The sequence below is a fragment of the Thalassophryne amazonica genome, chromosome 1 (genome assembly GCF_902500255.1).
Source record: "Thalassophryne amazonica chromosome 1, fThaAma1.1, whole genome shotgun sequence".
In the NCBI taxonomy this organism is placed as follows: domain Eukaryota; kingdom Metazoa; phylum Chordata; class Actinopteri; order Batrachoidiformes; family Batrachoididae; genus Thalassophryne; species Thalassophryne amazonica.
This window is the reverse complement of record NC_047103.1, coordinates 145,345,295-145,417,383: the sequence shown is the minus strand read 5'-3', so window position 1 is coordinate 145,417,383 and position 72,089 is coordinate 145,345,295. Positions and strand designations below refer to the sequence as shown.

At 41.3% G+C, this 72,089-nt stretch overlaps 1 long non-coding RNA gene across 1 annotated transcript; it reads right to left on the bottom strand.

Moving 5' to 3' along the window:
• Positions 1-32,011: 32,011 nt before the first annotated feature.
• On the bottom strand, positions 32,012-56,506 carry LOC117520559. The gene is made up of 4 exons (XR_004563686.1): positions 56,496-56,506; positions 49,345-49,348; positions 44,655-44,663; positions 32,012-32,124 (listed from the first exon to the last, which is right to left on the bottom strand). It is a non-coding gene; the product is annotated as an uncharacterized LOC117520559 (long non-coding RNA).
• Between the last annotated feature and the right edge of the window lie 15,583 nt (positions 56,507-72,089).

Below are 72,089 nucleotides of genomic sequence, written 5' to 3'. Positions count from 1 at the left end.
CAATGTTGTCAAGCTTTGTACTATAATAGGCCAATGGTTGTTTTCCTTCATTTGTTTCCTGCATTAGTACAGCACAAGCATATCCAGTTTTTTCAGTAACATACAAATGGAAAGGTTTCCCATAATCTGGGTTACCTAACGCGGGAGCAGATTGCATGTCTGTTTTTAGGGCCTCAAAAGCTCCCGTTGCCTGATCTGTCCAGACGAGGAGAGCTGCATTGCTTGTTTGCCCCACTGCTCTAATCATGGCACGCAAAGGTGCAGTTTTTATAGCATAATCACAAATCCACGGCCGACTGTACCCTGCCATCCCAAGGAATGAAAGCATCTGTCCCACTGTTTGGGGTTTGGGAGCCTTGATTATAGCCTCCACTTGGCTTGGGGCTATACATCGCGTGGTCCCACACAACTGTCTTCCCAAGTATTCTACTTGTTGTTTGCAGAACTGCAATTTGTCCTTACTTACTTTATGACCTCCATCTGCCAATGCATGCAATACAATTAATGAATCTTTTTCACACTGTTCTTGAGTCTCTGATGCAATAAGGAGATCATCCATATATTGCACCAATGTACTGGGTATGTCAAGGTGTTGTAAATCTTCAGCCAGGACTTTGTTAAAGATGGCTGGGGACAGGTTCAGTCCCTGAGGTAGCCGTGTATACGTTAGCTGTTGTCCCAGAAATGTGAATGCAAACAAATGTTGTGAGTCTGGGTGCACAGGCACACTGAAATAGGCTGAACACAGATCGATTACTGTGTACCATTTTGCTCCAGCAGGGATGCTTGATAGTATAGTATGCGGATCAGGTACTATAGGTGCATCCATTTCTATTATTGCATTGATAGGACGCAGATCATGTACCAGCCGATACTCTTTGGTATTGTTTTTAGGGATAGGATAGATAGGAGTATTGCATGGGCTTGCAGTTTTTATTAGAACTCCAGCTGCCATTAGTCCCTTAATTACTGGTTTTATGCCTTCAATAGCCTGAGGTTTTAATGGATACTGCCTTTGGTGAGGCAGTTTTGCTCCCGGTTTTACTTTTATTTTTACTGGTAAGGCTGTTTTTACTAGTCCTACATCCGTTTTGCTTTTGGACCACACCACTGGTGGTATTTGCTCTAACAATTTCTCTTGTTGGGCCGATAACACCATCTGTCCCTCTGGTCTAGGATTGAGCTCCACTTTTTGAGCTATAGCCTCATCATTTACTTTTAAATTAATTCGTACAAACTGCTGGTCTTTTGACAGATGTACTTGTGGACTTTCCATGTTTTGCCATTCTTCAACTTCTGAGGCTGTCTTTACCATTGGACCTAGGTCATGAGATTCGTACTTTTCTGAGACTAAAAGGGTCACATGAGGTGTGGCATTCGGCACTTGATACCATTGTTGTTCAGCTGAAGTTAGCTTGACAGAAGCTGCGGCCCCTTGGGGGCCTAAATAAATTTCTGTGGTGGTTATGTGAAACAGCCGTTGATTCATCAATGCATCCCAGCAGCATGCATAGTCAGTTTGTTCTTGTTTGGCATCGAACATCAGGGTGACATGTAAAGGTAAACTAGGTGTACATACTGCTTCATAGTGTTGTTCTGCCCAGGGCTTCCATTTTTCCCATTCCAGTTGAAGATTTGAATTTTCTGGTTGTAACTTCAGCCAGTATACCATGGGTTGCACAGGTCGGACCTTGTTTTCCATGTCCATAAGCACCATAATGTTGGCAAGTGCTTCGTCAGGAAAGTGTATTTGCAGTCCTTGATGGGTACACACTATCTGGGTTTGTAGCTTACATAAAATGTCTCTTCCCAGCAAATTCACAGGTGTATTTTGTGAGTATAACAGGGGTGCTTCAATTGTTTTTCCTGCAATCGTTACAGGAAGTGGGCGTGTAAAAGGTATTATTTGAGTTTTCCCAGAGAAGCCGATGGTCTTAATTACAGACCCAGAGAGGGGGAGATGAGCGCCCATTTTCCCTATGCAAGAGTATGTTGCCCCTGTATCCACCATGAAAGGGAAATCTCTGTTTTGTATATTAACAGTGACGGTTGGCTCTTCCTTAGGTATCATCGAGATAGCCAATGCCACCGTTTCCCCCTCTGTCTTCTCTAGGCCTCCCTATTGCCAATAGGCAGAGGGTCCAACCCAAGGTCGGGCCGGACAATTTCTCATTCGATGTCCAGGTTGTCCACAGCTCCAACACTCATTAGAGGGTTGATCCCCTATTGGGGGTGTTGGTCCCATAGGCGGTCCCGCTTGACTCTTCCTGGGAGCTGAGTTTTGGAATCTGCTTCCAAATGAAGGTTGGCGAGATCCTCTTCGCCACCCTCCTCTTTGACCTTGAAAGTTCCGTGACTCTCCTCTCCACCTATGACTGTAGGTGGGTCCATTTCCGGGTGTGCCAGTGCTATGGTAGTGATAGTGATGCTCCACTGGTGCCGAGACTTCTCCTGCAGCAGTGCTCCCTGCTGCTCCTTGGGGGCTCTGTGTGGCTGTTACCACAGGTGCCTGTATGGTGGCAGCAGTGTTTGTCGTAGGGGCTAGGCTTGCCGACTCAGAAGGAACAGGGGTCATCATTGGTGCCTGGGTCTTTGTTTTTTCTTTCTTGACTTTGGTTAGCTCTCCCAACTGCATCTGCACCAATTTTTTCATCAGGGATTTTGCTGCATCTTCTTCTTTTTGTTTTTCTTTCTTGTAGATTTCAAGATGGTGACAAATATGCTCAGAGTATAAAGCCCAATTCATTTTTGATAGTCCCACGACTCCATCTAGGGCTTTCTGAACCTCATCTGGTAGAGCCTTTTTTACAGTTATTTTAAACAGGATTTCAGTTGCTGGAGAATGGTTCCATGCATTTCCTGTTTCCTCCGCCCATCTTTTCTGGAATCGGTGCAGGAACTTCTTTGGGCACTCTTCAGGTGTCCACTCCTCATCATCCAATTTAGAGGGATCCAAGACCTCAGGGTACTTTCTTCTCAGTCCTTCCCACATGGAGTTTCTATAGCGATTAAAGGGGACTTCATCATGTTGATTAGTGCCCATCATTTGTGTTAGTCCAACCTTTCCTGCTAATTCTTCAGTGTCATGTTTTCCCATGACATGCATTAGCAAGGCTTTTATGTCACCTAAAGACAAGGTTACCCCTGCAGTGCCTTCTTCTAAGGCAGTTATCCATCTCCCAGCTCCTTGGGTGATGTCTGGCAGCCTGTTGGCCAGCCCCACCATGTCTGTCCAGCTCCATGGGGTATACACATGATGACCATTTCTAACCACCAATGGGCATATTAGGTCTTCGTCCTCCTCTTCTTCTGTGGGGGCTCCATACTGTCTTCCAGATCGAGTGCGACTGACTGGTTCCAGGCAGTCCATCCAGTCGGTTATATTCTGTTCTAAAGCCGCTATGTCTTTGGCTATACATTGTTGTCTTTGCCTGAGTCGGGCCTCTTTTGCACTCTCAATGATGATCTCACCAGAAATTTTTCGGGTGGGTGGCTCTATAATGTGATTCCCTTGATTGGGCGTCGATTGTTGTAATATTCTTCTTTCCTCGGCGTCCCTATGTCTTTGTATTCTTTCCTTCGCTAGCCGAAGTTGCTCAGCTAGTTCTTCATTATCTCTTCTGGCCAGATCCAGTGTGTCACAGAAGCTCTTGTGCCACTCTTCGGAGCCTCTATAGCCTGTGAAGGTCCAGTCGGCTGACTTATGGTGGGAGGGGACGGTTTTCAGTGGACCTCGATGTGCAGGCGGAGCCTTCAGGTCTCTCTCTTTATCCTCGTCTGCCTCCGTGTCACTGTTATTTGTGGCCCCCCCTGCTGGTCGTGGTGAGCGACCACTTACTTTCGGACTTGGAGACCTTGTATGATCCATTTGACAGACTGAGGACCTGTCTCCTTGTGGCTCTCGAGCTTTTAGTGTCAGTGTGAATTTGCCCTCCACATCCATGCCTTGGTCCTCTTCACGAGTTCCTAATACAAATTGTCCAGCTGTCTTTCCCATATCATGACGTTTATATGGGGGTGGCTCTGATTCCCAGCTCGGTGCACTGGCTTTAGTCTCTTTGGATCTTTCCTCTGTCATTTTTTCTCTTTTCTGCTGTAGCCTCTGTGCTTCCTGCTTGAACAAGGCCAAAACTTCTTTTTCTTCAGTGCGTTTTTTGTTGTTATTTACGTTCTTCTGCTGATCTTTAATTTCTTTTTTCTGTATTTCTACCGCAACTGCTTCACACATCACCGGATCAAATGATCCCTCCAAAGGCCATTGCCTGCCCCCATGTGACCTTTTGTGCCACTTTCTCATACATTGGTTGGCCTTAGTGCGTTTTCCTGGATATTTTCTTAGTACTAAGTCTAGCGGGGTACTTTCCCGACCTTGACCTTGAGAGTTACCCATGTAACCCTGACAAACGCTATGTGAGGTGTTTCTATGGTGTTCTGGTAGTCCCTCAGGGGCTGTCCTGATCCAGACCAGTAACTTGCTGGCTGTAACACCTGTTTTGTATTTTAAACCCTTAAAAGGATTAAATTTCCAACTGTTATGCCCGTCTTCTTTTTCTTTAACTAAATACGAAAATTTACCTGTTTCCCACCGAACCTTCCTTGGGACCACAGTCAGAGTCAACCTAGGAAACAGTTCTTCACCTGGATCGGCTGGCAGTGTTATTAAATGATTTAATGGTATGCTAAGTTCTTTATTAGGATCAGCACAAAGCAGCTCCAGCCACGGGGTTAAACCCTGATGCCACAGACGTCTTATCAGCAGCTCCCAATTAATTAGAGGGAATTGTTCTTTCTTTTGCTTCAGATTGATTACCTTAGTAATCTGCCATAATTTCTGATTGATCTCTTGTTCGTCCTGCCAATGTTCTGCTCCTACCCTGTCAAAATAGGTCCTTTCCAGCCAAAAATGTGTCCTGATTCCCTGGGTTTCGATGTCTCCGTCAGTCAAGTAATGTTCTGGGAGTATTATTTCATCATCACTTAAGTCTCCCATCAATGACTGTCCCAAGCATTGATCAGTCTGTCAGCTTTTTCACTATAATCTAAGCTTTAACTCTTTTGATTTATAACCAACTTTATTTATTTAATCCTCTTACAACCCTAACACCTCCTAATGTCTTTGCTCCCGACTTTCTATTTTCCTTCTAATTTTTTAACTTTCTGCTTCTCGTCTTTTTCTGCTATGTTTGTTTATTAGTTTTCTCTCTTTGACATAATATCTACCTTCTCTGTATTTACATAGCACTCTTCTCCTGTCTTTTTCTTCACTGTCTCTGTTTCACACTTTCCTCTCTGCCTGTCATGCACCTCCCAAGTCCTCCTGTTGGGTCTAAATACCTCCCCCTCGTACTCTTTCACATTAATCTTGTATGCCAGCCAGCTTGCAAGCCCTCACAGCTTTGCTTGCACCTCCCCGCTTACTCTCCACTCTCCCACACACAATTTTCAACAGCTTTATACACAAAAATTATTAAAAACAACTTTCTATATATCCCTATCTAGACTTCTGCCACTTTTCACTCCGCGGCTTTAAACAACCTTTTTATTCACTTAACACCAATGTGTTCTGTTTAAGCATGTATCTCTTCTTCACGTTAGACAGCTTCTCCGGCGCTGTCAGCAACTTCATATATTACTTTTTTACAAGCCCTCTTTGAGCGTACAATATTTCATTTACTTCTACGCCTTACCGCGCCTCGCGTGCGTATCCTGTGCTTAATATATTATTTTTCACCAGCTCCTTTCTGAGCGTACAATATTTCATTTACTTCTACGCCTTACCGCGTCTCGCGTGCGTATCCTGTGCTTACTATATTATTTTCACAAGCTCCTTTCTGAGCATACAATATTTCATTTATTTCTACGCCTTACCGTGCCTCGCGTGCGTATCCTGTGCCTTTCTGCACTTTCTTCTACCTTTTTTTTTTTTTTCCACTTACTGAGCTCCTTGTGAGCTTAATGTGCCTTTGCACTGAAAATACTCTGTTTTTCTTTTCTTATAAAAAACTCATATTACTGTGTACTTAATTACTTATTCTTCTCCCACGCCCCACAAGCGTGTATCTGGTGCCTTACTGCACTATTTTCTGCTTCATTAATTCTCATGTATTCTGCACTAACTCTTCATTCATTTTATTTTTTATAGTTTTTCTCTTTTCTTAAAAAATGACGTCCTTTATTGAGCTCTTTTACTTACTGTCAGCTGTGCTACTTTGCACTTTTAAATCTCTTTATCACGTACGGTATTTCTACTGCGCCCCCTCAGGCGCTTATCTTGTGCTTCCTCTGCACGTATTCTCTGTTAAACTCTTTTTCTCACTTATTTCACTTCAGTCTCTGTTAAACTCTTTAAATAACCTTGTATTACCTTGTATCTATTTGTCAGTATACTCCCCTAAATTAACCCCTACAGTGCATGCTATCAGCCGGCACGTTAGTAACAAATTTCAACACCAATTATTCCCCAAGCATCCAGGTTAATTCTCCACGCATTCTTTTCCGCACCAGAGTTCATGAACATTCCTGACCTTTCACTCACACAGACATTCTTTTTCCCGGGAACACACACACCTTCTGAGCATTTTATCTACAAGGCCTGATAATTTTCAATCTTATCTTTTTTTTTTTTTAGTCTCTTATCAATTTTCTTAGTCCAGGTTCTTTTGGGTAAGAGGCAATTAAAAATATCACCTGTCAACTTGGGCGGAAATCCCGACTCACTCCTCCAGATTGTGCAGAAGTTATAAAAGGTTTCTGCTTACCTTTTAGTCGTGATCACTGTTATTTACGGTCTGGAGGGATGAGCTGGACTGCCCCAGGCTGCCGGAATGCCCCTGGACCCTCCTGGCTGGCTCGCCAAGTTCTGTCGCGGCTCGTCTTTAGTCTTCTCGGGATGTCTTCTTTTAGATAACACAAACTAATTGCAAGTGATATGCTAGAAAAAGGACACAACACTTTAGAATAATTCAGCCTTAAGCAAGATAAAATGCACAGAGTTTTTAAGTTTATTTAAGCCTTCGACACAGAGCTTAGACAAACTGAGTCCTCTAGAGAGACTGAATATGACAACCGCGCTCGTCTATTTATTGGAGACCCGCAGGCATCGCTCCTCCTTCAACTTTTTTATTTATTTCATTCCTAAGACATGGTTTTCTATTGGAAGCGTCCTCTAGTGAACCCTAAGCAGGTGTTAGGCCATTATTTCAATGTGACAAACGCTCCCATTAAAACGTGAAGGATTTACAACTGATTTTTTTAAAAGACCTTCAGCCACAGGTGCAGCTGGCCTGAGGCCCCCCCCCCCCCGCACGTGGCCTCAGTCACACGTGCAGCTGGCCTGAGGCCCCTGCACGTGGCCTGCGGGAAAGCACCTAAAAGGCCTTGGAAAGCCCCTGACAGACTGAATGACTAATAGAGCCCTTTTTTTGGGGTTGAACACCTGCTAGTTCAACCAGAGGACATACAGTTCGGATCAGTTCGGACACTCATTTTGTCTCTCATAAATGAAGTGTACCTATGTTGAAAATTACAGACCTCTCTCATCTTTCTGAGTAGAACTTGCACAATCAGGGGATGACTAAATACTATTTTGCCCCACTGTATAGGCATTGAAAGATTACATAAAAACTATTTCATGGATTCTCACCACATTTGCACCACAGATACATATTATGCAATGGAAGACTCCATTATTTTTTTTTTTTTGAGGTGATCCGGATCTGGATCAAATTCTGGATCAAATTTCTCTTTATAGGCTTTTCAGGATTAGACCAAAGTACTTCACAGATTCTCAACAAATTTGCATCACAGATTGATATTGGGCATGGAAGACTCTACTGAATTTTGGAAGTAATCTGGATCTGGATCCAGATACTACATCAAGATTTGACTTGGCAGTGATCCGGATCCAGAATGGCGGACATCAGAAATCTGTGATTGCTCTTGTTTATTTTCTGTTTAAACCATTCTCTGACTGTGTATTCAAATATGCATGGCTGAATATTATTAAATGCTTAAGCGTGTACTATCACATTGTGTGAACACCTGCTTCTGTACTTAGGAAAGCTTGGTATCTGCAGCTCCTGTCATATTGGGTTGTTTAGGAACAAAGTGTGATTAAAGACTTGAGTCAGAGAAAGAAAGGTTGTAACTTCTCACACAAAGACATTGTATGCTTGTTATATGATAAGGCATCTTAGTACATAAAGTAGAATCACTGAGGGATTGACAGAAAACATAAACCTAAATAAAATGTTTAGATCCAGATTCACCCAGATCACATATCTGTCTGGACTCCATGGACAACATAGCTGGCACATGTTTGTTTGAGACATCATTCTCCTGGATGTTAACAGCTTGTTGTTCTAAGCCACCAAGAACCAGCAAACAATTGACTCCAGTTAAATTATTAAATTAAAATAAAACTTAATTAAGTATACTCATAATATACAGTTATGTTGAATGATTGTTACCGTAAAGTTATCAATCCTATTGTCAGAGATTTGGGAAAAGCAGGTACCTATCTTCCTGAACAGGTATTCAGTAAACTTCAGGAAGGCCTTCAGATGAACTTATTAATCTATTTTCATTATGTGGTAATTAAATCTCTCAACAAAATAATTGTCTCCCAGGTGAAAGAAAAAGGCTCATACTTATACCATGTTATGGAATACAGTTGTGCTCATATGTTTGCATACCCTGACAGAACAATGTCAATGGCATATGTATTGTTTTTAATTCTGATGTATGTCATTATTATGGTAAAGAAGTAAAAATTGTAGATTAATTGCTGTATCTTGTCTGTGGTAATTGGAGTGTGGACGTAATTTCGTTGTTGTTATACTCGTGTAATGACAATGACAATAAATCTCATCCATCCATCCACAAATTTTCTCTCGAAATAGTCACAGTCCTTTCTGGAATCTTGAACCCTTCTCAATTTAGTTTCCTTTTGCCAGAAATTGCGCAACATGTGAGACAACTTGTGAGGGGTTGATGACACGCTTTTCCTTTTATATGATCGGACAGCACTTCTGGAAGCGGCCGGGCAAGTCTTGCATGCGCAGTCAGTGGTCTGCAGGAGTTGTGTCCAGCACTGTGGGAGCCATGCAATCCAGATTAATTCTGTTTTTGTTATTGTTTTTTTATGTATTTTGTTGTTTGTTGTTTTTTTTTTTCATTCACAACCACAAATGGGAATAACTTTAATGCATTGGCCCAGCCATGCATGCAAGGTCAGCTGTCTGCAGGATTCCTGAACAATGCTGGAGGAACACTATCTGGAATTATCCCCTTATTATATTTGTATTAAGGACCACAATGGGAATAACTTCAATACTTTATTGTATTACTCTCTGCAGTTTTCTATAGTGTATTGTTTATTTTACATGCATGGATGTTGTTGCCGAATAAATCAAATCTAAACCAAAGACACACACCCCAAAGCACTGCTGGACATTGCACTACATCATGCTGATGTGGCCCTTCCATCATGGTGAGGGGAGCTTTGACTGGATTCCAGAGCCCAAGCAGAGGAGGAGAGGAGAGTGGATCTAGCAGGGACAATAATGACGAAATACAATCAGAATTCCTGCAGACTCACTCAGCTGCACATTGCGATGTTTCACTTCACATAGTAGTGGCCATTCTAGGGCATCAAGGAGTGCTTGGAGTGGATGCCAGAGCTGGAGTAGAGGAGGATCAAATAAACACTGGATCATATACTGGGCATTCCTGGGCGGAGAGGAGAGTAGATCACTAATATTGACAAAACTCAGTACTTCAAGATCATTCTGCGAGTCAGTGCAGGCACTGTCCATACTTTTCATCCTGTTTTTTTCCACTCCTCTATGGAGCCATCATAGGCTTTGCTTAAAAATTATTTATTTGTTATTATTGTCAATTATTTTATTTTATTACTATTATTTATAGGGTATGCCTTCTGTGGCTACACTCTGATGGTTTCCACAGCTTTTTTTCAGCCACCAATGGTGCTCCATGTGCATTTGTGCGCAAATGAGTGAGATCCTTGCACCTCCAAAGGTTGAACTTGACATTCATGAGAGTGCCGCACAGCATTTCAGGGCCACTTGTGTGCTATGTATGCAGACTACTCATGTTGGCCCTATTTTCACCACCAGTCCATGAGACATTTGGGTGGCAGGCAGTAAATACAAAATCAGTGTGATTCCAACTAAAAAAAACACCACAAATTTGTGTGCTGTGTCAAAAATTTGTGTCTCCACCTACTTCCCAACAGTCATTAATGATTTATGGTGTGCAATCATTCCACACTAGCAAAAGAACAGTTCAAAGACCTCATTAAAAGTCCAAAACAACCATGACATCCATGCACATATTAGTGTATGTACACTCCCAGCCACAACTGTACCTAACAGGAATAATCACATTCAGTTTGAACTTGTAAAGTAAAATGCTTTGCTTCAATGCATCACTAGCTTTTTTTTTTTTTTTTTTTGAATTTATGTATTAGCAAGAATGCAGCTTCAATTTCCAAAGGGCATGGATTAGTGTGTTCACCCGGCACTCATCTGCATGGCCCTTTTGGTAAAAGATTGCCTGCAGCTGGATTTTATGAACGAGCCGGTAACCAAAAGGGAGGAGGAGTTTGCTGAATTGGATGGCTCAGCTCAGACAGGATTTTGTGCAGCTCATTCACAAGCTTGACCTTCTTTCCCCTACTGCAAACCTTGTCACCTGTCACTGTGCTTGCACTAAGCATGTCCATAATCTCTATCCCGTATTGTGTGTGGACCAACCACTCTTTTGTCATGACATTGCCTCATTCACAGAAATTTCAGGTCAGGTCTGGGAGCATGTATTGTTGTTGCACAGTTTCACATCTACTACACGACAGAACACCCTGGGGTTCCATATACTCCTGACTAAAAGGTATATATGGCAACCACCCAGGCAACCGACACTCCATCCTCAACTCTCAAAAGTAATCATCCTACTGAAAAAAACAGGTGAAGCATGGGTTTTCCCCAATAACAATACACAAATCAATTTTAAATCTCTGATTAACAAGGCTGATAATTCAAGATGGGTTATGTACTAAACACAAGAATAGCTCCTTCATGAGAATTACCTTTTTGTATCATTATGAAGATGTAAAAAAACATGCCAGTCTGTTGTCAATAGTATTTCTGATATAAAGCAAATTTAAAAATAAAATTACCAAAAGAATGTGGTGTAAGCTGTGTAAAAAGGGTGGTGTAACCTTTAAGCTGTTTTTAACACATCAATTCTTGCAAAAGGTGGTTGGGATTACAAAGGTTAGCCTGCAGCTCATACTTTACTTCCTGATCCTTACTGCCATTTTGCTTGCTCACTTTTTTGATTTGCCATTAAGTTGTCAAAACTGGAGTGGAGTGTGAGCAGTCTTAGAATGACTGTAAATTGCTTTTGAGATATTTTATATCCATTATTTAAAAAAGGTGCATCTCCAAAATGTTCATTAAAAATATTGGACAATTTTGTCAGTTATTTTCATCCATCCACCCATCCATGTTCTATATTCATTACTCCAATTAAGGGTCACAAAGTGCTGGAGCCTATCCCACCAGTCATAGGGCATGACACAGGGTACATACAAGGTGTCAGGTATTTATGAAAGTGAAAACATAATCTATATTCTGGATCAATTGCATTCAAATTAAAATGCTGAAATCACTGTTTATTTTAATTTTGTTAATTAAGTCATAGAGCTAAAAAAAAAAGTACAATATTTCAAAGTATAATATTGAAATATTGAAATTGAAATATTGCACTGTGCACTATTTTTCCAATCACAGCCACGTGAGCATACACAGTTGTATGCAAAGGTTTGGGCACCCCTGATAATTTTCATGATTTTCCTTTATAAATCATTGGTTGTATGGATCAGAAATTGCAGTTAAATATATCATATAGCAGATGAACACACTGATATGTAAGAAGTGACATGAAGTTTCTAGTATTTACAGAAAGTGTGCAATAATTATTTAAACAAATTTGGGGAGGTGCATAAATTTGGGCACCCTTGTTATTTTATTGATTTGAATACTTGTAGCACTAATTATTGGAACAAAAATTGGTTTGGTAAGCTCATTGACCCTTGACCTCCTTACACAGGTGAACAATCATGGCGTATTTAAGGTGGCCATTTGCAAATATTTCCCCTCTTTGCATGTCTTTGAATGACTGGCAACATGGGAGCTTCTAAACAACTCTCAAATGACCTGCAAACAGAGTGTTCAACATCATGGTTTCGAGGAAGGATACAAAAAGCTATTTCAGAGATTTCAGATGTCAGTTTTCACTGTGAGTAACATAGTGAGGAAAAGGAAGACCACAGGCACTGTATTATTTAGAAATATCTCAGATAAGCTGAAGCGAAGGATAGTGACAGTAGTCATAGTCAACCCACAGACCAGCTGCAAAGACCTACAACATGATCTTGCTGCAGATAGTGTCTCTGTGCATCCTTCAACTATACAGCACACTTTGCACAAGGAGATGCTGTAATGCAGAGGAAGCCTTATCTGGGTACACGCCACAAACAGAGTCGCTTGAGGTATGCTAAAGCACATTTGGACAAGCCAGCTTCATTTGGAATAAGGTGCTGTGGACTGATGAAACTAAAATTTAGTTATTTGGACATAACAAGGAGCAATATGCAAGGCTGAAAAAGAATGCAGCGTTCCAAGAAAAAAAAAAAAAAAACGCTTACTACCTAGAGTAAAATTTGGAGGTGGTTCCATCGTGCTGTGGGGCTGTGTGGCCAGTGCAGGTACTGGGAATCTTGTTAAAGTTGAGGGTCACATGGATTCCAGTCAATATCAGCAGATTCTTGACAACAGTGTTCATGAATCAGTGACAAAGTTGAAGTTGCACAGGGGCTGGATCTTTCAACAAGACAACAACCCTAAACACTGCTCAAAATCTACTAAGCTATTCATGCAGAGGAACAAGTACAATCTTCTGGAGTGGTCATCTCAGTCCCCAGACCTGAATATTATTGAAAATCTGTGGTGTGATTTTAAGCGGGCTGTCCATGCTCGGAAACCAACAAACCTGTGATGTTTTGTAAAGAAGAATGGTCCAAAATACCTTCAACCAGAATCCAGACTCTCATTGGAAGCTATAGGAAGCATTTAGAGGCTGTTATTTCTGCAAAAGGAGGATCTACTAAATACTGATGTATTTTTTTTTTTCTGTTTGGGTGCCCAAATTTATGCACCAGCCTAATTTTGTTTATAGAATTATTGCACACTTCATGTAAATCCTGTAAACTTCATTTCACTTCTCAAATATCACTGTGTTTAACTGCTATATGATATATTTAACTAAAATTTCTAATTCAGACAACCAATGATTAATAAAGGAAAACCATGAAAATTATCAGGGGTGCCCAAGGTTTTGCATACAACTGTAACTTCTTCAGTCTTCACTGGCACTGAGTTTTGGAGAACTGGTTACTCCATGCAGATTTACCATAGAGTGCCATACTGTTTGTATTTCTTCATACCTGAGGTTAATAAAGTCCAAGATGTATTCAGTAGCAGCATTACCATCAGAGAGCCTCATCAACACCTACTGCAAAAGACTCCAAGCTGTTATCAATGTTAAAGGGGGAAATACACACTATTAAGAACAGGGGTATGTAAACTTTGATCAGGGTCGTTTGGGTAGTTTCTATTGTCATTATCAGGGATGATAATTTTCCATGTATCCACAGATGTCAGAGATTTTCTGGGTTTCTGGGCCATTTCTGAGCTCAGCACAACGTCACTGGTTACTTGTTCTACAACAGCGAACTTTCAGCCCAATCAGAATCTCTGTAAATCTGAAGTCAATGAAACTACCCGGTCTGTTGAGCTGCCTCTGTGTGTGTGTTGTCATTTCAGCTGCTCCCGTGTTGTTTGGGGTCACCACAGAGAAGATGAAGACCGCGTTAAAGACATTGATAGTGGTGTAACAAATGGGTTTAAGTGGATGTGTTTGGACCAGGATGTGGACGTGGACAAAGGCAAGACTCTGTGAATTTGTCTGCAGGGCTGAGCTCCCCGGTAAAGCACTCTGCATGTTAAGTTTGGATTTCATCAACAAAACATTGGAAGAACACTGCAAGATGAAGAAACATGTCACCAAAGTTAATATTAAACGGACTAATCTGCTGGGGTCCAGAAGAGCACATAAGAGGTACTGAGCGAGCCCCAAAGCAGCCCACAGCACTTGTACCGGTAAGGGGAGTGCTGAGCTCCTGACACCGGTCAGCGACCGAACATCCAGTGCTCAGGTGTGTGTCCAGTAATTTTATTCATGCAATTAAAATGGGTTTACAATCACTGAAATTTTTAAGTGTGGCATAATTATTTATACTGTGCACATACTGAAATTCAGTTCTGCAAATCCAGCGTTTGTATACAGATTTTCATCAAAATTTGTTTTCCACATTCCGCTTATTTTGTCATCTAAACGAAATGTTTTAAAAAATATGTTTAAAAAAACAAAGGAGAAGAGGCTGTAACATAATTGGGCAAAGAGCTATCATTTACATTCCTGGCCAATGTGGGTTGGCCAGGAATCACTCTTTGTGCTGCCACGAGTTCTCAGGAGCTTGTCCACTGGCATGCTGTCTTTGCTGACGTTTAAAAATAAATAAGAAGATCGGATTGTACAGAAGCGTATTGCATTCACTTGTTAAATTTGTTTTTTGTTTTTTTTTGGGGGGGGGGGGTTGTTTGTTTGTTTGTTTTTCGGAGTAATTATTTGTGTTTTTCTGAGTAATTTATTTTTGTCTGTTTTTTGGAATAATTATTTCTGTTTTTCAGAGTAATTTATTTTTTTATGGTTGGTTTTTCAGAGTATTTTTTTTTCCTGATTTTCAGATTTTTTTTTTTCTTTTTTCTGCTTTTCAGACCAATTGTTTTTTTCTGAGTTTAGAGAGCATTTGAATACACAATCATTCACCAATAGCTCGATTTGGTAACAAACATGACATTGTTCAGTTTAATCAAGTTTTAGTTTGATCTGGGTTTAAGACACTGGGAGATTGTCCTGTCCTAGATGATATTATTGTTTGTTAACTCTACACAGGCACCTGAGGACTATTTCAGAAAAAAAAAAAAAAAAAAAATTCCTCAGAAAAACGAGGGGGAATTAGCACTAAAAACAGAACAACAACAAACAAAAAATAACTCAGAAAAACAGGAAAATAATTACTCAGAAAAACTGGAAAAATAGTAAAAAAAAAAAAAAAAACAGAAAAAATAGTCAAAAAAATTAATTACTCAGAAAAACAAACAAAAAAATAAATTACTCAGAAAAACAGAAATATTTTTTTTTTCCGAAAAACAGACAAAAATAAATTACTCAGAAATACACAAATAATTACTCAGAAAACAAACCAAAAAATGAATTTATCAAGTGAATGTAATACGCTTCAGTGTGATTGCACTTTTCCCCCCTTCAAACATTTTGGAGGTGATGTCATCACGCTGTGTTTGGAGGGTGTATGGAGAACTGCAGCAGCCAGGTGGTAACCAGCGGTTGAGGATCGCGGGGAAGTCTAGAAAATTAGGTGCAAAGTGTAGCTGTCAAACTCTGTTAGTCCATGTCACCCACAGGAGCCAGTGTGGGTGCACAGTCATGACACACGCTGCCTTGCGTTGCGCTGCACCTGCAGAGCCCCATCTCCAGCTCACAATTTCCTCCATTAGCCAGTGCAGCGAGCTCCTCCAAAAGCACCTGACCCTGTCCCGTAGGGGCTAAGTCTAACTCCTGCTCTTGTCTGCGCGAGGACAGACCCACAGCCCTGTTGTTTTCATCATAAGAATTCATTTTGGAGACTTAAATCTTGTGCATAATCCAGTTAGTAAATTCCAAACTGGATTACGCACAAGATTTTGCATCTGTCTACGCGGCCAGGTATCCCACTGGGGGGCAACAAGGTGGCCAGGAATTGCTAGCATGAGTGTGCTTTCACCTGTTCCTCTCCCTGTTGTGGACGCACAGCACTTAAAAGCACTGACTTCTCCCTTTTGCCCCCTGCCAATACCAAAAACTTTACACAAAACTCGATAGAGAGGCCAGGTTACCAGGTAGAGGAAAACAAAATTTCTGACTCAGATGGATGAGTTGAACTGGGTTAAATACATTGCAGAATAATTAGTGGCAGGTGTCACAATCCTCAATCAGCTCCATGACCAGCCACCTGGGGAGAGAGAGAGGAGAAGCAGAACCCAGGCAGGGACCAAGGCAACACACAACAGCAAGAAGCCCTCATTGTTGATATGGCTTGGGAGAAAAACACAATCAGACTCAAAGAAATCAAGAAGAGAGTTATTGCTGACAGTGTCAACTTTGAGAATTCAATATCAATTTATTTAATTTATATAGTGCCAAATCACAACAAAGTTGCCTCAAGGTGCTTCACACAAGTAAGGTCTAACCTTATCAACCCCAAGAGCAAGCACACAAGCAACAGTGGTAAGGACAAACTCCCGCCGATGATTTGAGGAAGAAACTTCAAGCAGACCAGACTCAAAGTAGTGACCCTCTGCTTAGTCCATGCTACCTACACAACTGACAATACAAATAATACAGCTAATTTTGGTAGTCCATGCTGGTGCACAGGATGGGAGGGCTGCAGAAGAAGACATCCACTCTGACAGTACTGACCTACCCTGTGCATGCAACTCATATCAAATCAAAGAACTACATTACGAATATGTGCAAGAAAGTATACATCCATGTACACCATTCAAGGTATGGTGGGTGCACATACAGCGTTGCTCAGTGGCCTACAGTACTACTGTACAATACTGTACTAGTGTATTTACTGTTTTTCAGAACACCGGAAACACTTCAGGTTCACAGAGAATATTCCGGTTGGACTCTATTGCCAGACCTCATAAGTACATATTCCTGGACAACCCAGTCTCACGGCATGTTGTGATTCAGCAGGATAAAATATACATTAATCTATCGGTTTGTGATATTATGACAAAAAGCGTCACATTTTTGTCACAGCAGTACAAATTAATTCTAATACATTCTGTTATGGCTGCACGAAATTAAAAGTGAAGCGGCGGGGTCAGGGTGATTATGGTTAGGGTTGGGGGAAGGAGTAAGGTTAGGTTATGGTTAAGATTAGGGTTGTGGGTAGGAGTAGGGTTAGTAATAGTGAGATAAAAAAAAAAGCCATCATGAAAATTTGAATAATTTCATGACGGGAGCACGAAAACAAAACGTGAGACTGGACTGTCCTGGATGAGGCTGACTTCAACCTCAGAAAACGAAGGAGAACAAGCTGTAACATCATTGGGCAAAGAGTTATCATTTACATTCCTGAACCACTCTTTGTGCTGCCATGAGTTCTGAGGGGCTTGTCCACTGGCATGCTGTCTTTGGCTCATTCAATACTCAACATTTCCTCACCTTCCTGGGGGAGCTAAGAGACATCCTCCATGATCTTCACATCTATGTTATCATTTGGGACAATGTTAGTTTCCATTGTACCAATCAGATCAGAGAGTGGTTTGATAGCAACTAGCAATTTGTGAAAGACTGTCTGCCACCCTACTCACCTTTCCTAAACCCCATAGAGGAGTTTTTCTTGTCATGGAGGTGGAAGGTCGATGACCGCCAACCTTACACCAGAGAGAACCTTCTCAGGGCTATGGACCTGGCCTGTGATGACGTGACTGTGGAGGTGTTCCAAGGCTGGATCCGGCATACCAGGGCATTCTTCCCACATTGCCTGGTGAGGGACAATATTGCCTGTAAAGTTGACGAGATCCTGTGGCCCGACCCAGCTCGATGATGTGATGACGCCCAGTGATTGTAGTGGGTGTGTGGTGTAGTTTCATAATAATAATTATAATAATAAAAAAATAACACACCCTGAATATTGTGTTTTCAAGAAGTTGTTTTGTTGTGTGGAATGGATCCTATGTCGTGCTTGTACTGAGTTGTGACACTGTATGTGTGTGTGTGTGTGTGTGTGTGTGTGTGTGTGTGTGTGTGTGTGTGTGTGTGTGTGTGTGTGTGTGTGTGTGTGTGTTGGGGGGGGAGAAAAAATCAGGGCCCTAGCACTGGGCAGCTTCATCTCCAAGCTGACATTTATAATCAAACATTGACATCTGTCAGCACTCCCCAAGGGGCCTTGTCTGGTGTGATTAGAGTCTGGATGAAGAACATTTGAATAATAAGTGTAGCTGATTAAATTTTAGTTACTGGATTTTTTTTTCCTTGATACTAAACTTGCTAATCTCATTAAACATAATTATTTCCATGTTAGCTTTTATTTATAAAATAAATAAATAAATAAATAAAATAATAATCAAAATATTGTAGTTATTACCATGATGAAATGCCTGAAAAAAGAATGAAAATTACAATGAAACAACCACAGCCTTGTGATGTGGTATTTTCAAAATACCAAGAGGTCACTGCAATTTCACATGGTCGCCATTGCCAAATGAGCTGTGAACACAGAATGTAGGAACACACTGCATATGCAAAAACACTGATGTGAGGCAATGAGAATCAGGGTGAAATAACTCATATCACCGTGGCATAATGTTTATTATACACTACTGAAATATGAACAGTTATTACAACTTTACATAATGTACTTATTTTTATAATTATTTGATTTTGTCAAATTTCTTTTTTTTCTTAAACCATTGTCCCAGTTCAAGTCATTATTGAATGAATTAATTAATATATTCAGAAAACAATTCAACAATAACAAAAAAAAAAACATAAGAAAACAACTCTACAATGAACCCATGTGACTGAAAGGGTGTGGGCAGAAGCAAAGCTTATAAATACTCACCCCTTATACTATAAAAATAACAAATTCATAAATATATATCTACACACACACACACACACACACACACACACACACACACACACACACACACACACATATATATATATATATATATATATATATATATATATATATACAGTGAGGAAAATAAATATTTGTATATCCTGAGATTTTGCACGTTCTCCCACTTAGAAATCATGGATGGGTCTGAAATTTTCATCTTAGGTGCATGTCCACTGTGAGAGACATAATCTAAAAAAAAAAAAAAAAAAATCTGGAAATCACAATGTATGATTTTTTTATTAATTTATTTGTATGTAAGTATTTGAACACCTGTGAAAATCAATGTTAATATTTGGTACAGTAGCCTTTGTTTGCAATTGCAGAGGTCAAATGTTTCCTGTAGTTGTTCACCAGGTTTGCATACACTGTAGCAGGGATTTTGGTCCACTCCTCCATACATATCCTCTCCAAATCTTTCAAGTTTGGAGTTTCAGCTCCCTCCAAAGATTTTCTATTGAGTTCAGGTCTGGAGACTGGCCAGGCCACTCCAGGACCTTGAAATGCTTCTTACAGAGCCCCTCCTTAGTTGCCCGGGCTGTGTTTGAGGTCATTGTCATGCTGGAAGACCCAGCCATGACCCATCTTCAATGCTCTTACTGAGGGAAGGAGGTTGTTTGCCAAAATCTCACAATACATGACCCCATCCATCCTCCCTTCAATACGGTGCAGTCGTCCTGTCCCCTTTGCAGAAGCGCATCCCCAGAGTATGATGTTCCCACCCCCATGCTTCACAGTTGGGATGGTTTTCTTGGGGCTGGTAAGTGGAGTTGATTCCAAAAAGCTCTATTCTGGTCTCATCTGACCAGATGACCTTCTCCCATGCCTCCTCTGGATCATCCTTATGGTCACTGGTGAACTTCAAATGGGCCTGGACATGTGCTGGCTTGAGCAGAGGGACCTTGCTGCCCTGCAAGATTTTAAACCATGGCAGCATCATGTGTTACTAATGTAATCTTTGTGACTATGGTCCCAGCTCTCTTCAGGTCATTGACCAGGTCCTCCTGTGTAGTTCAGAGCTTTCTCAGAATCATCCTTACCCCACAAAGTGAGATCTTGCATGGAATCCCAGACCGAGGGAGATTGACAGTCATCTTGTGTTTCTTCCACTTTCTAATAAATAATCATAACAGTTGTTGTCTTCTATCAAGCTGCTTGCCTGTTGTCCTGTAGTCCATCCCAGCCTTGTGCAGGTCTACAGTTTGTCCCTGTTGTCCTTAGACAGCTTTTTGGTCTTGGCTATGGTGGACAGGTTGGAGTGTGATTGATTGAGTGTGTGAACAGGTAACTTTTATACAGGTAACAAGTTCAAACAGGTACAATTAATACAGGTAAAGAGTGCAGAATAAGAGGGCTTCTTAAAGAAAAATTAACTGGTCTGAGTGAGCCAGAATTCTTGCAGGTTGGTAGGTGTTCAAATACGTATTTGCAGCAGTAACATACAAATTAATTATAATAAAAATCATACATTGTGATGTCCGGGTTTTGTTTTTTAGATTATGTCTCTCACAGTGGACATGCACCTAAGATGAAACTTTCAGACCCCTCCATGATTTCTAAGTGGGAGAACTTGCAAAATTGCAGGGTGTTCAAATACCTATTTTCCTCACTGTATATACATGCATACATATACACACAAACATGATGACAAACACCAAAAAAGTGTTCAAAATTAGTTAATGAACTCCAATTTACAAAACCCAACCAGACAAACAATGGCACCCAACACCCAATCCCGAAAGCAATAACAAAATCAATATACCTAAATCTTCAAACTATAGAACAATGTTTTATTAATGTAATGTATTTAAAGTCTGCTAATGTACCAATGCCAGGTTATCACCTTTGTAAGTGTGAATAATTCAATTTTTTTTTATAAATTCCAGAAGCTGATGACATTGTTCTTTCCATGCATTATTATGGCTTTTGCCTTACAAAATAAAGCGCCTTGGGGCAACTGTTTGTTGTGGTTTGGCGCTATATAAATAAAATTGATTTGATTTGATTTGGTTGATTAAGAACAACAGAACAAAAAAAAATTCTGTCCCACAATATTGACAAAAGTAATAATAAATTTAGTGGCAAGCACTGATCATCAGAATAGTGTGAATGCACTTTTTTATATCTGTTATATTGTGTATGTCCTCCTCGTCCATCTTTCATGTGGGTCTTTGGGGTGTGTGTGTGTGTGTGTGTGTGTGTGTGTGTGTGTGTGTGTGTGTGTGTGTGTGTGTGTGTGTGTGTGTGTGTGTGTGTGTGTGTGTGTGTGTGTGTGTGTGTGTGTGTGTTTGTGTGGTTCATCTGTGTGCTTTATACAGTATGTGTGTATGTGCCCGTGGTTCAAGTCTGTCTTATGTGGGTGTGTGTATGTGTGTCCCCCTGCTTTCTGTCATCTTTGTGCGTCTCGGTTGTGTCTGTGCCTTGTGTATGTGTATGTGTGTGGGTTTGTTATCCATTGTGTTTTCTCCGCTGTGCGTGTGTCATCTTTGTGATCCGTCCGCTGTCTGTGTGGCCCTTACTTTCCCTGGTCTCTAGTTCATTGTGTCTTTGTGTTTTTGCACCTGTCATGTCGTATTGTCTCTCCTGCTTCAAGGTCATTCTCTCTTTGTGTTTCACTCAGTGTCCCATTTAAGTTCTACGTTTCTTCTATGTGTGTTTGTGAATTTGGTCTTGGATTGTTGTTTAGTTCTCATTGTCGTTCAGGTTCTGGCTGCTTCCTTGTTTATTTTTAGTCTTTCATGTCAGCTTGTCTCACACTTAAGTTCCATGGTTGTTTTGTCATATTGTCACTTCATGTGTATTTTGATTGTATGTCTTTGGTGATGTTCATTGCTAGGTATTATTTCCACGTGCTGTCAAATGTTTTTTGTCTTCTTCTGTTCTTTTAGTTTTCACGTGCCTCTGTGGTTCTGTTCCTTAATCATCATCGCGCCCGTTGTTAATCACTTCATTTGCTTTTTAGCCACACCTGTCTGCTATTTCACTTGAGTTACGCGTGTATGTTATTCTCTTCTGTGGTCACCTGTTGTGAGTATATTGTGTCATTATTTCCCTATTATGTTTCTGCACATGTTAGTTTAGTCTATTCCTCATACCTCCCGTGTGATCTCTGCGCCATCTCCTTGTTTAAACTTTTTTTGTATGCTTGCCCCATCACTGATGTGTTGAATTGTTTGTCACTAAGGAGAATTAAAGCCCCATGGTTTTTGGACTTTACATTTGGTCTCCTGGCTGCCTGAATCTTGGGTTTTAATTTTGACTCCAAAACATAACACAGATTCCATGTTGCCTGTGGATACTTGGGTCCATTGTTCCAAAATTCATGAACTGTGGTGCTAGGTACTGTAAATAATAGTTGCAAGAACCGGTCCCAGCTTAAAACCATTAAGAACTGACACTTTTAAATTGCCAAGTTTGTAAAACTGGCATAAGCAGAAATTTACCTCTGAACAGCCATATGAATGCTTTCCCCACTCAGCTATTAAGAAAGTTGGAAACAGAATAATGATGAGTTTTAATGATTTGAGGAATTTCTGTAAGAACTGAGAATTGGGATATGGAGAATATTACACAAGTGGGGGTTAAATCCTAAACCTCTCACATTTCAAAAGAGTCATATTACCTACAAAGACACTGATGTCCTGTGAACGCATGTGGGAGTATGCTAAATTCTAAAAAAAATGGCAAATAGAGAAACATGAAATTTAAAGATTTTGGTGCCAGAGATTAATCATTTGGGATGCAGACCTTGGATAAATATGAATTTCCAAAGGTTTGGTGGTTTCAGAGTTACATGATTTATTTATTCAATTTTTCAGCCTTGATTTACATTAGGGTTTGCATTGAAAATGTGAACCAAACTGAATTGTTAACAGGATATTTGCAACTGCAGAATGCAGACTTTGGGTGTGGACATTGGGGAAATGGATACATACCAAGGGTGAATGCTGAATGGAAATTGTAATGAGATGGATGCCTTCTGAACATTTTAGCATTGTGAAAGTGCTGATACACTTAGCAATATATAGAATTTTGGCAATTATGCCTTGAACACATTTTCCAAATTCCTGTCACTTAGAAATAATTTTTAATTATTGCATCTCATAAATGGTACAACCCCAATTCCAATGAAGTTGGGACGTTATGTGAAATATAAATAAAAACAGAATACAATGATTTGCAAATCCTCTTCAACCTATATTCAATTGAATACACCACAAAGACAAGATATTTAATGCTCAAACTTCTAATCTTTATTGTTTTTGTGCAAATATAAGCGGCAAGGCAGAAAACCAACATTGAATGCCTGTGACCTTCGATCCCTCAGACGGCACTGCATTAAAGGATCTTACCGTGTGGGCTCAGGAACACTTCAGAAAATCATTGTCAGTTAACACAGTTTGTTGCTACATCTACAAGTGCAAGTTAAAACTCTACCATGCAAAGCGAAAACCATACATCAGCAACATGCACACAAGCTGATACAATCAGGTTTGAATGGCAACAAAGGTAACCATCTTCACCAGTGATCTGTTTTATTATAGTCAGTGTGAGTGTATAAAATTCAGTGAGTTTCTGGGCTCCTGACAGACCCTTATATCTTTCAACCAATAATGCACTGATTTTTTTGCTTTCTGAGTCATGGGGAAAGCAAAAGACATGTCAAATAAAAGGTAACTGAACTGTATAAAGCAGGAAAGGGACATACAAAAGATAACCAAGGTGACTGAGAATGCCAATCAGCAGTGTTCAAACTGTAATCAAGAAGTGAAAATGAGGAATTCTGTTGGAGCCAAACCACGCTCAGGTAGACCAACAAAAAATTCATCATCAACTGCCAGGCAAATTGTTTGGGATGCAAAGAAAAACCCGCAAATAACTTGGGCTCAAATACAGGACTCTCTTTAAAAAAAAACATGGTGTGGCTGTTTCAAGATGCACAATAAATAGGTACTTTAAGAAAAATGCGCTGCATGGTTGAGTCACTAGAAGAAAGCCATTACTATGCAAATGCCACAAAGTATATCACTTACAATACACCAAACAGCACAGAAAACAATATCATATGAAGTGATGAGACCAAAACTGAAATTTTTGGCCACAACCATTGACATTACATTTGGGAGAGGAGTTAACAAAGCCTATGATGAAAGGTACACCCTTCCTACTGTGAAGCACAGAGGTAGATTGCTGATGTTTGGAGATGTGTGAGCTACAAAGGCACAGGAAACTTGTTCAAAATTGATGGCAGGATGAATGCAGAATGTTATCAGAAAATACTAGAGGAAAACGTGCACACATCAGCCCAGAAGCTGCGTATAGGATGTACTTGTACATTCCAACTTGAGAACAATCCAAAACATGATTTGGCAGAGTAGCTACCTAAACTCTGTGAGTGAGATAGATTATCTTGTCAATATTTTTATATCCTCATTGAGGACAACTTTGGATGCTGTAGCTCCTCTGAAAAAGAGAGCCTTGAATCAGAAGTGCCTGACTCTGTGGTATAACTCACAAACTCACAGCTTAAAGCAGATAACCCATAAGTTGGAGAGGAAATGGCATCTCACTAATTTAGAAGATCTTAACTTAGCCTGGAAAAAGAGTCTGTTGCTCTATAAAAAAAAAGCCCTCCGTAAAGCTAGGACATCTTACTACTCATCACTAATTGAAGAAAATAAGAACAACCCCAGGTTTCTTTTCAGCACTGTAGCTAGGCTGACAAAGAGTCAGAGCTCTATTGAGCCAAGTATTCCTTTAACTTTAACTAGTAATGACTTCATGACTTTCTTTGCTAATAAAATTTTAACTATTAGAGAAAAAAATTACTCATAACCATCCCAAAGACATATCGTTCTCTTTGGCTGCTTTCAGTGATGCCGGTATTTGGTTAGACGCTTTCTCTCTGATTGTTCTGTCTGAGTTATTTTCATTAGTTACTTCATCCAAACCATCAACATGTCTATTAGACCCCATTACTACCAGGCTGCTCAAGGAAGCCCTACCATTATTTAATGCTTTGATCTTAAATATGATCAATCTATCTTTATTAGTTGGCTATGTACCACAGGCTTTTAAGGTGGCAGTAATTAAACCATTACTTAAAAAGCCATCACTTGACCCAGCTATCTTAGCTAATTATAGGCCAATCTCCAACCTTCCTTTTCTCTCAAAATTCTTGAAAGGGTAGTTGTAAAACAGCTAACTGATCATCTGCAGAGGAATGGTCTATTTGAAGAGTTTCAGTCAGGGTTTAAAATTCATCATAGTACAGAAACAGCATTAGTGAAGGTTACAAATGATGTTCTTATGGCCTCAGACAGTGTACGCATCTCTGTGCTTGTTCTGTTAGACCTCAGTGCTGCTTTTGATACTGTTGACCATAAAATTTTATTACAGAGATTAGAGCATGCCATAGGTATTAAAGGCACTGCGCTGCGGTGGTTTGAATCATATTTATCTAATAGATTACAATTTGTTCATGTAAATGGGGAATCTTCTTCACAGACTAAGGTTAATTATGGAGTTCCACAAGGTTCTGTGCTAGGACCAATTTTATTAACTTTATACATGCTTCCCTTAGGCAGTATTATTAGACGGCATTGCTTAAATTTTTATTGTTACACAGATGATACCCAGCTTTATCTATCCATGAAGCCAGAGGACACACACCAATTAGCTAAACTGCAGGATTGTTTTACAGACATAAAGACATGGATGACCTCTAATTTCCTGCTTTTAAACTCAGATAAAACTGAAGTTATTGTACTTGGCCCCACAAATCTTAGAAACATGGTTTCTAACCAGATCATTACTCTGGATGGCATTACCCTGACCTCTAGTAATACTGTGAGAAATCTTGGAGTCATTTTTGATCAGGATATTTCATTCAATGCGCATATTAAACAAATATGTAGGACTGCTTTTGGGCATTTGCGCAATATCTCTAAAATTAGAAAGGTCTTGTCTCAGAGTGATGCTGAAAAACTAATTCATGCATTTATTTCCTCTAGGCTGGACTATTGTAATTCATTATTATCAGGTTGTCCTAAAAGTTCCCCGAAAAGCCTTCAGTTAATTCAAAATGCTGCAGCTAGAGTACTGACAGGGACTAGAAGGAGAGAGCATATCTCACCCATATTGGCCTCTCTTCATTGGCTTCCTGTTAATTCTAGAATAGAATTTAAAATTATTCTTCTTACTTATAAGGTTTTGAATAATCAGGTCCCATCTTATCTTAGGGACCTCATAGTACCATATCACCCCAATAGAGCGCTTCGCTCTCAGACTGCAGGCTTACTTGTAGTTCCTAGGGTTTGTAAGAGTAGAATGGGAGGCAGAGCCTTCAGCTTTCAGCCTCCTCTCCTCTGGAACCAGCTCCCAATTCAGATCAGGGAGACAGATACCCTCTCTACTTTTAAGATTAGGCTTAAAACTTTCCTTTTTGCTAAAGCTTATACTTAGGGCTGGATCAGGTGACCCTGAACCATCCCTTAGTTATGCTGCTATAGACTTAGACTGCTGGGGGGTTCCCATGATGCATTGAGTGTTTCTTTCTCTTTTTGCTCTGTATGCACCACTCTGTATTTAATCATTAGTGATTGATCTCTGCTCTCTTCCACAGCATGTCTTTTTCCTGATTCTCTCCCCTCAGCCCCAACCAGTCCCAGCAGAAGACTGCCCCTCCCTGAGCCTGGTTCTGCTGGAGGTTTCTTCCTGTTAAAAGGGAGTTTTTCCTTCCCACTGTCTCCAAGTGCTTGCTCACAGGGGGTCAGATTGTGGCTTTTTGCCCATTCTGCCTGATTCTGCTTGATTCCTGCTCATTCTTGCTCAATGTGATGGGGTCCTAAAGGGGGCAATACAGGGCATTAAGTACTGGGGAATGTAAACTTTTGATCAGGGTCATTATTTCTGTCATTATGATTTAGAAAGAATAAACACAGTTGTTGACAATAAATGGCTTCACACAACCACTAAACATTAGCAAAAAAAGGTTTTGTGTTGTCATTCATATTTTCTGAAAAATGGCCAAAAATTTAAAATTCTTCCAGGGTATGTAAACATTTGCAAACAACTGTATGTGTAACTTTTATTGAAGACTGGACAATGCTGAAGACTGAACATACTGTATTTCCTGTAGTTAAGCATTCATTAATTTAATGATTAATTTTTTGCCACTCATCTTGTCCTCAGCAAAATCCTCAGCACTTCCTGGGTGATACACAGACATTCCCAAGACAGCTGGGAGATATAATCTCTACAGTGTGTCCTGAGTCTTCCCCAGGACATGCTGGAGGGATTATGAAGGATTATGCAGTTTGAGTCAAATTGATTGGCTTGTAGATTCAAAACAGATGGACATACATTTTTTTTCATCTCGAAACTTTTTTTTTTTTTTGGTCAGAATTGTTTGTAGAAGCAACCCAGTCTCATTTTGATGACAATGGTTCATTCTGACCAAATGTAAGTATGTGACAATTTGGGTACCCCATTCTGGTAGTGGTGAAGAGGTGTTTTTATTTAACTGTTTCTAACCTTACCCCTTCCCCTAGCCTTAGCCATAACCTAACCCACTCCCCTCCCCTAACACCGACCATAACCCCCACAGATCCCACACGCACATCACCATGCATTTCGTGATACTGTCACAAAATCAATTTCTGCTTTTGTCATGAAAAGCGACACATGTTCATGATGGTATCACAAACGAATAGATTAATTTACTTTTTGTGATACCATCACAAAATGGCATGAGATTGGGTTGGTCTTTGAGTGTTGCATGGGTAAATACCAACCATTACCTTAAGAGCATAACTCATATAAGCATAACCTAAAGTTGTTGTTCGACACAGTGGCAACACTTATTCATGGACAACCACCTGCAAGTCGCTCTCCTTTTACAGCACAAGATTTCTTGGATTACTTCAAGAAGAAAATAAACGACATGAGGTGAAACATATCCCAGCATGCCTCAGGGCCCCTTCACACATATCACAAATAAGTTGAATTTATGGTGAATCACAACGAAACAGCCCGCACAAAAACATCAAGCTGACATTGGGAGGGACACATGTGGTGCAGGCTTGAATGAGCCCACTGCGACAGTTTCATGTACAAAACCGTCACAGTGGGAACACAGTGTGACCAGCTGGAGCATGTGGAACCACATCGCGCAGCGGCTGTGGAAAAAAAAAATACGTCATGTACGGTATTCAAACCTGCAATTCACAAAAGCTCTGAATGCCAGCCAGAAACTTTACCACTGTGCTACCATCGTTGTCCTATAAATGGTGCATAAAATGCCTGAAATCAACAAGGAGATAAATGTATTTAAAACAAAATTAAACCACAGACCATAAAAAACTGCATTTTATTGAATCCCTCTTATTGAGTGGACAATTCAAGTATGAACCATCTGTTCCTCTGTAGATGACCCATGGTCACAGATGTACAATGATGAAATGACATGAATGAAGCAGTGCACGCTTATCACGTCCACATCTGCTGGTCCCGCTTGTGTGTTCACCCTGACACGCATACCTAGTGGACAGTGTGCCAAAGGACAGACACCACGTCAGGTGGAACAGAGGTCATGTGGGTGACGTGACATTCAGATCGCCTGCTGCATGTTACGATCTGATGGTCCATTTCACCCAGTGCAGTCTGTCAATGTGCGTGCCATGCGCTCGCTCGCTGCAGCCTGTCGCAACAGCAATATATGATTTTATGTACACTCAACAAAAATATAAATGCAACACTTTTGATTTTGCTCCCATTTTGTATGAGATGAACTCAAAGATCTACAACTTTTTCCACATACACAATATCACCATTTCCCTCAAATATTGTTCACAAACCAGTCTAAATCTGTGATAGTGAGCACTTCTCCTTTGCTGAGATAATCCATCCCACCTCACAGGTGTGCCATATCAAGATGCTGATTAGACACCATGATTAGTGCACAGGTGTGCCTTAGACTGCCCACAATAAAAGGCCACTCTGAAAGGTGCAGTTTTATCACACAGCACAATGCCACAGATGTCGTAAGATTTGAGGGAGTGTGCAATTGGCATGCTGACAGCAGGAATGTCAACCAGAGCTGTTGCTCGTGTATTGAATGTTCATTTCTCCACCATAAGCCATCTACAAAGGCGTTTCAGAGAATTTGGCAGTACATCCAACCAGCCTCACAACCGCAGACCACGTGTAACTACGCCAGCCCAGGACCTCCACATCCAGCATGTTCACCTCCAAGATCGTCTGAGACCAGCCACTCAGACAGCTGCTGAAACAATCAGTTTGCATAACCAAAGAATTTCTGCACAAACTGTCAGAAACCATCTCAGGGAAGCTCATCTGCATGCTCGTCATCCTCATCGGGGTCTCGACCTGACTCCAGTTCGTCGTCGTAACCGACTTGAGTGGGCAAATGCTCACATTCGCTGGCGTTTGACATGCTGGAGAGGTGTTCTCTTCACGGATGAATCCCGGTTCACACTGTCCAGGGCAGATGGCAGACAGCGTGTGTGGCGTCGTGTGGGTGAGCGGTTTTCTGATGTCAATGTTGTAGATCGAGTGGCCCATGGTGGCGGTGGAGTTATGGTATGGGCAGGCGCCTGTTATGGACGAAGAACACAGGTGCATTTTATTGATGGCATTTTGAATGCACAGAGATACCGTGATGAGATCCTGAGGCCCATTGTTGTGCCATACATCCAAGAACATCACCTCATGTTGCAGCAGGATAATGCACGGCCCCATGTTGCAAGGATCTGTACACAATTCTTGGAAGGTGAAAATGTCCCAGTTCTTGCATGGCCGGCATACTCACCGGACATGTCACCCATTGAGCATGTTTGGGATGCTCTGGACCGGCGTATACGACAGCGTGTACCAGTTCCTGCCAATATCCAGCAACTTTGCACAGCCATTGAAGTGGAGTGGAGCAACATTCCACAGGCCACAATTGACAACCTGATCAACTCTATGCGAAGGAGATGTGTTGAACTGCATGAGGCAAATGGTGGTCACACCAGATACTGACTGGTATCCCCCCCCCCCCAATAAAACAAAACTGCAACTTTCAGAGCGGCCTTTTATTGTGGACAGTCTAAGGCACACCTTTGCACTAATCATGGTGTCTAATCAGCATCTTGATATGGCACACCTGTGAGGTGGGATGGATTATCTCAGCAAAGGAGAAGTGCTCACTGTCACAGATTTAGACTGGTTTGTGAACAATATTTGAGGGAAATGGTGATATTGTGTATGTGGAAAAAGTTTTAGATCTTTGAGTTCATCTCATACAAAATGGGAGCAAAACCAAAAGTGTTGCGTTTATATTTTTGTTGAGTGTATGTTCACATGAGGACAGCAAGCATACATGCATGTCACAGTGGACAGTTGTAAGTTCACGTCCATCAAAACACGGTACGTGTTCCCCAGCTGGCACATCCAGAAGCAGAGATCGCAACAGCTGCTGATGTTGGCGGACACGCCTCCATTCAGTGCACACACCAACGTGTCGCTCTGCTTCCGTGTTATGTGATCTTTTTTTTTGTTGCTGCTCACTGTTTTCGTGCTGACAGTGCGTTGGCCACACATTTTCTAAGTGTCAGGCAAGAGGTGTTGGATGTTCATGTGTGTCACCTGTAAGTTGGCTGACACCTGCCACCTGCCACGAGAGGGATCGAATGGGCTCCCACAGGGCACTCTCTGTCTTTCAGCCACTGGTGTGCAAGAATAGATGTAGCGACAGGTGTATAAGGAGTTGGAGGCAGCTCCAATTTTTCACAAATGGCATGCAATTCCTCCTTCATGCACTAGTCAGCTTAAATCATGCTATGTGTGAAGGGGCCCTTAACCGAGCCATTACACCCTGCTATTGAGTTGGGTGCCATGACCAAGGTTCTACCTAGATTTACATAATTTGATAGTATCTCACAAGGCATGCTGACGAAACTCATAACCTCTACAAAAAGCACTACCTGCTTATTTGATCCCATATCAACAAACTTGTTTAATGACCTATGGCCCATTCTTGGGCCAACTGTGCTATAAATTATTAATCTCACATTAACCTCTTGATCTGTTCCTAAATGTTTCAAATCTGCAGTGATTAAACCGTTACTTAAGAGAACTAATCTTGACCCTAGTGCATTGAAAATTGATAGGCCATTATCATTTTGCTCTAAAATTCTGGATAAGGTGGTTTCACAGCAGCTCGTGGACCACCTTACTGAGAATAATCTTTTTGAGCCACTGCAGTCTGCTTTTAGAAAATATCATTCCACAGAGACAGCTCTCACTAAAGTGAAGAATGATCTTCTGCTTGCAATGGATTCAGACACCACTATGGTTCTGGCGCTGTTACATCTTAGTGCTGCATTTACCGTGGCTCATCATATTCTGCTCGATAGGCTGGAGGATTATTTTGGGATTACTGGTAATGCCCTTTCTTCGTTGACATCATACCTGACCAGTCGGTCTTACTGTGTTTTGGACAATAACACTACCTCTGACCTTAGTGACATGAATTTTGGGGTTCTACGGGGTCCGACTGAGGCTCCCTGCTTTTCTCCCTTTATATAGCACCCCTTGAGCACATATTCCAGCGTTTTGGCATTACTTTTCAATACTATGATGATGATACTCAGTTATACATGCCAATAACTGCTGGTAATATTCACATAAAATCCTTAGAAGATTGCCTTGCATCAGTGAAAAGCTGGATGTCTAGCAATTTCCTACATTTAAAATCTGATAAGACTGAAATTATGGTTCTTGATCCACTGAGATATCGGCATCAATTTGAGCAGCTAATACTTAGCCTTGGCTCGTGTGTCATACATCACACTGACAAAGTGAGGAACCTTGGGGTAATTTTTGATCCTACGTTGTCCTTTGACCTCGACATGAGATATACTATTACAAGGACTGCTTTCTTGCAGTCCATTTACCATTCCACCTGTGAAATATAGCGAAGATTCATCCAATCCTGTCTATGGCTGATGCTGAGGCCCTGATTCATTGATCTCTTCTAGATTGGACAATGCTCTATGCAATGTTCAATGCAATGTTCTATTTTCTGGTTTACCACAGTACACAGTTCAAAATGCGGCTGCCAGAGCTTTGACAGGAAGAAGAAAGTTTGACCACATTACACCCATTTTTCATTTCTTCACTGGCTTCATGTCCCTGTGAGATCAGATTTTAAGGTTCTGTGACTAACCTATAAAATTGTTTACAGACTGGCACTTCCCTACTTAGCTAACCTAATTAAACCAGCCCAGTCTCTGCATTCTCAGGGTGCAGGACAACTTTGTGTCCCTAGGGTGAATAAAAAGTCTGCAGGTCACAGAGCTTTCTCTTGTCGTGTCCCTGTTCTGTCGGCTGATCTCCCTGCATCAATAAAACAGTCAAATTCTGTAGAGACTTTCAAGTCCAGACTTAAGATGCACTTATTTTCCATTTCATATGGCTAGCATACTGGCACAGTATGGTACTATGTTATTTACCATTTTAAATTCATTTTATTAGGAAACAGAGTGGGCCACAGCCTCAACTTTATCTACAGTGGCCGGTGATCACCTTAGTATTTCTCCTGTTTTTCTTGTTGCTTATTGCTGACAAATTATACTGTATTTGTTGTCTTTCTGATGCCTGATTCTTTTTTTTTTTTCTCACTCTGTTTGAGGTGCGGCTCCATCCAGAAATGGGTGTGGTGCAGTGGTTGGCACAGCAAACCAAAAATTTAGTTTCGATATCCACTAATCAGCTATCTGAAAAGTTAACCTTTATGCTAAAATGGTAAACCACTAAAAAATTTAGCGGAAGCTACAGCTAACCTGATTTCCTTTTTAGGACTTCGGCCTCATGGCTGGACCGCTGTATGCTGTAAAGGGTAAGGACTTTTGTTTTTTTGTTGTTTTTTTTTTTGTTTGTTTGTTTGTTTGTTTTGTGGAAGGCCCCTTCTGCTGGGGTAAAGTTGAGCTCAGCTCCTCTTAGTTGCCTTACTACTGCAAAATACGCAGCAGACAGGAGCCAACAGTGTTTAGAAATGTTTTTCACTGTTCTTAACTACAATCCCAATATCAATGAAGTTGGGACGTTGTGTAAAACATAAATAAAAACAGAATACAATGACTTGCAAATCCTCTTCAATTGAATACACCACAAACACAAGATATTTAATGTTCAAAGTGATAAACTTTATTGTTTTTGTGCAAATATTTTCTCATTTTGAAACGGATGCCTGCAACACGTTCCAAAAAAGCTGGGACAGTGGTATGTTTACCACTGCGTTACATCAACTTTCCTTCTAACAACACTCAATAAGTGTTTGGGAACCAAGGACACTAATTGTTGAAGCTTTGTCGGTGAAATTCTTTCCCATTCTTGCTTGATGTACGATTTTGTGCTTCATTTTCACATTTTCAATGGGCAACAGGTCTGGACTGCAGGCAGGCCAGTCTAGTACCTGCACTCTTTTACTACGAAACCATGCTGTTGTAACATGTGCAGAATGTGGCTTGGCATTGTCTTGCTGAAATAAGCAGGGACGTCCCTGAAAAAGACGTTGCTTGGATGGCAGCATGTGTTGCTCCAAAACCTGGATGTACCTTTCAGCATTGATGGTGCCATCACAGATGTGTAAGTTGCCCATGTCATGGGCTCTAACACACCCCCATACCCTCACAAATGCTGGCTTTTGAACGTGCCGCTGGCAGCAATCTTGATGGTCTTTTGCCTCTTTTGTCTGGAGGACACAGACATCCCAAGTCTCCCGGACATTCCGGGAGCCTCCCTGATATTGATAGTGGCTCACGGATGCCCGCGAGTTGGATGAAATATCTCGGATTTTAGACTATGCGAGGGAGTGTTTTTTTTTTTTTTTTTCAATGCGAGTGAGAGCGTGCAGGCAATACAATAACTCGTGCATCATGCGCAGATTACTTTGATTGCGCAGGCACGAGAGAGAGAGGGGGGTGGGGGGAGGAGAGAGGTTGCTTGGAACCTGTGTGCATGCATGTCTGTCCAAAGCGAGTGATTTGTTCAGCGAGCGTTCAGGGCGACTGCTTGCCAGAGAGCGCGCTGATTGGTTTAGTCAGCAAAATAAGCCAATAAATTTCAGTGTGGGAGGGCTTTGGTTTACTCTCTCCAACCGTAACCTAGTTAACACTCAAGTCAGTGCATGTTGCGAGATGGCAGAGGGTGAATCCTCCTGTAAAAAATGAAAATATAAGACTCATTTTACAGCAGAATATACTAAAGTATATCCCTGTCTAGTTAAGGTGAAGAATGATGACACCGTGGCGAGGTGCACTGTATGCAACAGTGACTTCAGTATTACCCACGGCAGACTCAATGATTGTAAAAGACATGTCGAGGTAGGCTAAATTTAACACGCCAGATCACCTGCATTTTATTTCTGTAGGTTAAATGCTGTTATAAAATTAAGCAAAACGTATTAAAGACTTCTTTTAAGTATTAATGCATATGTAGTTACTATAGGCCTACAGGGCTCTAAATTAACTTTTTTCATCACCAGCTAGTAGATGTTAATCTACTAGCCAAATACACACTTACTAATGGGTCAAAGTGGCTAGCAAATATTCTTTTCTACCAGCCAAACTGAATTTTCACCAGCATTTGGCCGGTTGGCTGGTGTTAATTCAGAGCCCTGCCTATATCTAACTAGCCAGCTATCTAACTATCTATATCCAGCCTGTCTAAGCATTTAAAAAAATCCCCAATTTAATATGTTGATCAATGTAGGCTAAGGGTAAATTAATTGTAGAAAATATGTAGAAATGATAGCCCTAATTATCTGCTTTATTCTTTAGGGACCACACCATATTGGGGAGGCTAAGCGCAGGGAAGGCTGCTCCAATATATCTCAGTTCTTTTCTGCAGAAAAGCAAAGTCTCACTGAGAAGGTCACTGCAGCTGAGGTGTATTTCACATTATTTGTTGTTGAATACAATGTGCCATTCAATGTCTGTAGGCACACTGGCAAGTTGTTCAGGAAGATGTTTCCAGATTCAGAAATAGCTAAACATTATGCCTGCTCCTCCACCACAGCAACAGCCATAATGAATTTGGCCCTGGAACCTGAATGCTCAGAGGATATGTACAAACTAATTTGCACAGAAAAAAAACATACAGTATTTTGGTTGACGAAAGCAATGACATCATGTGTGAGAAAGAATGTGCTATTTTAGCTAGGTACTACAGTGAAGCACAGGATAAGGTGGCAGTTGGATTTATTGATATGCCAGTATGCAATGATGCCAAAGCTGAAAATATATTCAACTGCATCGCATCATCCATGGAAGAGAAGGGCATTGAATGGTCCAACTGCATAGGATTCAGCAGTGACAATTGCAATATCATGATTGGCAAAAACAACTCTGTCGTCAAGAGTGAAAGCACAGGCCCCTCACATATACAGTGTTGGCTGTCCTAGTCACTTGGTTAACATATGTGCAAAAACTGCTGCAAAAGAGCTCTCAATGTCACCCGAAGAACTGATAACTGATATTTACTACTACTTTCAGAAAAGTTCAAAAAGAAGAGAGGAACTGAAAGAGTTTCAGGAGTTCTGTAATGTAGCCCAGCAGAGAATACAGAAGCACTGCCCTACACAATGGCTTTCTTTGGGGAAAAGCTTGGACCATCTGCTAAACCAATGGCCTGCTTTTAGTTCTTACTTTGAATCACACAGTGAAAATCAGAAGTCCTGTGATATTGAGAAGAGGCTGACAGACCCCATGATGAAAATCTACACTTGCTTTCTCCACAATGCCACACAGTCTTTTGATAAATTTAATTTGATTTTTCAAAACAAAGCACCCGTTCTCTTCAAATTAAATGACACTGTTGAAGAGCTCCTGCATGACATCGGAAGTAGATTCATAGTGCCAAAAGTGCAGAATGTGCTGTAGATAGATGTGAGCAACCTGAAGTCCACTGTGCAGATGAAAACCTTTTTGTTGGGTTCTTGACAAGGAGACACTTAGTAAGCGAGGAAGAAATCCCTTCTGACAAGACAAAGCAATTCTTCAAAGATGCAAGATCATTCTATGTCAGGAGCTTCCAAAAAGTAAAGGAAAAGTTCCCAGTGAGAGACCAAATCTTGACAAATATGTCAGTTGTTAATCCAGAGGGCCAAGATGATGTGACACCAGAGCAGATTTTGACTTTGGCAGAGAGATTCCCCAATGTTGTGAAAGCAGATGCGAAGGAACAGCTACACTTAGAGGTGCTGGATTATACCTCAACCAATTTGGAGAAAGTCATTCCAAATTACAGGAATTTGTCAATTGATAAGTTCTGGGGGAAGCTATCAAAAGTCAAATCAGTTAGCACAGGTCAGGTCAGATTCAAAGAGCTCTGCCAACTAATGAAGCTGTTGCTGGTTCTGCCCAATTCCAATTGTGATGTGGAGAGAGCATTCAGTTTGGTGCATCATATCAAAACAGAATTCAGGTGTCAGATGTCTCACCAAACTTTTGTGAACCTGATGTCCTGTAAGATTGACAAATTCAATGATGTTGAGTGCTATGACCTTGAAGTGTCAGGGAAATTGCTCAAGTCTGCAAAGCAAGCAGCATGTACATACAATGAGAACTTGAAAAAGTCCCAGGAAAAATAGAAAGCATGACAGGTGTTCTCTGCAGGCTGCAAGATAGAAAGGACATGGACATACAATTGAGCTCTGCCATCTAATGAAGCTGTTGCTGGTTCTGCCCAATTCCAGTTGTGATGTGGAGACAGCATTCAGTTTGGTGCATCATATCAAAACAGAATTCAGGTGTCAGATGTCTCACCAAACTTTTGTGAACCTGATGTCCTGTAAGATTGACAAATTCAATGATGTTGAGTGCTATGACCTTGAAGTGTCAGGGAAATTGCTCAAGTCTGCAAAGCAAGCACCATATACACACAATGAGAACCTGAAAAAGTCCCAGGAAAAATAGAAAGCATGACAGGTGTTCTCTGCAGGCTAGAAGATAGAAAGGACAACGGACATACAATTGAAATGTATGGGGGGGGGGGGGGGGGGGGGGATCGATAAGCATCTCCCTGAAATGAGGTTTTGGAACTTGGGATGTCTGAGGACACAACGTCCACGATTTCCAAAAACAATCTGAAATGTGGACTCATCAGACCACAGCACACTTTTCCACTTTGTGTTTGTCCATTTCAAATGAAGGCGGCAGCATTTCTGGATGTTGTTGATGTTTAACTTCCACTTTACATGGTAGAGTTTTAACTTACCCTTGTAGATGTAGCGATGAACTGTGTTAGCTGCCAATGTTTTTTGAAGTGTTCCTGAGCCCACGCGGTACGATACTTTACACAATGATGTCGGTTTTTAATGCAGTGCTGCCTGAGGGATCAAAGGTCACAAGCATTCAGTGTTGGTTTTCCGCCTTGCTGCTTACATGTAGAAAGAAGAAAAAAAAACGTTAGCAGTCTAAAAGTTATCTGAAATAAATTTATCAGATTCTAGTTGGACCGCTGATGGTTTTTGAAGTTAGCTGAAATCTAATCCGCTAACAAAATGTTAGCTTTGATAATTAGCAGTTAGAGTATTAGCGGAACTGTGCCCACCACTGGTGTGGTGTCTACTTCTGCAACCCTCCCGTCCTGTGCACTGGCAAAATTTCCTGTATTTTCATTTTGTAAATTGTTTTGTCACTTGAGTCGGTAGCATGGTCCAAGCAGAGGATCACCCCTTTGAGTCTGGTCTGCTTGAGGTTTCTTCCTCAAATCATCAGAGGGAGTTTTTCCTCACCACTGTCACCTGTGTGCTTGTTCTGGGGTTTGGCAAGGTTAGACCTTACTTATCTGAAGTGCCTTGAGGCAACTTTGTTGAGATTTGGCCCTATATAAATGAAAAGAAATTGAAATTGTAATTAACCACAGAAGACCTCTGTAAACTCAGGAAAACCCATGTTGGCCACAGAGTCCTGAAATCATACATTCACTTGGTCAACAAAGAATACAATATGGATGCATTCGGCAACATAATTGTACATTGCTGCTGTGCTTGTAAGGAAGTAAGTCTAAATTTGTCCTGATGTCCATTGGTGCCCATGCTCATCTCCAGATTCTGCACCAACAAGGGGATGAAAGGCTATGTCTCCCCCAAGACAGGACACAAGTCCAACACAGGTTACTTCCCCATCTGAAGTGGGTACCCATTTACATCTGGGTGAACTGAGACAGTGGGAATTACACACACAAGTATCATGAGGGGTACTTAAACCCAGGTTGAGAGACTGACAACTGAGTTTCTTATCTGTTCACCTGCCTGCTCTGCAAGTATTAAGAGCAAATAAATAAATTACTCCAGCTGATTACAATGGATGAGTAAGACTGAAATGGTCTCAGGTAATTGTACTTCCTTTTGTAGTCAATTCAAAATGGCATGTTGAGTAGTGGACGGATATCATTTATTACTGACATTTTGTAGAAGCTGTAACACTCACATAAAAAAAAAAAATGTAGTTGCTTTAGGGTAAATCAAGGTATTGAATTCCCTTATGACATTCTGTGCAAAAAAACCCCAACCCAACCTTGGATTCAGATAATTCTGTTGTTGCTACATCTCATAATTTCCCACATTACAAAACGTTTCGAATGGAGCAAGCCAAAGCATTGGACATCAACTTGGGTGTATTTTTTGCCCTTCCTGTGTTCTTCTGAAGTGTAGGTTCTGGTCACAGTTCTGCCACCTGCAGAGATTTTCAGATGACTCTACCATTGTGCGCTGCATCGGCAGTGACCAGAAGGCTGAGTACAGGAGAGTATTGGACAGGTTTGTGGAGTGGTGCGGACTCAAGCACCTGCAGCTCAATGTATTTAAGACAAAGGAGCTGGTGGTGGACTTCAGAAGACTGAAAATATGTCTGAAACTACTTATTATTAATGGAACAGAGGTGGACATTGTGTACTATGACAAGTATCTGGGTGTCCACATAGACAACAAACTGGACTGGACTGTCAACACAGATGCTGTGTATAAGAAAGGTAAGAGCGTACGGTACTTCCTCAGAAGCCTCAGATCTTTCAATGTCTGCAGAAATATGTTACAGATATTTTATCACTCGGTGGTCTCCAATGTCATCTTCTACGCTGTAGTGTGCTGGAAGCAGGCTGAAGGCAGCTGACATGAACAGACTCAACAAGCTCATCAGGAGACCGGGCTCTGTCCTGGGGCTTGAGCTGGAGTCTGTGGTGGAGATGTCAGAGTGAGTGATGCTGAGGAAGCTGCGCAGCATCCTGGACAACCCCTCCCACCCCTGCATGCTACACTGATGTCCTGTCAGAGCACCTTCAGTAATAGACTGAGACCATCAATGTGCACCACAGAATGCCACAGGTGGTCTTTCCTAGAAATCCAATTAGATGGTATAATCCCTCCCCCTTCTGCTGGATGAATACATAACAAACAGAGTTATGTGCAAAATTGTCAGACATCTTGTGCACTATATGTTCCAGTCAATTTGCATATCTTTGTTGCACTTATTATAAAAAAAAGATTGACTGATTGATTTCTATTTAATTCTAACACATTTTCTACTGTAATTGCACATGTAATGTTTATGTACTCTGGCAAAATAATTTCCTTTCAAGTTGATCTTGATCTTTAGCAAGCAACAAGGAACCATTATCTGGAAAATTCTTGCAACAAATACATTGCTTGTTTCAGCAAATAATATTCGAGAGATGCCTGACTTTGCTTTATTTTGAACTCAAATGGCTCTCACTTCACTAAAAAACATTCAGGGACAGAGCTTAGATATGTATGAGACTCCCCTATCCACAAAATACCTTTCCAATTAAAATGCAAAACCCACACTGGATTGAAAACATGCTCCTTCTCATGACAGTAATATCACTCATTGCTTTTCACTGTTGATGATTTCAAGGAATGTTTCCTTTATATAAACTCAGTCTGTTGTTTTTTCATTTACCTCCACAACCCCGATGGCATTAGATTTCATGTTGCATTGCTTTGCTATATTTCAAATGCATTTTCAAAGCATTGGCCGAGTAACAAATAGCTGTAATACTCACGTCCCCAGCCAAGCAATGTGACTGCACAGCAACATTTCCATGCTGAGCACTGCTGGCCTCCCTTCATCAAATATATTACCCCTGCATCGTCCCTCCTTAGCATCATACTGCGCTACTGGCTATTTATAGCACAAACATATTGATCACTCCCTGCACCAACCTCAATCACTCCGTCCAGCGTGAGCGAGCAAAAGTGAGTGAGAGCACCTTACAACCTGCCATGTGCTCCAGGATGTTGGTTGCATGTGTATTTGTGGAGTTGGCAGCGTGTGACTGTTAGTGTTTGCGGTGACAGTGCTGTGTTAGTGCATTCTCAAAGAGGATGGCTGCCCTGTAAATCAGTTCCAAGCAGAGTTAACTCCGATTAAACAGCCGCATGGGGTTATAAAATCGTGAGATATAAAAATAGGCAAATCATTTCACCGGTGTGACCACCTGCGCTTCAGTAGCCCTCAGCATCAATACTGCATTATATTTGCTTTAAAGATGCCTCAAAGAGCAAAAAGGAGGGTTTATTAATGTATCATATTGACTTCACTTCCAATGTGCCAACATAAATAAGGAGAGAGACATCAGCAATCCTAATGTAAAATGTATGCATTTGCAAATTAATTTTATCTTATGCATCAACAGACGTCATGATCACAGCTGACATGTCCCAGAAGTAGGCAGTGAAAGGCTTTTAATGTTGTGAGGTTTGTGCCATTCAAATGCACACTTTTTTGTGCTATCACTCACAGGCTCCTCGTATTTGCGAAACCCAGCTACATTTTTTTTTAACAGTCAATTTTAAATCTTCTTCTTTTGGCTGCTCCTGTTAGAGGTCAAATGTTTCCATCTCACCCTGTCCTCTAACTTCCTTTGTCACACAAACCACCTGCATGTCCTCCCTCACCACATCCATAAAGTTCCTCTTTGGCCTCCCTCTTCTCCTCCTGTCTGGTGACTCCATCCTCAGCATCCTTCTCCCTATTTACCCTGGGTTCGTCCTCTGCACATGTCCAAACCATCTCAATGTCACCCCTCTGACTTTGTCTCCAAACCATCCCACCTGAGCTGTCCCTCTGAAATGTTAATTCCTAATCCTGTCCATTCTCGTCACTTCCAAATTAGTTGGGTCATCTGGAGAACCTCCGTGACCATGGAGAGCGAAGGTTGGTTTCTCAATGGATTTGTATTTTATGATTGTTAATTTAAAAAAAAAAAATAGCAGGGGTGACCCTCGGAAAAGTGTGGGCTAACTCTGCAGGGGGCCAAAATCCAAAATGGCCACCACACACCATCTTTATAATTGCTTTGTCACTGGTTTGGACTACACTGCTGATCAGCATATGTTTTCTGTTTTGTTTTTTTGGTTTGAGAAATTCATATTTAATTTAATTTTTATGATCCAGCCTCGTTTTGGCCACTGGCTGCCATATTGTAAATTGGTTTTTCAATGGTTTGGCCTACAGTGCTGATCAGCATATGCTTTCTGGGTTTTTGGGTTGAGGAATTCATATTTAATATCAGTTTTATGATCCAGCCTCGTTTTAGCCATCAAATCAAAGATGCCCACTGTCCGCCATATTGTAAATTGGTGTTTCAATGGTTAGTACAAACAATTGCCCACCCTCCCTAAAGTCATGAATGGTCCTGATCTCAAAATGATCCATCTAATGAAATTTGCATATACTCTGACATGTTTATTCATGATTTCAGCAGTACTTGTGGTGGATTACATGTTAACTTAGGTCCTTAGGCTTCATTTCTGTCATTAAATCCATTTAATCACAAAATCTGGGACATGTTCAGGGTACACAAAACACTCCAAGACCCTTTGAATATTCAGTTGTACTGCCTGTGCACAATAGTTACTCAGCCGAATCTGTACATTCCCCAATCTCACTTTCATTGTCACTGCTCTCATCATTGCTATCATCTGGGCAGTCAGAACGTTTGAGATTCTTGGGCAAAGCAGAGCTGGTGTGGCACACTGGTTTGCACTTCTGATTTATGATTTCCCAACCATGGCCAATTGGGGACAGATGCTCGACCATGTTGTAATGGAGTTGGCAACAGGTGATGAAGTTTGTTCTTTCCACATGTTGATTCAATGTGTCATCATCGGGTGGCAGTTGGACAATACTCTTTTTCTTCTTTTAATGCCACTTGAAAGCTCTGGCCTCACCACAAGTACCATTTGCATTCTCACTGTAGACCTTTGAAAAGGACAAATGCTTTGATATTGTCCTGTAATTCAAGACTCTTTCCAACTTGCCCAAGAAGCTCTCTAGTTTCTGGATCATTCACACACTTCTTCAGCTGATTATTTTTCCCATGACCATAGAAACCTGATGTGTGATCACTACCTGTTATCACATGGAGAGGTATTGTACAATTTGCACCATCCTTTGAGAGCATGGCATGACAATTGACTAAACCATCCTTGCGTTTAATTAGCAGAACACCATGAACTTGATGTGAGACAAACATTGCTTGGGCATACACATCTGTGTCCTCACTATCTATAACAACTGCCCCAGTGATGTTGTTGGTCCATAGTCTGACATAGACAGATAGCAGCATTGTATGTGCCTCAGGATGCTTGAATCCAAAGTCTCTGGTTCGCACTCATGTGCTCAAGTTGATTGACATTCGACTGCCCGATGCTCATGCTCATCATCCTTGATGCTGAACTGAAGGTCATGCCCGGTATTGACGAGAATGATTAGATGTGCATCAGCATGGCATGAGATGACAATATTGCAGCTCTTATCCAAATAGTCATTCCAGCAATATTGCAAACCATCTCTTTTCACGGCCTCACGATTGTTGGTGTGGAGGTGGCTAAACGTCAGATCCACAAGGCTAATGTGGTCCTGTGGTTTCTCAGGAACTGGGTGTTGCCAGGTGTGTACCAGGCGGGCTGCAGACCTGGTTCCTTGCAAAATTCTTTCTTTTAAAAACCCAATTCCAGTGAAGTTGGGACGTTGTGTGAAATGTAAATAAAAACAGAATACAATGATTTGCAAATCCTCTTCAACCTATATTCAATTGAATACACCACAAAGACAAGATATTTAATGTTCAAACTGATAAACTTTAATGTTTTTGTGCAAATATTTGTTCATTTTGAAATGGATACCTGCAACACATTTCAAAAAAGCTGGGACAGTGATATGTTTACCACTGTGTTACATCACCTTTCCTTCTAACAACACTCAAAAAGTGTTTGGGAACTGAGGACACTAATTGTGACTATCATGATTGGGTATAAAAGAAGCATCCCGAAAAGGCTCAGCCATTTACAGGCAAAGATGGGGCAAGGATCACCACTTTGTGAAGAACTGCATGAAAAAAATAGTCCAAGAGTTTAAGAACAATGTTTCTCAACGTTCAGTTGCAAGGAATTTGGGGATTCCATCATCTGCAGTCCATAATATAATCAGACGATTCAGAATCTGGAGAAATTTCTACACGTAACCAACATTGAATGCCTGTGACCTTCGATTCCTCAGACAGCACTGCATTAAAAACTGACATCATTGTGTAAAGGATCTTACCAGGCTCAGGAACGCTTCAGAAAACCATAGTCAGTTAACACAGTTTGTCGCTACATTGACAAAGTGCAAGTTAAAACTCTACCATGCAAAGCGAAAGCGAAAGCGATCAACAACATCCAGAAATGCCTCCACCTCCTCTGGGCCCAAGCTCATTTGAAATGGACAGACAGAAAGTGGAAAAGTGTGCTGTGGTCTGATGAGTCCACATTTCAAATTGTTTTTGGAAGTCATGGACACCGTGTCCTCTGGAAAAAAGAGGAAAAAGACCATCCAGTTTGTTACCAGTGCAAACTTCAAAAGCCAGTATCTTTGATGGTATATAGGGGATTGTTAATGTTCATGGCATGGGAAACTTACATATCTGTGATGGCACCATCAATGCTGAAAGGTACATCCACATTTTGGAGCAACACATACTGTCATCCAAGCAACATCTTTTTCAGGGACATCCCTGCTTTTTTCAGCAAGACAATGCCAAGCCACATTCTCCATGTGTGACAACAGCATGGCTTCGTAGTAAAAGAGTGTGGGTTCTAGACTGGCCTGCCTGCAGTCCAGACCTCTCACCCACTGAAAATGTGTGGCGCATCATGAAGCACAAAATACGGCAGTGGAGAACCCGGACTGTTGAACAACTGAAGTCATACATCAAGCAAGAATGGGAAAGAATTCCACTTACAAAGCTACAACAATTAGTGTCCTCAGTTCCCATACACCTTTGGAGTGTTGTTACAAGGAAAGGTGATGTAACACAGTGGTAAACATACCACTGTCCCAGCTTTTTTGACATGTGTTGCAGGCATCCATTTCAAAATGAGTAAATATTTACATAAAAACAATAAAGTTTATCAGTTTGAACATTAAATATGTTGTCTTTGTGGTGCATTCAACTGAATATAGTAGGTTGAAGAGGATTTGTCAATCATTGTATTCTTTTTTTATTTACATTTTACACAACGTCCCAACTTCATTGGAACTGGGGTTGTATTTCTGTGAATTATTGCAATGAGAGGTTGGGCCTTTGTAAAAACATGCTCCTGTAGGAACATGTCAACCTGTGTCTGACCATCTGTCAGTGCTGTCCTGAGGTCATTGACGAGCTGTGGTGAGGCAACCAGACCGGACTGTCGCAATCTTAGTGTTAGTGTTTGCTCCAAACAGCCCCAGAATAAATATGATGATCAGTACTGTAGGCCTGACCATTGAAACACCAATTTACAATATGGCGGACGGCGGTCATCTTTGATTTGGAGGCCATAACAAGGTTGGATCATAAAACTGATATTAAATATCAATTCCTCAAGCCAAAATGAACCCCAGAATGCATATGCTGATCAGCACCAAACCATTGACAAACCAATTATCAACATGGTGTGTGGTGACCATTTTGGATTTTGGCCCACTGAGGAGTTAACCCACACTTTAGCGAGGGTCAACCCTGCTATTTTTTTTTTTTAATTAACCCTCATAGACCACAAATCCATTGAGAAAACAACCTTCGCTCTCCACGATCACAGAAGATCTCCAGATGACCCAACGAAAGAGAATTGCAAGATCTTCAGCTCTGCAGCTCTGCCTCCTGTCTTTTTGTTAATGCCACCATCTCTAAGACATGCAACATAGCTGGTCTCACTACTTTCTTGTAAATCTTATAACCATATACTCTTGCAGATATTATTTGGTCAAAGATCAATCCTGCCACCTTTCTCCATACATGCCACCCTGCCTGCATTCTCTTCTTCAGTTCTCCACCACACTTTCCATTACTTTGGACAGTTGACCCAAAGTATTTAAACTTATCTAATTACACCACTTCTACTCCATGTAATCACACTATTCCACTAGGCTCACTCTCATTCACACATGTACTCAGTCTTCCTCCTACTGACTTTTATTCCTCTGCTCTCCAGAGCAGATCTCCACCTTTACATGCTTAACTTAAACTGCTTTCTACTATCACTACAGACAATGTTACAATGTCATGTGTAAACATCATAGTCCATGGAGATTCCTGTCAGATCTCATCAATCAACTTGTCAATCACCATCGCAAACAAAAACATGACTTTAATGTTGTGACTGACACAACTTATGGCTCTGGTCAAGGTCTGTCAATACAAACAACCAAAAAAAAAGGTTCTGTTGAGAGACCATTTCTGAAAATAAATAAATATAAAGTTAACCATGAATGAATAAATTAACAAATACTAAAATCATTATTATTATTATTATTATCACTCACTCACTCATCTCCAACCGCTTAGTCCAATTAAGGGTCATGGGGGCTGGAGCCTATCCCAGCAGTCACAGAGCACGAGGCAGGGTACACCCTGGACAGGATGCCAGTCTATTGCGGGGCCACAAATAGACTAGCAAACACAATCACACCTGCACGCACACCTACAGACAATTAAAATTTTCCAATCCACCTAACCTGCATATCTTTAGATGTGGGAGGAAGCTGGAGCACCTGAAGAGAACCCACGCAAACATGAGGAGAACATGCAAACTCCACACAGAAAGGCCCCAGGTGGGAAACGAACCCATGACCTTCTCGCTGTGAGGCAACAGTGCTAACCAGCAAGCCACTGTGCTGCCCTATTATTATTATTAATAATAATAATAATAATTCTTGGTTTTGTCCTTTTAGTGATTTTTTTTTATTATTTTTCTATTTTAGCCTGCACACAAAATTTTCCAGCCCAGTCTCACGTTTTTTTTTTTTCGTACTCCCGTCACGGAATTATTCAAATTTTCGTGATGGGTTTTTTTTAACTCACTATTACTAACCTTAGTCCTACCCCCATCCCTAAACTTAACCATAACCTAACCCTACTCCTTCCCCTAACCATAACCTCCCTGACCCCCCGCTGCACATTTAATTATGTGCAGACATCACGGAATAAATTAGAATGAATTTTTGTTCCCATGATGAAAATTTGGCACTTTTCGTGACAATGTGACAAACCAATAGATTAATATTTATTGTGTGCTGCTGAATCACAACAATCCGTGAGATTGGTTGAAATGTTCACATTTCAACTTTAAAGAAATTGTATTATTGCATCATATTTTTTCGCAAAATCTGACAAAATAATTTATAATTAAAATAAGTTAATCTTGGCTCTCTCATCTTGTCTGAATCTGGTACAACATTTCATCATTTCTGTTGAAAATAATATCCCAAATTTTCATTGTATGAAAATGCCATTATTTAAGGGCCAAATTAGTAATTATTTTGTCTAAATGAGAACTAAACTGATGATTGTCTCGTCTCAAGTCCACAAGCCTATTCTCCATGCCACCCCATCTCCATAATAAAATGTCTATGATGCAGTGTATTATTTAATTAAATTAAATTTATTTATTGCAAATGTCATGACTCAACAACTTTATAAAGACTGTCACATACATTCGATGAAATTCATTCCACAATAAGTTCCACTTTTAAATCATAGTGTATATGAAAAGTGGTAGCATAAATATGCTGTGTTTTGCAATTACGACACTTTGTGTGCACTGTCCTCATCCACTCAGCTGTAAATGGGCACCATCTTGAGTAAGTAGCCTATGTCATACTTGCATCCTATCCAGGAGGAGAGAATATGATTTGCTTCGCCCCACAGAGTCCAAGAGAAAGCACTGGTGCCAATGGGCTTCAGGGCCTGTATAGAACATGGCCACATTATGGTGGCTGGGGTTGAACTCCCTGTCATGTGACCTATTTGTGTTTTGTCCAAGGATCAAACACTTCTGTATTGTCCCAGGCACACCAGCTCTAAATGGACACAAATCTTTGCTGGGGAAGAAACCTCCAATGGATTGGCAACCCATCCAGTGGGAGGCGTAGACCCTCAACCCCCTCCTCTGCCTTAGACCAAGGCAGCGAAAGGAGCAGGCACTAATGAGTGTGTTTTTGATGTTGGGAGGAAAACTATGCAGATATAGGAAGAACATGTTAAGGTTAGCGGTCTGGATGGGACTGGACTGTTACAGGTGATGGACTCAAACACTGGGAACAAGAACCAGATCAGTTTGTGAATGAAAAGAGCTTCATGTACAATAATATATAACTGAGGTACTGAGCTGGAGGAAGCCTGCTGAGCCGAGCCTGGGCCCACATATAGTGGTGGAAGTTCAGGAGCCACAGTGCACACAGGGACAGACTTGGGAGTCTGAGAATGAGCTGGAATCCTGGAGTATATGGAGCTGGAACTGGAGCCAGGTGGGATGCAGAGAGCCAAGGATGAGGAACTAGGAGCATGGAGGAGAACTGAGGTGAGTGATTGCACTCGTAACACTGGAAGCTTTTAACCACAAACAATTTACTGTAGGCTTTAGGCACAAATGTTCACAGTTCATGAACTGTCCTCAAAGGTCAGAGGTCAAATGCTGCACATCTAATGATGCAGTTTCAATTAAACAAGACCTGGCTTTAGAAATGACTCTGAAAGTTCTTAGTTGTTTTGCATCAGAGCTCATCCAGTTCTTGGGAAACAGTTCTTGGTACTAGTTTTTGCAAGCAGTTCTTGAATGCAGTTCTTAGTCATGCACAGTCACAAATAGCAGCAGCATGAGAACGGCATCTCACAGCCTTGCAGGAAGTTAGCTGAACGTTGGCAGAGCTATGCGCTCTGAGGCAGAGAGCAGATGAGTTCCATTGTGACATAGTGCAGTGACAGAGTTGCATGGGAGCCAGGATCATGCAGTGTGGAAGCCACACAGGAAAGCATCTGGAAACACCAAAAGATCAACAAGCTCTAATACAGAAATTAGAGATGTCCAGGTTACTTTGAATTGAGCTGTGTGAAGCTCAGACGTCAGAGGGCATGGAAGCGTAGACAAGGTCATGGATTTCTCATGGAAGGCTCACGGAGTATTATGGAAAGTCACAGAAGACTCTCGCCAGTCAGGGTCACCGAAGACTCTGACAAAGACTGAGCTCAGAGCTGGGGTTTAAGTAGCTGGCTCATGATCAGGAGCTCAGGTTTGAGGAGATGATGAACTGCAGGTGTTCCTTAGCTCTACAGCACGCCACCTGGAGGGAAAACATAAATTGGGGTTTAGCTTACTGGCTTTTGGGGTCCAAAATATAATTTGTTTGAATATTTGACTCTCTGTTTTGCCCAGGATGTGACATATAGTGAAAGTGAGGAGAATAAAAATCAACCATGTTTTGTATAGGCTCCCAGCCACATATTTTGAATTCTTAGATGAATTTGGTGAGTATAACTCTAATTTTGCAACCCATGCCAATAACATTCTGATTGTTGGTGACATTCATGGACAGTATATGGAGGCATAGTCAAGGGGAGGAGGGTTTCCAATTTGGTGGGCTCAGGGTCTCAACACTTCTTTTTGCAGATGATGTGGTCCTGATGGCTTCAATGACTAGTGACCTCCAACACTCACTGGATCGGTTCACAGCTGAGTGTGAAGCAGCTGGGATGAGGATCAGCACCTCTAAATCTGAGGCCATGGATCTCAGCAGGAAAGGGATGGATTGCCTACTACAGGTAGGGAATACAGTCTTGCCCCATGTGAAGGAGTTCAAATTCAAATTTATTAATTTATATAGCGCCAATCCACGATAAAATCGTCTCAAGGCGCTTCACACAACATAAAAAAACAAAAACTTAAAACACAATAAAAACGACCATAAAAAAAGACAACCATAGAAGAATACAAGAATAAAAACACATCATAACACTAATGATAAAACAGGGAAAACAAATGAGTCTTTAAATGTGATTTAAAAGTCTCCACAGTGTCCGACTGCCGAATGTGTGCCGGCAGATCGTTCCACAGAGCTGGGGCATGATAGGAGAAAGCTCTGTGACCGGCAGACTTTTTATTCACCCTGGGAACACACAGAAGTCAATCAATCAATCAATCAATCAACTTTTTTCTTGTATAGCGCCAAATCACAACAAACAGTTGCCCCAAGGCGCTCCACATTGCAAGGCAAGGCCATACAATAATTATGAAACACAGTCTACGTCTAAAGCAACATAACCAAGGGATGGTCCAGGGTCACCCGATCCAGCCCTAACTATAAGCCTTAGCGAAAAGGAAAGTTTTAAGCCTAATCTTAAAAGTAGAGAGGGTATCTGTCTCCCTGATCTGAATTGGGAGCTGGTTCCACAGGAGAGGAGCCTGAAAGCTGAAGGCTCTGCCTCCCATTCTACTCTTACAAACCCTAGGAACTACAAGTAAGCCCGCAGTCTGAGAGCGAAGCGCTCTAATGGGGTAATATGGTACTACGAGGTCCCTAAGATAAGATGGGACCTGATTATTCAAAACCTTATAAGTAAGAAGAAGAATTTTAAATTCTATTCTAGCATTAACAGGAAGCCAATGAAGGGAGGCCAACACGGGTGAGATATGCTCTCTCCTGCTAGTCCCCGTCAGTACTCTAGCTGCAGCATTCTGAACCAACTGAAGGCTTTTTAGGGAACTTTTAGGACAACCTGATAATAATGAATTACAATAGTCCAGCCTAGAGGAAATAAATGCATGAATTAGTTTTTCAGCATCACTCTGAGACAAGACCTTTCTGATTTTAGAGATATTGCGTAAATGCAAAAAGGCAGTCCTACATATTTGTTTAATATGCGCTTTGAATGACATATCCTGATCAAAAATAACTCCAAGATTTCTCACAGTATTACTAGAGATCAGGGAAATGCCATCCAGAGTAACGATCTGGTTAGACACCATGCTTCTAAGATTTGTGGGGCCAAGTACAATAACTTCAGTTTTATCTGAGTTTAAAAGCAGGAAATTAGAGGTCATCCATGTCTTTATGTCTGTAAGACAATCCTGCAGTTTAGCTAATTGGTGCGTATCCTCTGGCTTCATGGATAGATAAAGCTGGGTATCATCTGCGTAACAATGAAAATTTAAGCAATACCGTCTAATAATACTGCCAAGTCCTGCACTCTGAGAACGCAGCGCCCGAGCTGGTACATAGGGGCTTACCAGGTCAGCCAGATAGGGAGGTGCAAGTCCATGAACAATTTTATAAACTAATAACAGTACTTTAAAATCCGATCTTGCAGGAACAGGAAGCCAGTGCAGGGACGCCAAAATGGACGTAATGTGGTCAGCAGCATTTTGAACCAGTTGAAGACCCCTAATCCTGGACTGTGGTAAGCCAGAAAATAGAGCATTACAATGATTAATGAGCATACAATGAGCATTACAAATGAAAGGGAATTCCAAAGTGCCGCAGTATATTCCCGAGGGGTGCTACATAAAGGGAAAAAAGCAGGGGGCCTAAAATGTATCCCTGAGGAAGACCCTGAGTTCAAGTACCTCGGGGTCTTGTTCACAAGTGAGGAGACAGTGTAGCATGAGATTGGCTGGAGAATTGGCGCAGCAGGGGTGGTGTTGCATTTGCGCTACCATACTGTTGTGACGAAAATGGAGCTGAGCCAAAAGCCGAAGCTCTCGATCTATTGGTCAATCTTCATTCCTACTCTCACCTGTAGTCATGACGGTTGGGTCATGACCAAAAGAACTTGCAGCCGAAATGGGCTTCCTTAGGGTGGTGGCTGGTGTCTCCCTTAGAGATAGGGTAAGAAGTCTGGTCATCCATGGAGAGCTCACAGTAGAGCCATTGCTCCTTTGTGTTGAAAGGACCCGGCTGAGGTGGTTCAGGCATCTGGTAAGGATGCCTACTGGGGGCCTACCTAGTGTTCTAGGCATGTCAATCTGGGAGGAGACCCTGGTGAAGACGCACTACTAGGTGGAGAGATTATATCTCCACACTGGCCTGGAAAAACCTCAGGATCCCCCAGTCAGAGGTGGCCAGTGGGTCACAGGAAAGGGAATTCTGGGGTCCCCAGCTAGCGCTGTTGCACCCGTGACCTGATCCCAGATAAGCGGTTGAAGATGATGATGATGAAGTTATAAATTAATTCCTTTCTGAAATATGATACAAATTCACATATACCTGTTTAAAGCCAGGCAACTCTCTGCACTGAAATAATCCATCAAGCTCTCTGTTATTCCTCTTTGGTAAAGATACAGTAAAACACAGCCAGTTTGTCCTTGTCGCTCCAGCAAGCAGAAACACCCCATACATATATACGTGCACGCATGGCTTGAATTTTGCTTGAGCCAGATTGAGCTGGATTTGGACACATATATAGGATGAGCCAGATTTGAACAACAGGTCTGAATGCTATCTAGCTAGAAAGTCTCATCCTACACAGGTCTCCCAAACCAATCATGAGAGTGCAGGAGTGTGTGAGTGTGCATCTGGACCTGACAGCGTGGATGTGTGATCTGAATGTGTGTGGCATGTGGACGGGAATGCACTCGGCAGATTTTCTTGGCGAGAAGGCACAGAAGATAAAGAAGGTTGTTTGTGGCTCTCTACATTTCAGCTGCACTGAGCACCGCCACAGTGGAGATGATGCTATGGGCGCATGGACATCGTAAAAGTTTGAGGTCATGATCCCCAAGCAAGCCAGATTCTAGCTACATTTGCGTTCAAACGTCAGCACATCCTGCTCAGATTTGGCTCACATACAGAACAATTTATCTTAATTCTGATTTGCGTTGTTCAGATTTGGAAAAATAAATAAACATCCGCCTCAAGCTGGATAACCAACCACCATCTGAATGAGGTCTTAATACACTTGACATTAATCTGTGAAATAAAGGAAAAAATATGAGGTCTATTGGAAAAGTATCCGACCTTATTATTTTTTCATGTTCTGGCATGTCCAGGCACATCCACAATTTCTCGGATAATCACTCGATGGAAAAAACACCGACAGCTGTCTCAAAGCCGTCCTGTGAGACCAAAATGGAGGTGGTTTTGTCTCGCTCCAGTATCGAATCCATCGTGACGCGCGAAGCCTCCGCTCGGCTTTCCATTACAAAATCTCTTGTTAAAAGTGAAATCTGCCGGAAAATGGTTGATGTCCAGCTCTTGTGATAACCAGAGAAATGGCACACGATGGTCACAGATCCAGACAGCCATCCGTTTAGAAATGAAATGGTCGTTCAGCCTGTCTATGGCGGCTTTGGAGCGCGGCGTGCCCCACAGCCACTGGGGGCCGTCCTTAAAGTGACAGTAACACTCCTTATTCTCTACTAAGCCCGTAACATTTTCACAGAAAGCCAGATACATTTTTCTAATGGTTTCCAGCTGCCAGTCTCTAACAGTTTCTGAAAAAATTCTGATGGGGAAAAAAAGCCCAAATCATTCCGCCATTTCCTGACAATGAAAATCCACCAAGGGGGTGGACCACTCCTCACTCAAAGCCTGCTTACAGGCGAATGACGCAACCGACAGGCGTGGAAAACTCACTCATGCACACAAGGGTTCAAGCTTGTCTGACGCAATCACACGTGATTCAAATCCATATGGTTTTTGAAAAAAATAATAATACTTAATATAATACTTAATATAATACTTAATACTTAATAATAATACTTTTCTAATAGCCCTCGTATGATCTATCAACACTGCAGACCCTGGTCCTTCACATCTGTGAAGTCTAAAACTATATGATAAATGAACCCCTCTACAAGACTCCTGCAGGAACAAAGAGAGGAACAAAACAAAAACATCCCTCCAATTTGCTATTGATTCCAGCAGCTGTCTTATCAAATGTGATAATCAGGAAGTGACAGTGGTCATCATACTCCTATAATTCTCAGATGCAACATGGAGATTGTGATTCCTCAAACTCTTGGAAACCTGCTTAGGTTTTTGGAGGGAGCCTTGACAAATGTTCCGTGGGTGTTTATAAAGTCATCCAAAGCTGCAGCATGGGCTAAAAGCCAGATCCTCCTCTTAGATTTGATTTGAGTGGGTCCAATGTGGCAGCTGTGAGACTGCAGGGATTTCCATTCCGATGATGTGAGGCGAGGGGGAAGGTGAGTTTGGCCTAGAAGGAGCTATTCCCTACTGTAACCACAGTATCACCCAAGGGGTGCTAGATTTGTGTTTTTTGCTTTAATCCCAGAAGAACTCTTGTTACAAGAAAATATTTGAAAGGATTTTATTGCTTGTTCTGAGCTCTGTTGATCTGTGTTACCCACAACTCATGTGGGAATTTGTACCCTGTGTGGTTGCTGAACATATTGAAATGTTTTCGGGTGCATCAAGACAAAGGATTCTCAGCCTGAGGAATTACAAAAAAGGGTTTTATTCAAACCAAAAGTAGCAGTTTCTTGATTTGCTTCTATGTGTTGTCCTTTTAATAAGCAGTATGTCTGTTCTACTTCGCTGCTTGTTTGTGACATCAACTGTGAACTTTATCACTCCTTTGCCTTATCTCTTGTTTCCTTCCTCCTTCATTGCCTACATGTGTGTATATATATATTTTTGTTAATCCCAAACTGCTTTCTATCAGTACAGATGTTTGATTCATGGTGTGACTCATTTGAACCTGAGAATAAGGACTGTGGTCAGCTGTGGAAAGCAAAGTATATGGTTACTTTGGCCACTTCGTTATCGTATTGATTTTAAAATTGATTGTTTGTTTTTAAATGTCTCAATGATCTTGCCCCACGGTATCTGTCTGACCTCCTCGTGTCTTATTCCCCATCACGTTCTCTTAAGTCACAAGATCAAGCTCTGCTTGTAGTTCCTCAGACCAAGCTCAAATTAGAGGTGATACAGCTTTTTCTGTTGTTGGTCCCAGATTGTGGAATGACCTCCTCTCTGTATCAGGCAGGTGGATTCACCTTTAGTCTTTAAATCTCGCCATAAAACACATTTGTTTTCTTTGGCTTTGACTAGAGGGTTGATGATTTTACTGTTTTAAAGACTTATATTGTTGCCACTGTTGTTTACCATGTAATTATTTTATTTATTTATGTCTTTGTTGAACAGCACTTTGGTCAACCTTGTTGTTTTTAAATGTGCTCTACAAATAACCTGGATTGGATTGGATTGGATTTTGATGTATTACCAATTATATTAGTATTTGCAATGTAACATTTTATAAAATGACGCATTTTTTCAAGAACATATTACATACATGGGTGCGTACTGTGTAATGTTTTCCAACAAAATACACGACAGCTTTTGCATAAATGTTCAATAAATAAATAAAGTGGCATATACAGTATGTGTTTCTGTGTGTGTGTGTGGGGGGGGGGGGGTGGTGGGGGGATCATTATCAGTAACATTAGTCTTACTGTTATATGGCTGGGGGGGCCTGGCTGCCTTTTTGTTTCTGTCCTTTGCTTCTCCTTCCAGGTGGTTTGCATTTGGAACTGAGTGGCTGTGTTGCTGAGTTTATCAGGACCTCACCCTGATCACCTGAGGCTGATCACCTGCGGCTCATCAGGACTCACAGCTGTGGTGCATCTGCATGGATTGGAACATGGTGGCATTTAAGACTGGAGTGCACAGTGTGTATTTGCCAGAGACTCGACCTTGTGACCAGACGGGTGAGATCGTCGTCTCGGGAGCCATCTCATCATCAATGGATGCAGAGAACGTCCAGGTTTGATGCACGGTCTGTGAAAGAGGAGGGGGTGAGGTCTCACGCTCGTCAGCACACTTCCTGAGGTACGTTAGATTTTGTGACTAACATTTATACAGTCAGTAAATGTGGTGTCCCTCACACCTTTATGATATTGAGCTGTATGTTAGTCATGTATCGACTTCCACTGCAGTGGAGTTTTGGGAACTGGATGTTCCATGCCTGCAGGTTGGGAAGTTGATTAGTAATCAAGCCAGGAAGTGTTTGCTGTTTGTACACCTTTAAGTGTTCTCTCTTTGTGTAGAGTGTGGACTCACATAATGGTTCCTTCTTTCACAGACTCGGTTTGTTGCGGCCACCTGGGGGGTGTCGGCGGGGTCCTTGAGTCCGAACAGCTTCTGGCTCCGGACCGTTAGCGCTGCTGGGAGCGCACCACGCCAGACCGCACTTTGTTTTTTATGTATCACTGTTATGTATTAAATTCAGTTAGCCTTTGTACCGTGCTCTGCTTATTTCATACTGGGTCTTTCAAACGCTGGTCGGTTCTCCGAGCTGCGTCCGACACATAACACTTACATTAAAACACTACATTTATTGTTCTTATAATGTTCTGTGCTCCCTCATTATTTTGTCTGTACACATTTTCATTGATTTACAGGGTGGGCCAATAAAATGTTACCACATTTTGATCGTACACAAGTTTTTGAAATGAGAACTTATTCGAAAATTTTATTCACAGACTTGTAACAGAAGCATCAAATTAACATTTGATACCAAAGGTTTCCCCACTTTGTCTCTTGTTTTCCACACAATTCAATAATTGATGACGTTCATTCCATGCTTATCTTCTTTGGATTACAGCTGTAACACACACATTGAAGTTTGTGATGACACTGCCACTCATCTCAAGAGTTTCTGTGTAGGCTCTCAGTTGTCCAGGTGGTTTCCATAGTAGAGAAGCTTGAATCTTGAATCTCACAAAAGCTGGAGTTTTAAACCTAACCAGACCCCTCCTACCGAGAGGCAGACTGCTATAGGCTTCCCTCTGCCCACAACTGCAGAGGGAAGGGCTAAAGAACAACAACGTGTCGGGAAAGCCCTCACAGTATGTGGGTACCCACGATGGTCCCTGGACAAAGTGCAGAAGTCCCAGAGAACAAAGAGACCAGATACACAGGAGACAGAGACAAGAAGAAGAGGAGTGTCTCTCCCTTATTTAGCAGGAGTAGGGGAAAAACTACAGAGGATCTTCAGACAGCACAAAATCCCAGTTTACTTTAAACCAGTTAACACCTTGAGACAGAAATTAGTTCACCCTAAGGACAGGATCCCTAGTTACAACCAGAGCAATGTAGTGTATTCTATCAGATGTCAGGAAAACTGTAACGAACACTACATAGGTGAGGCTAAGCAAGCTTTACACAAAAGGCTATACCAGCACCGCAGAGAGGGCGCCAGTGGACCTCATTGTGCAGTTCATCTCCACCTTAAAGACACTAACCACACGTTTGAGGACAAGGAAGTTAAAATATTAGCCAGAGAGAAGAAATGGTTTGAGAGAGGGGTCAAAGAGGCATTCTTTGTGAAATGTTTGAAACCCAGCCTTAACCGGGGAGGGGGTCTGAGACACACTTTGTCCCCTGTTTACAATGGGGTACTCAGGTCAAAGCAGTTTCAATCTTTTGTTCATGGTAATGAGTCATTCACGTCATCAGCAGAGTCATCAAGGGAGCCATCAGGAGAGGGTCCATCCCATCATTAGGAGGGACAGCTGCCCTGTCATTAGGAGGGTGCTAACTAGAGCACAATGGGTGTTAATTAGAGGTATTGTTTAGTCACTAGCCTATGGCAGTCTGCCTCTCAGTAGGAGGGGTCTGGTTAGGTTTAAAACTCCAGCTTTTGTGACTTATTGATTATTATTCTCTACAAGAGTCAAGACAGATGTCAGACCACCAGAGCAAGAATCTTAGCTGAGGAAGCTTCTGCGATTTGAAGCGAAACATCCTCGCGTCAAGCAACCCGGTCCAGTTGAAGATTCAAGCATCTCTACTCATCTCAAGAGGGATTCTCCGAATTTCTTTTTTTTTTCATTTTCAGGAATTGATATTCCTGAATTGAATTGATGCTTGTAATTTGAATAGTGCTGTTTCAAAATCCCAAATCATATTTTCTCCAACACCCGGTATGTCCCGTTTAAAATGGCATCAAAGTTGCTGTTTGGGAGCAAAAGCCGCTAGACCATTTGTCAGCGGAGGCCAACAACTCCATTCGGTGAATCAGCAAAGTGCATTTTGGTCACGTGATGCACCAAGATGGCAGCGCCGACAACATCAACAGACATGAGCGGACCTCGAGAGGGAAACCATGGACTAATATGGTCGCATTTGATGATGCAGAGGAGGCTGTTATTTTATCCCCACGGGGAAGGAAAAGGAGGAAACATGATGATCTCTGACCAAAAAAGCCAGACATAGTGGGGGGACACCTGATGTAGCTTGTGTACACAACACAGCCATGTGTCAGGTGGCGACACTGTCTCCAGATGAGATTGTGTGCATCAACCAAAAATTATACGCTACTACAGACAAGGCAAAACAAGATGCTATGCTGCTGTCATACATGGATGTCAAGGAACTTAAACATAGAAGATCCAAAGTGCAAAATCCCACCCAGCAAAAGGCTAGAGACATGGCGGTGAAGTACTCTGTTCTGACCAGAGCCCCAGAGAGGATCCCACTCTGCAAATCCTTGTTTATGAGTGTGAAGTAATTACTTTCACCTATTCATAAATTATACATCAAAGTGATTAGTTATGTTAGTCGCAGTGAGATGTAAAGTCCAAACTAAGTATGCCCTATTCATTAGTAGCAAAAGTACAAGGTGCTACTATTGCAAGGTTTACATTACTATTCCAAGAATCTATTATTTTATCATTTGTCTCTCTCCAGTTCCTTCTTGTATTATCTCTCCCGTGCAATTTATAAAGCCGTTCTAACATTTGTGCTGATTGTAAAAATCCAAAAATAATGAGTCCCATTTTATGTACTACCAAATTAATGAACTTACTGCCTTTAGATTTTGTTGTGATTATACAGTGTTGTTTTTATAAAGATTAGTAATTATGATGAATTTGAATTAATTCTATAAAAGGTTAGCATTTTTTAAAAGGGTGAGTAAGAAATTTTTTAAGACATCTCAACAAATGTGTGTTTGTTTTTTTGTAACTATAGCATCGAGAAAGATCAGCTCTGCAACATAGCCAGTGCTGAGCACAGCTAACCAAAAAGTTTGGTTCAATAACTGCTAACCAGCTAACTGAAAAAGTTATCTTTTATAACGCTAAAACAATAAACCACCAAAAAATTATCGGAAGCTACAGCTAACCGATAACGTTCAGTATTGTCTCCGGTCTGCCAGAGGTCTGACACGAAGCAGAAGGATTGACCATATTACACCAGTTCTGGCATCCCTTCAGTGGCTTCCGGTCTCTTTGAGATTGAACTTTAAGGTGTTGTTGCTGGCCTACAAGATTGTTCACGGACTGGCACCTCCCTACCTGGCCGACCTGGTTAAGCCCTATGTACCAGCTCAGGCCCTGCATTCACAGGGTGCATGTCTGCTATGTGTTCCTAGTGTAAATAAAAAGTCGGCAGGTTGCAGAGCATTTTCATACCATGCCCCAGCTCTGTGGAATGATCTGCCCACCCAGATCCAGCAGTCAGACTCTGTGGAGACTTAAAAAACTAGTCTGAAGACACATTTCTTTTCTCTTTTATCACTAGTATTTTACAAACCCAATTCCAATGAAGTTGGGACATGTGTAAAATGTAAGTAACAACAGATTACAATGATTTGCAAATCCTCTTCAACCTATATCCAATTGAATACACCACAAAGATAAGATATTTAATGTTCAAACTGATAGACTTTTTTGTTTTTGTGCAAATATTTGCTCATTTTGAAATAGATGCCTGCAACATGTTTCAAAAAAGCTGGGATAGGGTCAGCAATGCTCAAAGAACACCTGTTTGGAACATTCCACAGGTGAACAGGTTAATTGGAAACAGGTGAGCATCATGATTAGGTATAAAAGGAGCATCCCCCAAAGCCTCAGCCATTCACAAGCAAAGATGGGGCGAGGATCATCACTTTGTCAACAACTGCATGAAAAAATAGTGTCTCAATGTGTCTCAATGTTCAATTGCAAGGAAATTAGGGATTCCATCATCTACAGTCCGTAATATAATCAGAAGATCAGAGAATCTGGAGAACGTTCTACATGTAAGCGGCAAGGCCGAAAACCATCATTGAATGCCCGTGATCTTCAATCCCTCAGGCGGCAATGCATTAAAAACCAACATCATTGTGTAAAGGATCTTACCACGTGGGCTCAGGAACACTTCAGAAAACCATTGTCACTTAACACAGTTCGTTGCTACATCTACAAGTGCAAGTTAAAACTCTACCATGCAAAGCGAAAGCCATACATCAACAACATCCAGAAACACCACCACCTTCTCTGGGCCCAAGCTCATTTGAAATGGACAGACGCAAAGTGGAAAAGTGTGCTGCGGTCTGATGAGGCCACATTTCAAATTGTTTTTGGCAATCATGGACATTGTGTCCTCCGGACAAAAGGAAGTAGACCATCCAGATTGTTACCAGCGTAAAGTTCAAAAGCCAGCATCTGTGATGGTATGGGGGTGTGTTAGTGCCCATGGCATGGGCAGCTTACACATCTGTGATGGCACCATCAATGCTGAAATGTACATCCAGGTTTTGGAGCAACACATGCTATATCCAAGCAACGTCTTTTTCAGGGACGTCCCTGCTTATTTCAGCAAGACAATGCCAAGCCACATTCTGCACGATACAACAGTGTGGCTTTGTAGAAAAAGAGTGCAGGTACTAGACTGGCCTGCTTGCAGTCCAGACCTGTCGCCCATTGAAAATGTATAGCACATTATGAAGCGCAAAATACGATAATGGAGAACCCGGACTGTTGAACAACTGAAGTCGTACATCAAGCAAGAATGGGAAAGAATTCCACCTACAAAGCTTCACTAATTAGTGTCCTCAGCTCCCAAAAGCTTATTGAGTGTTGTTAGAAGGAAAGTTGATGTAACACAGTGGTAAACATACTACTGTCCCAGCTTTTCCTAAACATGTTGCAGGCATCCATTTCAAAATGAACAAATATTTGCACAAAAACAATACAGTTTATCAGTTTGAACATTAAATATCTCGTGTTTGTGGTGTATTCAATTGAATATATGTTGAAGAGGATTTGCAAATCATTGTATTCTGTTTTTATTTACATTTTACACAATGCCCCTACTTCATTGGAATTGGGGTTGTATGTTGCTGCATGTCTTCTTTCATTCTCTTTACTTATTTATGTTTTTATTCTTTTATTGTGTTTTTAATCTTTTAATTCATTTTGTTCTTCTTTTTAAATGGTGTTTCATGAAGCATCTTGAGGCGACCTTGTTGCGATTTGGTGCTATATAAATTAATAAATTTAGCTGGTTTTGAGTTTAAGTGTCGCCAACACTTCTGATAGAACCAAAGACAATTACAACCCAAACACTGCCAATGAGTCAGCGCATCTGTCTTTGTGCGCCCTGCCCACTGCTGTACTTAAGCGTCATTTACCTTGAAAGCATACAGTGGTCCAGACATGAGGCAGACGTCTTGAAAAGGAAAGCAGGTTTGACTTATGGTTTACGGATACAGTAACTACATTAACGTCAACTCAGTCATTTGTACAAAGTGAAAATATAACACATATCTGTTATTTTGAAAATAATGCAGACGGCAGTAGATGGCAGTGTTCTATGCATTTTGACCCATCTACTGAATGGCAGTCGCAATGGTGCCTGGTTATATCACACGGTTGTCAACCTGAATCAGAGCTTAACAATCAGACTTTTTGGTTTTGCAAATGGCTTTTTTTTTTAACAAAAATAAAAAATTACACATTTTACAAAAGCACATTTATTTGTAAACACCAACTCACAGGTTACATTAACTTGTGTTGTTTTTTACATAGAATGAATCAGTCAACCATTCAGTGTGAGCAGAGGCTCAGTTTACCCATAATCCCTTTGTGCATGCTAACGTTAAAACCAGGATTAGTGCATTATTTTAAAATTAAAAGATATGTGTTATATTTTCACTTTGTACAAATGACAGAGTTGACATTAATGTAGTTATTGTATCCGGATTAATTTGATTTTTAAATCAAAATGAAACCTGCTTTCCTTTTGAACACATCTGCCTTACGGCTGGACCACTGCATGCTGTGAAAGAGAATGACTTTTGTGTGTGTGTGTGTGTGTGTGTGTGTGTGTGTGTGTGTGTGTGTGTGTGTGTGTGTGTGTGTGTGTGTGTGTGTGTGTGCGTGTGTGCGTGTGTTATGGCTAGAGAATGAGAATATGAAAGACCATGTTTGGAGAATATTACAAATGCACCTCGGATGCCGTAGGACTGTAGTTCGAACACCACCCAAAGTCTGGCTGTAAGCCAATTAAGAAAAGGGGCATGGCAGAGCGCGTGCTGTAGTCCTCTATCTTTTGAAGACCTGCCGTGTCTCAGTGCTGGATGTCAAAAAACATCCAACCTATGAACTGATGACATGGAAACCAGGATCCAGTGACTAACACATCACTGTAGTGCATGTACATGCGTGTAATAAGACTACTATGGCCATCAGATCAATGATGTGCACACGCATTATTACCAGAGAATCAGGAGAACCTGGATTATATGTATCAGGCCATACATTGGGCATCATACGTAATCCTGACAAGTGTACCAGTAGATTTGAAAGCATTACACAGCAGCCAGCCAACCCCTCTGTCACCCTCGTTCTCTCTCTCTCTCTCTTTCTCTCCCAGTGTCACTCACCCCCTCACTCTGCCTCTCACATCCTTACCCTCTCCAGATATTGTTCATCGAACTGATCCCACTGGTAGGTCCATCTGGAGCCGTTCCAAAGATGATTATTTACTTTATTTACATTGTAATGCCTTGGTAAAACAGTTGCATTGTCAGTTCTTTTCATGAGTTAGATAGTGTACCTGTCATAATGTGTTTATTACAGCTCTGACACCCCAGTCAGGAGCGCTGTGCCACGCTGCGCCGAGCAACCGAAACACATTGACTCACTGTGGCACAGCTGCATGTGGTGTTACAGCTATGATGAACATATCACCAATACTTTATCTAACCAAAAAAAGGGGTTGACAAAATATGTGTCATATTATGGTTATTATGGATGTGACACCCATTCAGATGTGACGACTGCTCCACACCTCTGAGGTGCAAAATCTTGTGCTTGATGTGCTTGACCGCGATAAATGTCTCTCCAGCGCAATCGTACTGTTCCAAATGCTGTTTTGATGCAGCGAGAATTTTTAGAACGTAGTCGGAATGCAGTTAGAGGCTACCTCGACTGCCATTCTATATTTTGCCGCCTTGAACGCACCCTGAAAGTAGAGAGCATGTGCTCTACTGTACATTTGGGCTGGCTGCACAACTGTGCCTAACTGGACTGCACGGTTATCAATTTCGCCTCAACTTTGCCCGAATGAAGGTCGAATTTTCATTTGGACGTCATTCAGGCTCAAACAGCCTTTAGGGTGATGGAGGTTTAATGTGTGTTTGTGTGTTCTTTTTGTGATTGTGTTTTATGAGCATTTGTGGTACTATGTGGTACTACTATTATGACTAGTAGTAGTAATATTTGTTGTTTCATTGAAATCATTTATTCATTTGTCAACACTTGCAATCTAAGACACAAAATAACTGCCTAAATTAAAAAAAAAAAACTGTTGTATGTTTAAATTGTTTCTCTTTGCCCATCTTTGAAGGCCATATAGGAAAAAAGAAATGAAGATGCAATCATTTTATTTTGATGCTGTAATTAGATCACAGTAACTGTTTAGCTTTCTCTGCGTTTATTATCATCGCACGTTGATGATGATTAAGAGCTCACAGTGTGTGTATCACGTGTTATCCACTGTTAGACATCTTGATCCTCGACTTCCTCTGTGTTGTCTTTGTTGCCTTTTCTCTACCCCATCCCTTCTCTTGCACATGACCTCCTGTTAAGAAAATAAACTGTCAGCATTGAAACTTGCAGAAATTTACTCCATTTAAACAGGATTGAAGAGCTTTTCAAGTCACTGGTTGACAGGATACATACTCACCCTGCATCAGTCTAGACGTGGTAAATGCTCGTCTCACCTCACTGTCATCACCACTGAGGCATCCATTAAGATTTCCCTAATCGCAGTGGGGAATGATAATGCCTCCCTAACTCACTCCATCACTTTTGCACAAATGCACAACACTTTCTCCCAAGCTGTCGCTTACACAATGACAACGCTACGTGAGAGTGTTAAATAAAGAGCTTGGCTGAGATAGGTGGTCACGTAATTGATCAAGGTTGGCAATGCTAGTTGTGGTGCTAATGAATCAAGACAATGGGCAACGGCTTTGATTATGCCTGCAAGAAGAGAATCATTAGAGGACTTTATCCAAGGAAAGTGAACACTTTCTCTGTGGTTCCCTGCTGGGTCTCGTGATAAGGACCTTTATCAAGCTGGTGTAATCTCACACCATTTCTTATGTACAGGAGTTCTTGGATTCGTCATCTTTCAGGAGCCCCATGTGGCCAGAACTTCCTCAGTTGGCCACTATCAAGCACATTACAGCATTTGCAGCTTGACTGATGGGAAGAGCACCAGAGTGAGCCTTTATATAAGGGAAAAAAGCCTTTCCAGGGGCAACTCTCTTTGAAGCTCCTGTCCCCAAGTTTCCACACTGCTATTAGGTCGTATTATCTTCTCATTATCCTGAGCTGCTGGATGATTAGGTTGTTTTGACCACAGCCTAATCATCTAGCAATCACTAGAAAGTTCATTTTGGATTCCTACGCTGAGGCTGTGCCCCTCATGGTTGATTTATGATGTCTGTTCTCAGGCCATTAAGGAAGAGGTTAAGCTCCAAGAGAGAGAGTTGCTTTTAAACAACTTTTATTTGTTTTAAAGTGATTCGACTGGACAACTGACGACATTTACTGCACACAAATCACACACACACACACACACACATATATATATATATATATATATATATATATATATATATATATATATATATATATATATATATATATATATTAGATGAACATACACAAATTAAAGATGGGGTTATATAGCATTAAAAGCAGGTTTGTCAGTGGTCGTCATAGTGGAAACCAAAAGTGTGCGTGTGTGTCACGTGCCCGTGGCTCAGAGGACAGTGACAAGGAGGAGACAAACGAGAGGATTAGAAAAATATAAGTATTTATTTACAATAGTTCAAGCCAATAAGTTAAAAGGTGCAAAAAATGTGCAGCTGTGCAAAAAGGCGCTCTGTTACCGGTCGGTGCAGCGAGACGTCCTAGAGAGAGAGAGGGAGAGAACCAAAATGAATTAGTTGGGCCCACTTAAATAAGAGAAAGGGACACCGGGCCCAGGTGCCCCTGATTATGGGCCCACCCCGCTACAGGACAGCCGGGCCGTCACACCCTCCCCCTTCAAAAGGGAAGTCCACTTAAGGACTTTCCAAACCAATTGCAAACAGCACAATTTTTTCTTTTTTTTTTTTTTTTTTTTGTAGTACTACATTATATTTTTTTGTTGCACCAAAATTACAATATTATTTACAGCTTACCTATATTCAGCTATACTTTTTTTTCCTTTACAAACTACTTTAAAATCTGATAGGACTAAGTTTTTTCTTCTATTTTCCATTATCAAACAAGAGAAATTCTACCATTTACAAGTAATCAAATTAGACTTAGCTATACAAGGCTAAAGATGACACCAATTGGTAAAGTCACAAGCTTAGCACACATGTCCTCTGCTGCACCTCCAGAGTTCCGGCGCCTGAAACTGAGGAGAGGCAGAAGAGAGGCAAACACAAAAGTTAAGGCAACGTGTGGGTTAGCCTTGGCCAGCTGTGGCTCTGTGCTCACCGCTGTATTGGAAAGGCCCCACGTTGCTGTGGGTGGGGAAATGTGTCATGGTATGGGACCAAGATAGGTGGGTGGAGGTGCTCAAGGGTCTGTGCCATGGCAGCTCTTGTGAGGTGTCCTTTACATTTGCCACACCATGGGTGTGTGGTAGTGCTGGAGCTGAGGTAGCGATTGTTGACCACTAATTCCAGCACTGGGTGGCATCTGATTCATTGTGGTGGGTGGGCCTGTGTGCGGCCAGTTGGACTGGATTAGGAGTGTGGCTGGGGTGCAGTGCCAGTGACTGCAACTTAACTACAGCTCCCGGTGTAGGTGGGCACCTCTACACCCCTAGCCATGGGTATGTGGGATGGTGTTGTTCAAGCTGTGTGGTGGTGCTGGTATTGCCCTATTGTTGCCCTATTGCCGACCTGTCAAGCTATTACCTTGTGCAAAGAATTAATCCAATTGATCAGGATGCTAAATGGGGTATCTCCATAAGTCAGAAGCCATCTCTAAACGTTTTGTTGTACCTCAAGCAAGTGTACAATCTATTGTAAAACATTTATAAAATGCATACACAGTTATTAGGCAAGTTGTTTGACAGTTGTTTTGGCTTTCTCATCGGAATATACTGTATATGCGAACATAATTATCATGTAAATATTAGTGTGTAAAGTTAACTGTACAACTAATTGAAAAGCTAAATGTTTCCATCTCAGTTGTTTAGAGTAAGTAACTCAAAATTAAAAAAATAAAACATTTTAGAGATTTCAGAAGTATTGAGTGACCCCTATAGCCACCCTTCTTTTCAAACACTGCTATGAGTCTTCCATCCATGGAGTCTGTCAGTTTCTTGATCTGTTGATAGTCAAGTTTTCATGCTCCAGCAACCACTGTCTCCAAAATGCTGTTCAAAGAGGTCTATCGTTGTCCTTTGACCTCCATATTAGAGATACGAGGACTGCTTTCTTCCACCTGTCAAATATAGCAAAGATTTGTCCCATCCTGTGTATGGCTGATACTGAGACCCTGATTCATGCATTTGTTTCTTCTAGATTGGACTACTGCAATGTTCTATTTTCTGTCCAGCATTAGGTCCAGCATTAGGGGTCTCCAATTGGTTCAAAATGCTGCTGCCAGACTTTTGACAGGAAGCAGAAAGTTTGACCACATTACACCCATTCTGGCATCTCTTCACTGACTTCCTGTCCCTATGAGATCAGATTTGAAGGTTCTGCTATTGACCTATAGAATTATTCATGGGCTAGCACCTCCTTACTTAGCTTACCTACTTAAACCCTATGTACTGGCCCAGGCTGTGCATTCTCAGGGTGCAGGACTACTTTGTGTCGCTAGGGTGAATAAAAAGTCTGTGGATCACAGAGCTTTCTCTTATTGTGCACCTGTTCTGTGGAATGATCTCCTTGCGTCAATAAAACGGTCAGATTCTGTGCAGACTTTCAAGTCCAGACTTAAGACACACTTATTTTCCCTTTCATATTGCTAGCATAATGGCATGGTATGTTACCATGATTTCTAATCTTTTAAATTCATTTATTGGTAAAGAGAGCGGCCATGGGCTCAACTTTATCTAACGTCTGAGTCTTTAAGTGAAGCTTAGGGCTAGTGGCCGGTGATCACCTTGATATTTCTTCTGTTTTTCTTGTTGCTGGATGCTGATAAATTGTAATGTGTTTGTTGTCTTCCTGATTCTGTATTTTCTCTCTGTTTGAAGTGCGGTTGCATCCAGAGATGGGAGTGGTGTCTTCTTCTGCAAGCCTCCCATCCTGTGCCCCGCGTCGACTCCCAGAATTTCCCAAAGTCCTGTATATTTGTGTTGTCAATTGTGTTGGTAGCATGGCCTGGGCAGAGGTTCACCCCTTTGATCCTGGTCTGCTTGAGGTTTCTTCCTCAGGTCGTCAGAGGGAATTTTTCCTTGCCGCTGTTGCCTGTGTGCTTGCTCTAGGGGTTGGTGGGGTTGGACCTTGCTTGTGTGAAGCGCCTTGAGGCAACTCTGTTGTGATTTGGCGCTAAACAAATGAAATAAATTGAATTGTCGTCTTTTATGTGATAACATTTCTTCTTTTTGTTCTTAAAGTGAAATGAAATATGTTTTAGTCCTACTCCTGTTAGCCTTAGTTACCATTGTAATGTATCTTGATTAAAATTCAGTCTTTTTGAGACTATAAAGCCAGGGCAAAGCCCAAAGTTATCCCTCAAGTCCAGTGAGTTTGCTTCATACTGTAAGAAATTTTATCCTTACCCTCTAACCTGCATACTGTTGTAGTTGTACTACGTGAGTTTCTGCAAAATATGATCATTTTGATGCTTATTATACCCAAACAACTTCAAGAAATGTATTGAAGCTTGAGGACATTTGAATGAAGCCTTGCTGAAAATGTGCAAGTGTCAATCATCATAAAAAAAAAAATAAAAAATAAAAAAAAAAGGTTTTGTAGGCATTCTGACCTGAATTCATAGAATCACTTAAACTGGCCAGGCTTAGAACATTTAGACAAAGTGGATCTGGGATTGAAAACCAGTCAGAAGTATGACTTTACTGATCACTGTGGGGATGTTATTGTTAAATCTCTGCTGAACATAGAATTACAGTCACCATGTCTACCTGTACAGTTGTGTCTCAGCACAGTCTGTGTTTGCAACAGATACATAACAACTTGACGTCATGGTTTATTTACTGGATAAATACAGTGGAAGTGACGACCTGTTCTGTGTATATGTGTGTTGAGAGGGAGCATTACTTAAAGCCAGTGTATCACTTTGAGGGTGACATTTGGTGTTGATTCATAGCCTGTGTGACCTCACTTTTGAGTTCTCCTGTCTGCTCAAGGGGGTAGATGCATGAAATGTGTCTCTGCATTAAAAGTGTGCTGCACAACTTTTAAAGCAAACTACAGTCAGTGAGGACAGCCATGGGGAGAAACCTTGGCATTGGCACCTATATTCTACCAGACAAAATGGAATGCACACCACAGTGCAAGCATGTTACTGTGCATTTCAAATTGACACAGTTGTCATTTTCTCATATATCATGGTTCATGTTCTGGTGATTTCCCTTCTAGCATTATCTGCTTTGTGTACTAGTTCTTGTGTATCCTCTGGTTTGTCATCTCATCTGCAATTATTGTCTCCTGATATCTCCTCCATGGTATTCTTCTCCTCATGCTTTTATTTTGACAGTCCTGCTACTAGTGCATGTTGTTGACTTTACTTCCTTTGTACTTGTGATCTTTGGCTCATATTCATGCTTACTCTTGATTATTTCTTTCACTCCAGGGCAAGATTATTTCATTTAAGTGCATGCTTTCTTGCATTCTGTCTCCCTATCACACAGACATGTACACACAAGTGAAAACCATATCCTGATTTTGTTATTTTTCTTGACACACTGGGTGAAAATAAGCACTTGAAAGGTATTTGGAGAGCACATACTTTCAGCAAGGTCCAAAATTCCTGTTCATGCCTGTAATGACATTTTCCATTTATGTGTTATTTTAAAATTGAGAGTGGGTTAACCTGTCACTCTCTTCCTTACCATTTTTACCACCTTTTTTATTTTTTTTCAAAAACCATATGGATTTGAATCACGTGTGATTGCATCAGCCAAGCTTGAACCTTCGTGCGCATGCGTGAGTTAATTCACGCCTGTCGGTTGCGTCATTCACCTGTGAGCAGGCTTTGTGTGAGCAGTGGTCCACCCCTCTCGTCGGATTTTAATTGCAAATAAATGTCTGAACGATTTGGAGCTTTGCTGCATCATTTTTTTCCAGAAACTGTGAGAGACCTCCAGGTGGTAACCATTCGGAAAATTCAAATGGCTTTCAGGGACGATTTTATGGGGATTACACAGGTTAAGGAGTGCTCCAGCCGGTTTAAAGACCGCCCACAGCTGCTGAGAGCGCGCTACGCTCCGAGCGCTGATCGACAGGCTCAAACCCCACTGAAACAACAAGATCATTTCCAACGTGAAGGCTTTGTTGATCCAGGACGTTGTCTGACTTACACAAAAATGGCAGGAGACGTGGACATCAGTACTTTTTCGGCACATTCCACTGTTACAGGAGTTTTTTTCATGGAAAGAAAAGCGGACGGATGCGCCACAGAGCCGTTCATGGCACGGCACAAAACCACCTCCGTGTTGGTCTCACAGGACGGCTTTGAGATGGCTTTCAGATGGCTGTCGGTGGGTTTTCAGTCGTGTGACTAACCGAGAAATTGTGGATGAGCCTGGACATGCCAGAACATGTCCTGTGAGGCTTCATCACAGCGTTGCTTTGCGCCATGTGGCTCCGTCCCGAAGCGCGGAATTCCTCTGCTCCTCTTTCCATGACAAAAACTCCTGTAACAGTGGAATGTGCCGTTAATTTCCAAACTGGACGCTGTGTTTTATCCAGGACGTCCTCTGACTAGCACAGCAATTGCGGAAGACGTGGACATCAGCACTTTTTCGGCACATTGAGACAGATGTGCGGAGGAATTCCGTGCATCGCGGTGGAGCCGCATGGCGCAAAGCAACGCCGTGACGAAGCCTCACAGGACATGTTGTGGCATGTCCAGGCTCATCCACAATTTCTCCGTGGCACATCCGTCCGCTTTTCTTTCCATGAAAATTTCCTGTAACAGTGGAATGTGCCGAAAAAGTACTGATGTCCACGTCTCCTGCCATTTTTGTGTAAGTCAGACGACATCCCGGATCAACAAAGCCTTCACGTTGGAAATGATCTGGTTGTTTCAGTGGGGTTTGAGCCTGTCGATCGGCGTTCGGAGCGTGGCACGCTCTCATCAGCTGTGGGTGGTCTTTAAACCGGCTGGAGCACTCCTTAATCTGTGTAATCCCCATAAAATCGTCCCTGAAAGCCATTTGAATTTTCCGAATGGTTACCACCTGGAGGTCTCTCACAGTTTCTGGAAAAAATTGATGCAGCAAAGCTCCAAATCGTTCAGACATTTATTTGCAATAAAAATCCGACGAGAGGGGTGGACCACTGCTCACACAAAGCCTGCTCACAGGCGAATGACGCAACTGACAGGCATGAAAAAACTCACGCATGCGCACAAAGGTTCAAGCTTGGCTGATGCAATCACACGTGATTCAAATACATATGGTTTTTGAAAAAAAATAAAGAGGTCGGATACTTTTCTCACAGACCTCGTACATTGTTTCTGATTGCTTACATTTTGATCACTGACATTTTGACACTGACATTTGATCCCGATTATTGTCCTTTGATCTTGATCACCAAGCTGTAGATTCCAATCACTCTTATTTGATTGAGATTTTAATCAGCTTTAATCAAAATTATTTATCATCTTGATCACTATTTTAAATTTCTGAACACATCACTGAACATTGACCCTCATCTTTGATCCTGATCATTAATGTGTCATCCTGATTGCTGATATTTGACTCTTGCTGGGGAAGTTTCGTTTCGTTCTGATGTCCCTGTCTATCTAATTAGTCCAGTTATCATAGGCAAAGGTGAGGATCCACCACTATATTAGGATAAAAGAATTTATAATTGTAGATGAAAAAAATCAAAGTAATGAAGATCAAAGCTTCAAAGGCTAGATTCATCCCTTGGGCTGTATCCACACCAACATTTTGTCATTTTTCCCAGTTCTATTGTCATTCATTCATGTTGTACTGAGATATCAAAGATAAACCAATTAACATCCAAGTGGAAATGGAAAAAAGACTCTCTTTGACAGAGATGAACAAACTGTGCTAACAGATTGTTTCTTTTCTTTTATTTTGGGGCGGGGTGATTGTGAACACATAATGAATATGATTCCACCTGTTGCATAATGTATAGCATTCCACTATTTATGTAATGTGCATAATTCCACTCATTTAAGTTTTTTAATGTAAAAAGCATGGGTGGAAGCTGCAGTGTGTGTTATTTCTGTGTAATTGTGTATGAGTGTGTTTCTGTTGCATTCATGCTAGCCTGCTTCTCTCATTGTCTGCTTGACTGCTGACCTTGTTCCTCCATAAATTACCTCCTCTGCTCGGATCTTTTGCATGCACACACGCACACACACACACACACACACAAACACACACACACAGTGTGCATCCATTAAAATGCAAAGGCATGCATACCCATGCATATTATACATGCTTAAAGGTGAGATGAGGATTTTACAATGTGTTCAGAGTTCTTTTTAATCTGTTTCATCTCTGATGTGTCATCCTTCCATTGTTGCTGGCAGACAAAGAGCAGATTCCTGATTTCCTGATGGAAATGGCAGCTATTGTACTTTCTGGACACAATGCACAGGAAGTTGGGGGGTGGGGGAGCAACACTGCACAAATCAGAATGTCTTGGTATATATATTTTTTCCACATCATTAGAGTGCAAAGTGTTAGCACATGTTCAGTTTGATATGCAACAAAGTGTGTTTTCTGTGCACATACCATGGTGTGTTCTTGACAAATAAATATGAACATTGTGTTTAATTGCATGGCAATGATGGATAGTATGCTCTTTACTTTAAAACATACTGTTTATTATCACACACCCATAAAGACACACTTATCTTCAACCGCTTAGTCCAATTAAGGGTCGCAAGGGGGCTGGAGTCTATCCCAGCAGTCACAGAGCACGAGGCAGGGTACATCGAGGACAGGACGCAAGTCTGTGCTTTTTATTATCTTGCTTTAAACACTACTGGGCAGTAGATGGCAGTAGAGACCCTGAAAACTGGCCAAAACAAATATTCCAAATAATCCTGTACTACGTTTAATCTGCATGGAATTTAATAAACGCAAACCGAATTTCAGACACGTTATATATATATATATTACTCTGGAACAAAAATGACAAACAGTGTTGTAGGACAATAAGCAGCATGTTATAGGAATCAGCAATTGATTGCAACTCACAGTGATTCCATTTGAAAATAATGGAGAAGCAACCTGAGCTTCTGGCATTTTTACATAAAAAAAGAGTTTCAGAAGAGTTTTAGGCACAATATACAGAGTTTAATGCTGTTGTCCGTGTGGAGCCTGATCAGAGCGTCTCAAATGCATTTCTCCTGTCGTGACTGTACTGAGATTACCCA